Source organism: Ostrea edulis, chromosome 7, assembly GCF_947568905.1.
Source record: "Ostrea edulis chromosome 7, xbOstEdul1.1, whole genome shotgun sequence".
Taxonomy (NCBI): Eukaryota; Metazoa; Mollusca; class Bivalvia; order Ostreida; family Ostreidae; genus Ostrea; species Ostrea edulis.
The window spans coordinates 77,757,662-77,829,750 of record NC_079170.1 but is presented as its reverse complement, the minus strand read 5'-3'; the positions used below and the strand labels follow the sequence as shown (position 1 = coordinate 77,829,750).

The window sequence follows — 72,089 nt, the reverse complement described above, 5'->3', positions numbered from 1 at the left end:
CACAAAATACGTAACAAGACACTGTTGAAATCATCGGAACACCATCCAGTCATTATGTAGACGTTTCCAACAATCTGGCAGCACTCGGGATCGACCACTCTCTGGGCGTCCTCGTGTGACGTCGCGTCGACAGGATAACCACATTAGACTTGTGCACCTGCGAAATCGTTTCCAGATAGCACGTTTGACTGTTCGTAGCATTACTGGACTTCGACCAATCAGTCCAAGAACTGTGCGTTATCGTCGGTGCGAGCACACCATCAGACCAAGACGTCCAGCGGTGCGCCCAATACTGCTTCAACGTCATCGTATCGCTAGACTAGCGTGGTGTAGACGACATTTGCGATTCAGAATACGAAACTGGGCCAATATTCTGTTCACTGATGAATTCAGATTTCATTTGGATAGCAGTGACGGTCGTTGTAGAGTGTATCGTCGCGTTGAGGAGCGTTACCAGGACGCTTGTGTTGTGCAAGGTGGCCAATTCGGTGGAGGCAGCGTCATGGTGTGAGGTGGAATAACAGCTCGTGGAAGGACCCCTCTAGAGATTGTCAATGGGAATCTCACCGGCATACGCTATCGAGACGACATTATTCAGCGCCATGTGATACCCTTTATACAGAGACAGCAAAACCACATCACTCTGTAGGAAGACAACCCAAGGCCACATGTTGCACGTGTAGTCAGGGACTTTTTTATTCAACAGAATGTCGATGTCTTGCCTTGGCCAGCTGTTTTCCCCGATTTATCACCGATCGAGCACGTCTGGGATGAAACGGAACGACGTCTACGCCAATTACCAAATCAGTCAGTGACATTGGTTGATTTAGGCCAGGTTTTAACCAACATCTGTAACAACATCCCTCAAGCATTTCTGAACACTTTAGTGGCATCAATGAGGCGCCATTGTCAAGCATGCGTGAATGCAAATGGTGGTCAAACGCATCATTAACTGTTAATTCAATTTCGAATACCAGAGTCTTTCGAGTGTGCTGAAATTGACGTTATTCGACGTTAACATTAATGGATTATGAAATGTTGTAAAGAATACATTTGTTAACAGTATAACAAAAAATAAAATGTGTTCATTTCTATTATTTTTTTCATATATTAAATAATGCACAGTTTCTTTTTTCCGATTTGTGATTTGGGACAAACGCTTCACACTGTAGATCCAATGGCCGACGCAAACGTCAATCCTGACATTGGCATTTCCCTTGTCTTTCGTGGTGTTATTCTTTTTCTGTGTTCACCGTTTAAATATATGTAAATCATAGTCGTAACATACGTCATTATCATTATCACTACATCTGCTAACATTGTCACATCGATCCAAAAGTGGTACAAGTCCTGTATAAATGGTAGAAGGTTCGGTATCCAGAGTCAATAGTTTTTAGAGTCTGGAAAAAAATAGAAAGCAAAGGGACTTAGATTATGTCAGCTGGAGTCAGTTAAAATTATGTCGGCCATTGTCATGCGAATACTTTTGTCCAAGCTATGTATGTGTAATCAAAACAAATGACAAAACTCCAACAAGCTTCTTTTGAACTGTCTAATGCCTTATGATGAACTTTTCTGTATATAAATGCAATTGTTTATGTCTATTCCACAAAAATTGGACTTTTTAAAATTATAATTATTCTTGAAAGACATAAGTGCATATTTAGTTGATGTTATGATTAATTTGTTTTGCTTATATTGTTTTGATACCAACATATCTAGACAAATCAAGTTGATGTGAATTAATTGATGGTTAATCTTAAGTGGAAAAAGATTCATATTTAAGGTATTCCATGTATAATGAAAGGATAATGAACAATTTTGAAGGATTTAGATCAACATAAATGTTTATTGTTAAATAATGATGAAAGTGAAGCAGATGAAATTCACATGACTGGTACATAATTAGAAGCTGACCTTTTTACACTTAAGACTTTTTGGAAGAGTTGTCTGCCCTTTGTAAAAATAAGAAGAATCTAATTTTCTAAAAATGTGTGTGGTCAATGATTAATTCTATTTCATATTTTCATTAAGAGAAAGTGTATGTAACTTTCTACCAAGAGATTTGTATGAAAATATAATTTTTTCTTAAAATATTGTAATAAAACATGCTTTTCCCATATACCTCAATGTTAAATTTTAGGTGAAATAAATCAAGTAGTAAACAAAATTTTGAAAATTCCTATGGTGCATTATTTTTATTTGATGAACCCTTCAAAATGATACCATGATTACAAAAATTCCACCATCCATTTATTAGATATGAAATATGGTCATAATACATTGAATACCTTAAAACGTTATAGCCCTACAACAAGCATAATGAACAAAGTTTTTCTTTTTAATTTCATAATTCTCCTTCCATGTAGACATCAGTAAAATACTCCTAAAACAATGGCAATGCTACAAAACTCAGGAGAGCGAACATCTTTAACGAGATTTACTCCACTGATGTGTCGATTTGATACATCACAATTTAGGACGGATTCTTCTCATATTTTGGATTCGTTGAGATTCGATATATTGTATACAGTAAATTGTAAACAGTAACTATGGATGTTTACAGAGTTCCTGTTGATTACATCGTCAGAAAAGTGAATTTTGCGATGCAGTCACAGAATTTTCCAACCAAATTTCATCAAACAGATATAAGTTCCATATAATTGTAATACATTAGAAATTATGTCTTTATATATTTGCAGCATAACCACGATGTGTGAATATATATATATGTGTGTTTGCAAATGAAAACTATTAAACATTGACAATTTGAATAAACTGTTATGCTAACCCTAACCCCTAACTATTATTAAATTCTACTTGAGTTTCCCACTGTGTTCACCTCAAAATTGAGAACACAGAGAATTAAATTGTTCGTGGTGTTTAAAGACATTCAAGACGTTTCCTACGTTTTCTTTAAAATTATTTTCTCAGTATGAAGAGTCTGTATGATCTCCGAAATAAGTTTGAATTCTATATTACAATATTATCATCAAATAGTTTACATCGGCTTGGGTAGCACCTAACTTGTAATGCAAGGGCCCGGGGCTCGATACCCGATTGTTCCAAAGAATGATATAAAATTCATACATTAGGATAAACCTTAAAACAATCAAATAATTCAACATTTTACTCATTTACTAGGGTGTATGTGTATGCGTTACCCTAGGCATTGAATTGAGTAAGTTTCCTTTATCCTAGTCATAAATTTGTTTTACCTTAATCATGGTCGAATTTCAAACCCGCTATATCTCCGAAATAGGTGCTGATCATGCAAATTTTATGGGATATTTACTTTCCACTATTTGGACTATTACAACATTAACCGTCACTTTTACAACATATACTTCATATATTTGTATACTTAATCGATTTTCGCGCCGATTACTCTTTACTACAATGTGAGCTCGAAATAAAAGATACCACAGAGTCGTCCACTTCTGCTTCATACTTAGATATTCTATTGAAAGTAGACATTAACGGCAAACTGACAACTCAACTGTATTGCAAACGGGATGATTTCAGCTTCTCTATCGTCAACTTCCCATATTTATGTAGCAATATCCCATTATCACCTGCATATGGTGTTTATATCTCTTAACTGATTCGATACGTAAGAGCTTGTTCTGCGTATAGTCAGTTTTTAAATCGAGGCAAGCTACTGACAAACAAGATGATGATACAAGGGTTTCAACAGTCTGGATTGAAGTGAGTATTTCGCAAATTCTATGGTCGTTATAATGATCTAGTTTGTTAATACAACCAATCATTGTGTCAAATGCTGTCTGACGTGTTTCATACCGATTGTTAGGCCGTTTTTGGCACACTGATTTTGACTACGTATAACTCCGTTTACCTGATCAGGATATAGGGCTCACAGTGGGTGTGACCAGTCGACAGGGAATGCTTACTCCTTCTAGGCACCTGATCCCACCTCAGGTGTGTGAAGGGGTTCATGTTTGCCCGACTGTTTATTTTGTATTGCTTACAGGAGTTATGAGGTTGATCACTGTTCGTTATTTTCGCCTTTCATGATCATTTTTGAAGTTCTGCAGTAGTTTTCACATCGTCATATATAACTGTTTCTTTACTTACGTGCCTGTTATATTTTTTCAAGTGGAATATGCTCAAAATAATTTTTACAAGTGTTAACAAGTTTAGTTAATCCTTCTTTCTATTTTTGTTTGTATGTTGTTTCCTTTTGCAATTTTTGCAATTATGTAAAGAGGTCGCCAGCGTTAATTTAAAATGTCGTCGAGATGTGCATGAATCCTGCATGAATCTCAGGACGGTGGCAGTCACCGTTCTTTATTGTCCTAACGCCTATTGTAATAGGAATCTCCGTGTTAACACAACCATGACTGCCATTGGTTAAGCTAGACGATTGATAATGCAAATGTCACTACCTATGTTAAATGTCGTAAGTTAGAAGAAGTGCCAGGATCGAGAATCCAACCCGGAAATTCCCTGTTGGGCAGGAAGCGCCTTCACCACAAAGCTACTAATACCGGTAAACCAGAAATATGAAAGATATAATTTAGAACGTAGTCTGGTCGTGTAGCCTCAGTCCTGCTGGTGCACCCTCTATGTTAAGGTGTGAACTAATCGGATATATATTTAATTGGTCATTTCCACGAAATAAAACAAAATATATTTTCTTTGGAAAAGGGTATGTCGTGGTTCCAATTGGTGAAGAGTAAATTGGCAGAACTGTGAGAAGAATGGAAAGGCTATAATTTTTACATTATGAAAACACTAAATGTCATTTTAGATACAAAAATCGTCTGGAATAAAATTTTTCTAAAACAATTCTGTTACTTGTAGTGTACCATATGTAAGTTGAGATAACGTATCAAATTAATGATATAGTTGAATATGAATAACCAATCAAGTGCTTGAAGTTCTAAGAATTTATTGATCAGCGTGGAACATATCCAATTACATTTAGGTGTTTGGCTTAATCATCATCTTTGTAGATTTCAAAGGTTCAGTTGTGCCTTTGTGACCCCAGTAATATCACATCATTCCTTTACCACCGGATGTTGGTTTTCTATAGTATATACCATTGAGATTGCTATAAATACAGTCTTTAAACCACCATCCATTTCCATACGATGCGGCACAGTTACTTTTCCACCGGTGGTTATCGTTGTCTATTGTGGAGAATTTCATCCCATTATGATAAGAAAATGAATCCTCTGTGAATAATAAGTGCATTACGTATCAAGTGGTGCAATGGCAACATACCGACAACCCTTAGTTCTTTTTTCTTTACGTCAATATACCGACAAAGTGATAACCGAAATTATTTTGTTACGCCAGTACGTATGAATTAGGGTTTTGCTAAACCGCGGAACGGAAAACGGAACAGAAGACGGAACGGAACGGAAAACGAAACAGAATTTAAGGATTTAAAGATTAAAATGATTAATTTAACTAAGATAACACCAAAATCGGAAGAAAATACTTGATTATGATTAAAATCTAAATTTGTGGGAATTTGTTTACGAGCGGTAAATCAATTTTATCTTAAAACTCTGCATCATAATTTGATTAAGCGAAGTTATGCGTCTGCTTAAGAATTTACAATGCGTTTTACAAGAATTATGAAATCTCGGCATTGACAGATGTGTTAACGAGTAGCGACACCTATGGGTAGAGAATGGAAAGAACACAGGTACTCTATATGCCCTCTCCCGGTGGCAAAACGTCATTAACGCACATTTACATGTAAATTTACACATAATCAGACTTAATTCAATACCAGTTAAGTCCCGTTATTGGGAACGAATACAACAATTATGTGCTCAAGATAGGCAACTCCTATGTCCTTAATTAGTGCCATGCCCATCGGTAATCATCGTCAATCCCCGCAACATAATTATCTTGACCATGCGCATTGATCGCTTCCTCTACAGATTTCACAAGAAAACGTTTCACTCGCTTAGCATATTTCGTAACAAATTTGCGCATTGATCGCTTCCTTTACAGATTTCACAAGAAAACGTTTCACTCGCTTAGCATATTTTATAACAAATTTTCATTGTCACCACCAGTCGATCAATCTGTTAATTACATCTCATATCGGGCAGCAAATTAAATATCATATTCACCTGCTAGATGTTACATGAGTGGCATAACCTATCAAGTTCATATTTACGGGGTTCAAAACTGATCACCTTCGCAAGGGCGCCACAATTCAAATGCTACTCAAGAAACAAACATCCACTATATTTGCCCACTTACATCAATTCTTATCAATCAGACCTAATGGTCAAGGTCCATTATTTTGCCACCTTAATTCAAAACCTTTAACATCATATCTATTTACGGCGGCACTCCAGAAGTCAACTACAGTTATTGGCCTGGACACTGGTACTTTTGAGTGCAAGGTGAAGATAACGAACAATGATCAATCTCATAACTCCTCCAAGCAATACAAAGTAGATAGTTGGGCAAACACGGACCCCTGGACTCATTCATTTCGAATAGGTGGGGCTACACATTTGTTCTTAGAGGCGTACCCGAAGACAAAATTAAGGATAAAGGTAGTTGGAAATCCAATGCTGTTCAATCTTATATTCGAGTATAAAATAATTTGCAACATTTATAATGTTTTCTAACAGTATGTTGAGTTTGCCGGTACCGGTATTACAGTTTGGATAGTGGGTTCAGCTTTAATTCAATACGCCCACCAGCACACTTTTGTGAATTACTCAAACCAACACCTACATCTTCAGTCCCACATTTCCGGAAGATGGTTTGGCTGAGAGGCATGATTTGGGAAGATGTGAAGCGTCGGTTACGTGAAGTTGTTCAACAATTTGGCTATCCTGATGTCATAGTGTTACAATGCGGGGAAAATAGTATTACTACTACGTCATTGTGTCATCTTCAAAAAATTATGAAATTAACAGTTGCTAATATCCATTCTATGTTACCTAGATGTAGAATCATTTGGTCCCAAATCTTACCACGAAGATATTATCGGCACATGTTTTCGCACATCGCAGCCCAAAAAGCAAGGGTTGGGATAAACAGTTCTATATCCAATTTCATTATCTCTAGAAGTGGTGGCTACATTAATTACTCCGACTTACAAACCTTCCCCTAAGTTATACCCAGATGGTACCCATCTCTCTGATATTGCCCAAACTGTATGGTATACAAGCATGTTTGTATAAAATCATGTGTGAAAATTTCCAATTTATCCACCTTTTCGTCAATAGTGCTGTTTTGTCATGGCATGGGTAAAATATGCCCGCTTGTGGCGGATGTCTTCAGGCATCAGATAATGGGATCTGACACCTTCAGACATATAGTCGAATTTTGCTTGAAACCCTGCCGCAGATTCTGTTAATTTTCCAGAGTCTCTGGCTAATAATTTGGGCTTCTGTCATTGTGCCATTTTCATTGTTTCTACATCATACACTATTGGAAAAGTCGATGTAGACCATTGTGTGTAAAATCCATTGATAATCATCGAATGTGTATCATACAACGGAATTATCGAACATTTACCGTTTATGTAGAGTCCATTTGCTGCATAAACACAATATAGTATAAATAGACATTGTGTTTGATATCTCTTTAGACAATCACCATATACATTAATTTATAGAACTAGTGATACTAATTACTATAACAATAAATACTTACTCATTCCGAATGATCCCCGCAATCCCGCTATTTTCAGCCTGTACTTATCAGATCTACTTCCGACAACAAAGGTCGAGTATTGTACAAATCCTTGTCCCCCGTTAAACCTCTTCATGTCTATTATTTGCTTCATTTTCCCGCTTTTAGTTAAATTATGCATGATATTTTTGCCTGAAAGAATTTTCAAAACATAAGGACAGCAGATTTGATGGCTGAAGATATAGACATGCATCTTACCTAACATTCTGTTGCACAAGTACGTAAATGAAGGTGAAGATAGCGAACAGTGATCAATCAGTAACTTAATGCATTACATATTCTTAATATTTCATGTGATTAAACAAAACATTTTCAATATTCTATTTTTATTTGTAAGTTATGCTTTGGTGTATTTCTTAATTTTAAAAAAATGAAACTGTATATTTTCTTTTTATACAATTTATACAATTTCCAAATACTTAAGATTATTTTCGAATAAATATATCAAATTTATAAATCAATTGATATATATGTACACCGGGTATATTATCTTCGAACAAATCTCAGAAAGGAGGAAACGGGGATTAAAATAATTATTCTATTCCATTCCCCCTACTTTTATTTACAGACCCCCCAATCATTCTGCTGTATTACTGGCATGGACCGGTCCGAAACTAACGTTGAATGGTTTACACGATGCGGCGGACGATTTACCCGGAACGATGAACGCTAACATTATCTGTATATGAATGATTGATAAAATTACACAAGCTTTGACCCGCAGAAAAAATGAACACTGAACTGTTCTTAAAATCATCTAGGTGTGGTCCCGGAATGTTGGAAAGGGATATACGGTACATGTATATCATAGTCAGCTTGGCACCTTATCCACGACGTTGTAAACTATCCCATTGAAGCATGAATGGTGAAGATAACGAACAGGGATCAATCTCGTAACTCCTACCAGCAATACAAAATAGAAAGTTGTGCAAACACGGACCCCTGGATCAGGTACCATGGAGAAGTAAGCACCCCCTGTTGACCGGTCACATCCACCGTGACCCCTATATCTTGATTAGGTAAACGAAGTCACCTGTAAGTATAACCAGTGTGCCAAGAACGACCTGACAATCGGTATGAAACACGCCAGACAGCATTTGACCCTATGATAGGTTGTATTGGCAAACTAGATCGTTATGAAGACCATAGAGTTTTGACGATGTCAGCGGAGTTGTAGTAGCTGATGATCTTGTAATAGACGGAACGCATAACGGTTTGCACAGAACACTGACCGAGTTTCGCGAAACAATGAACTATTTGTAAGCAACACTGAACGGTTTTCAAGGAACACTGAACGGTTTGCATGGAACGTTAAATGGTTTTCTCGGAACGATGAACAGAATGCTTTGGAGATGTAGTAGTACGCTCTAAAGGGTCTATAAATATAAGTATATGATCAGGATATAGGGCTCACGGTTGGTGTGACCGGTCGATAGGGGGTGCGTACTCCTCCTAAGCACGTGATCCCACCTCTGGTGTGTCCAGGGGTTCGTGTTTGCCCAACTATCTATTTTGTATTGCTTATAGGAGTTATGGGATTCATCACTGTTCGTTATCTTCACCTTTCATATTCAAGTACTTTGTTTAAACTATGTAAAAATAATTTTCACTCTACAAAATTAAACATTAACCAAGCCAGTATTCGTGATCAGGATGACCAAATCCTTCCGCAAAATCTTTCCATTTTTTGTTTATGGAAAAATAAGGAAAAATAAATAAATGATACATATGTGCCAGTTCGCGTTATATCCGTGAGGTTATGAGTTTGAACCCCTGAACCCCACTCTTACCATGGCCGCGTCAAAAGTAAGGCAGCGGTTGCTCCTTTCCCTAACAATCCACATTTATAAATAAGAATAATAGCTAAGGTGACGAAGGGAAAATTCGCCGAAAATATACAATTGAAAGACATCATTTATTAGGACAGATGGAACATTTTGGATCTTTGCTGATATTGGATCAAATCTGATGAACTACAAATATACATATTCAGGACGATGATATTCAATATCACATACATTGCTATTATAAAATTTAGAAATTCATTTCAAAATTAAGGATTATCTCCCTCACACATAGCTCTTATCCTTAGACGAATTTGAGTCAACTTTTTTGGCACCCTGTTTTTCCATATAAAAGCTCTAAAACTTCATTGTTATTTCGGATTTCAAACATTTCGGTTGAGCATCACTGAAGAGACATTCTTTGTCGAAATGCGCATCTGGTGAAGCAAAATCGGTACCGTATAAGTTTTTCATTATCACCCCTGGGTCGAGGCCTCTGCTGGTGGATTGTTAGTCCCCGAGGGTCTCTACAGCTCAGTAGGTAAGTACTTCGTTACTAGCTTGAAAATACGAATGTATATTTAATTGCTGTTATAAAATTTAGAAATTCATTTCAAAATTAAGAATTATCTCCCTCACACATAGCTCTTATCCTTAGACGAATTTGACTCAACTTTTTTGGAACCCTGTTTTTCCCTATAAAACCTCTAAAACTTCCTTGTTATTTCGGATTTCAAACATTTCGGTTGAGCATCACTGAAGAGACATTATTTATCGAAATGCGCATCTGGTGCAGCAAAATTGGTACCGTATCAGTTTTTCATACAAAATACTGACCCCATGATACGATGTATGGTGATTTTAGCAAATATACCTTCTTCATTGGGGTCATCAAGTAATTTCTATTCTGCAAGGGCATATGATCTCACGTCTGGTATGTACAGGGGTCCATGTTTGCCCAGTTCTCTATTTTGTATTGCTTGTAGGAACTATTTTATTGATCACTGTTCGTTGTCTTCACCTTTCGTTCAAACTTTGTTTCCATCCAGAGGAAATTATACATAGTTCTATTATACTGTTGAATAATACACATATATTTTGATAGCATACTTTTTTTTCAATGAATCAAAAGTTCTGATTGAATTTTATCAGGCCCAGGGGCTTTTTAGTTCAATAGTTTTATAGAATCATCCACTTCATTTTCTGTAATATATCTACCTTGGAAGATCGATAGGATTTTGAGTTTCTAGTATTTTGATACGATTGTACTCTGAAGTGGCATTGTTGTAAAATTGATTGTCATATATTTCAATTTATTCCAGGCTCGTACAGAGTTGAGAAGTAGTCAGCAAAAACTGAAGCGATACTCTCAGGTGTATTTCGTACTCTTTCGGCGAATTGTATTTCTGGATAGAAATTTTCTTTGGCGTGGTTTTTGTCGACGAATTAATTTGAAATAAGACAGGTACTCGTGATGTTTACACATTTTATCAATAGAAAATGAGACAGGTACCAGTGAGTTTTACACATTTTATCAAAAGAAAATAATTCAACATCTGTTTCGATTTCTGTTATGAATGTAAGTGGTAACCATAATCTTTTTCATTGACAATTTTAAACATTAATGCGATCATATATTACACAGGCTTGTAAAATGAATTGGACTTGACGTTAAGTCTATGATAAATTGATGTAATCAAAATGTTCCCGTTATATTACCCAAACCAATACTTATTTTCGATTCATGGAATTAAAAAAACTAAAACTGAAATTGAGAAAAAATAATCAAACACATTGTAAATGAACCACCAAGCCATGAGAAAGGAATCGGTGTGAATTACATCAGTAAGATATGCTAGATTCTTCACATTAAAAAAATTATTTGATTTTAACAAAATGAAAGGTGGAGATATCGAACGGTGATAAACCTCATAACTCCTATAAGATATCCAAAATAGGGAGTTGGGCAAACACAGATCCCTGAATATACCAGAGTTGGGACCAGGTGCTTTGGAGGAGATGGCACTTCCTGTCGACCAGCCACACCCGCCGTGAGCCCCATATCATGTAACTGAATTTATTTGGTTGCATAATTATTATTTTGCAAAATTTGATTGTTCCGAAAACTATGCAGTGATTAATGAAAGAGTTATTATACATGTTTATTTAAAGTAGATTCTGATTGAATTGGAAATGTAGACTTAATATCACCGTTACTGGATTAGGATGAATAACGTGCAGACATAACTCTATTTATCGAATAGGTATAGATTTCAGTGGGTATGAATATGATTTATTCCTGTGTCCATTATTTCGTTATTCATAAGGCTAGAGACAGATTGAATATCATAAACGGAGTATACTTACAAAAAAAAAAAGAAAAAAAAAGAAACAAGTACTCGTGATTTTATTATTATTATTTTTTTTTTACACTTTCTTATCATAAAAAAATAAGTCAAGTAGCTGTGGTTTTTACATTTTTAAAAATGGAAATCTGCTATTTCACTATCTGTTATGACTGTGAATCATTGTCATCATCATTTTTTGTGGTCACCATATTTACGATGAATTGAAACATAAATGTGCTCATGCTTCGTACATACTTTTAAAAAGGGGTGTGACCTGAAATCAATGACAAATTGATGTATACAGCGTCCTTGTTGTATTAATCAAACGAATACTTCATTTCGATGCGCGGGATTAAAAACAACAATTGAAATCAAGAAAGAACAAAGTTTGAAATCAAAGATGCGACAAAAATTTGCGAGATGTTAGTATTTTTTTCTTACGCAAAGTACCACGGGCTATTTGTGTGCAGTCAGTGGACTCATTCTTTAGCGGTAACATTTGTGTTGAAATGTTTAGGTTTCATATACCCAGACATACCGGATATCATGTACGTCACCTGCCTGAGCTTGTGATTTATATTCAATATATAATTTGGTGCGTAGTTTTAAAGAATTAATGTACATATGTAATCATACAAATCTATATTTAATTGACTTACCGTCCACCCCCTCCGTCTGTTGTCATGTCACAAAACACCTTTTTCTTACTTCCTTCAGTGGGGTAGATGGTATAGACACCATATCTGTTTTTTCTGTGTTGCTTCATTTTCAAAATGGCTGAGCAGTCTTTGTACTTTTCAGAAACTTTTGGTAAAGAATAGAAGTAGCCAGAAATCAATGCATGTATATCATTCTCTTATATTTCATTTTACAATGGACAATGCTAATGACAATTTAAAGTCAATTTCTTTCACAAAAACACAATGAAATTATTTTTACATCACCAGATTATACAAACATACCCGGTGGCGTTCTAGGTACATGTAGGATATATGAAGCAGCCATAACATCAGAATTATAAACATAATGAACTAGAATCAAAATAGTGAATCATTAAGAGGTAAAAAGTAACAATATATCATTTTTGTTGTGTCCGAGTGAAACTACTGTTGACATGATCGACATTTTTGAGCGTGAATAACATGTTGGAACGTAACGTTGGATAAGTTCGTGATGCAGTCTGGCGCTAGTATGCAGTGAGCAATCTAATACGTAAAGAACAATCTTGCATTGATTTGTCAGTATTTTTCTCAGAGCCCATGAAGTTCATGTGAAATAGCAGTGCTCTGCAGGCTCAACTTCTCGATACCTGCGTATGATAAACTTTAGATGAATCCGCGATTTGTTTCTCCATGCTATATTTTCTATATGTAAAACTTATACGGTACCAATTTTGATGCGCCAGATGCGCATTTCGACAAATAATGTCTCTTCAGTGATGCTCAACCGAAATGTTTGAAATTCGAAATAATTATGAAGTTTTAGATATTAGATCTAAATATATGCATGAATTTACGCGGAAAAAATACACTGGGTTTATAAAAAAAAAATGGCTAAGCTATTCGATACAATGAATGATCTTTTTAATGAAGATACTTTATTTTACTTAGAATTACAGGGCCATATTTGGGTATTCAATCATCGCCTGTGTATGGTATTATGTATCTCAAATAGTTCAATATACGAAAGCATAACTTAACATCAAATTGTTGAAACAATGGTTGAAACCCATGTGAGATGAAGTTATTTATGAGTAGCCTGTCTAAAGTTTATTATACGCAGAAATAATAATGCCCAAATCGGTTGTGTTATTTTTGCAAACATTGATAATTTCCAACAATATGCACCAAAAATTAGAATAACCCCCTGGCCTCGATCCAAAAACATTGATTAATTGTGAACTATTGTATTACATACATAGAAGTAAAGAGTTTTTTCTAGATCGAGGTCTGTGGGATATGTGAATTGGTATTTTTATGTGCTACAAATGACCAGAATTTTACATTTCATGCACAAAATCTGAATATTTTTCTAATTTATAGGTTTAATATAAATCGTAATATTTAAAAGATATAATTGGGGAATTCTTCCATTGTCATTCAACAAAACCAGTAATTATTTAAATTAAGAAAATAAGGTTATTTTAAACAATATTATCAAAATTTAACTGGATCCACTTCATGGTCGAAATCGGGTTAAGTGCATCAATCGATCCCCCCCCCCCAAAAAAAAAATAAATTCAAATAGATCTTAAAGGAGTTATAAGATTGACCACTCGTCATCTTTACGTTTCATCATATATATTCTCAATTGATAAAACTAAATATATATGTAACCATGTGAGAAATAGTTGTAAAATCCTTACAGTAGTTATTTAGCATTAGTTATTTGATCAAACATTATGAAGTTAGTCCTCCAATCCACTTCAGATACAATCGAGACCCACCCATCGTCTGCGCCTTTACTTTCACCCATTTTCGTTTTGCGCTATCATATATTTATTTTAATAATCTAAAGGTCGTTGAATTTAATGAGTATCTGGCTTCACCTTCATCCACTTTTTTTGGCACTGATGAGCATGTTGAGATCGCTACCGCAGCACACAGGGGGAAGGGTGTCTTTTACTCGATTAACCATATAGGCTACTTAGACGTGAAGACAAATACCCCGTGTTGTTGAATGATTTTTAACGTTATCGTACAAATATATGACACTGGCATCAATTAGGCGTCCACATAACATTACAACTGGTGGACTGTAGGCTACAACTTCCACCATTCATTCGGTTGTTTAGGCCTACGTGTCACAACCGATTTACGTCATCGGGTACCGTAATATTTCGACACACAGCTTTGGTTTACTATGACGTCACAATGAAAAATACGTTTCAACAGTCAGTATGTAATGACGTCTAGATTTGTTTAATTTTAACGTTCCGCTGTTTGTGACATAACGTCGCTATGTTACTAAATGTTAAGCTTCTGAAGATTTGAAATGAAAGCGCTAAAGCTTTACTAAACGTCTTCGTGTTTCATTTTATTATATATATATATATATATATATATATATATATATATACAGACACACACACACACACACACACACACACACACACACACACACACACACATATATATATATATATATATATATATATATATATATATTTATATATATATATATATATATATATATATATATTTATATATATATATATATATATGTTACGTGTATTTTGTAATGCTTTTATTACATTTCCAAAGCCTTAGAAATTAAGACCTTTTCATTCAACAGACATGTTCATTCACCGTGGAGTTAACCACTCAATTAATAATTTTTTTTATTTCTATCCATGTGGAAATTAGGTTTTATTGGCAAATTCTACCAGAGTTTGGTTGCACACAAACGAAATATATACGAGGAGGGGGTCTGATTCTGTTAGTTGTACTAAAATAAGATTTTTAAGAAATGAATTTATTTCATAAATGTTATGGAGTTATAATGATGATAAGGCATTTTGAAATACACAGGCATCTATATTAATTCAACAAATCATCCGGATAGGAAAATAAAGAAATTAAATGACAAATGGAACATATTTTACCTGATGATGAGATCACATCAACATTTTTCTTAACCTGATGTAAAATGAATTATCTTAATATGACTAAACTAAATGTTGAAGTGATATTCTGTATATGCGCGGTTACTTTCGTAACACTGATTTGACCACGGATAACTCCGTTTACCTGATCAGAATATAGGGATAACGGCGGGTGTTACCGGTCGACAGGGGATGCTTACTCCTCCTGGGCACCTGATCCCACCCCTGGTGTGTCCAGGTGTCCATAGTTGCCCAACTATCTATATTGTATTACTGATAGGAGTTATGAGATTGATCACTGTTCGTTATCTTCGCCTTTCATAAAAGACTCTAGTCTTTAAACTATCGTAAGAAATGATCGTGTAAGGTGTTGAAAAGTAAACCGTTTAATTGGAGAAAAGCGTTGCGATTTCAAGTTTAATACAAGCTCTTTAGAATTGTTTTAGAATCCACATTTGATTTGCACCAACTCTGTCATATGTAGTGACACTGTACGTTTGAAGTTTCTCATTCACAGCTGTTAATATTTTCGTGAGGAGCAAAGTTGGAGGTTTGGTAGAACACTTACTGGATCCAGCAATGCATCTTTGTTTGTAAGGATTTTTAGGAACTTAAGAAATCCAGTATGGGTACGGCAACTCATATTAATCCAACCCATTGACTGGTATATTTAATGTGTCTAATACTGAAGCATGGCTTTCAAGAATGTCATCCTTTGAAAGGACAGTTGGAATCTATGTACGATTAACAAGAGTGGAATGCCAAATTTGTTTAAAATACAGTTGTAATAATGACGGCTGGTGGGACCGGTCGACAGGGGTTGCTTAATTCTTTTGACACCTGATCCCACCTCTGGTATACCCAGGGGTCCATGTTTGCCCATCTCTCTCTGTTGTATTGTTTATAGGAGTTATAAGGTTGATCATTGTTCGTTATCTTCAACTTGCAAACAAAGGCAATGCTGTTACAAACTTTGTCAGCTGGAACCAAAACATATCGCTCATGTAAACTATCTAATTCTTTTATAAGTTCTGGTTTACTAAACACAGAAGGATAGATGGTACGTACTTTTGTGTTAATGTATCTAATGTGAAATTTAGATATTTCCCTTACATTTTTAATCCGTTCTGACAATGTATCAAGTTCTTCTTTTTCACATTTAACCCATTGTCTGACATAATGTTCGACATAATTTATAATAGAGATGAAGTTCTGTCGCCAACTGAAAGACTGATGCTCTCTGCATTGGGGATTGTTTAGATCTAGTGATTGGAGGTCCTTATTTTCAACTATATCAACATCACCAGTATTGCAATGTTCAGCTGGATCATAGTTACTGTCATTATGGTTGTTACATGTATTGATATTTACAATTATTCGCTTAACAATGACTGACGAATTCTTTGAAATCTTTTAAAACTTTGCTATTATGGGGATCGACAGAATGTAGATTGTTAGGACGGCTTTGTATGTTCATGTATTAAATACAAAACAAATACAAAGTTAACACTATCTTCGGAAGAAATAATTCCTCTATTTGAAATTAATCAAGGTTTGTGCTTAATTTGTGTCGAATGTGTAGAGGTCTGATTCCCCCCAAAAATGAAACTCAGGCACTATCTACATGTTTGTATTAGATTACGTATGCATTGATCATGAAACTTTGCTGAATATATTTTCACAGAAGTGTTCTGCGATAGTTCATTGTTTCATTGATCTTTCTTGTTTTTCTATTCATTGACTACATGCTGATATTAAAAAAAATGTTATAATATGCGCGCATAATAAAAATGATACAACTCCTTAAACAGCAAGTCTATTTCTTGGTAACGCCGTTTACATATACTTACACTTCTTTCTGAAAACGAGACCACCGCCCAACTTATATTTGGACTGGAGAGTCAAAATCATTGGACCACTGAGAGAAGCGGACATATCGGTGTGTTTCCACGGCGCATGCTTCAGAAAAGAACCAACCTCACCTGTTGAGAGAGAAGGCGTGTGAGAGAATAGATGTGTAGTGAAAAATGCTTTAGGAAAATACTACTTAATACGATATTTTAAATTTCATTCCTTCTACATTGAAGAATTTAGAAATTTTCCTATGTAATTGTGCAGATGTATGGGAATAAAATGATAACTCTAGACAAATGAATTATAGATCGATCTATTATAAGATTAATGATTTAAATGACGTTAAAATCAATCTTCCCATTAAGCTGAATGGTATCAATTATTTGATTTTGTTATAGATACACATTCTGATAATTGAATATTATCTAGAATGGTTTGCTATAAATAGGATTATTAGTAGCTAAGTACTTCGTTACTAGCTTGAAAATACGGATGTACATTTAATTGCTGTGATAAGATTGAGAAATTCATTTCAAAATGAAGGATTATCTCCGTCATGCTTACACGAGTTTCACTGCAATTTTTGGCACTCTTACTTTCCTTAAAATAGCTCTTTCAAGTTTATTGTTATTTCGGATTTCCAAAATTTTGGTCGAGCATCACTGAAGAGATATTATTTCTCGAAATGCGCATCTGCTGCATCAAAATTGGTACCGTATAAGTTTTACATTCTTACTTTTCACAAAAGCATGGGGTTTGATTCCTGAAGAATCCGTTTGTAATGGATGAAATAGGAACAGAACACACAGCACCAAACGCAACATTCTTCCTCGGAGGACGTGTACCGTCTGGTATGATTACACGACTCCTGTGTGTGTCACGATATCTGATATCATCACACAACATTGTTCTGACATTCAAATATTCAATTAATATGAAACACAATCTTTATACAGCCCCACCACCGTATGTTGTCATTCTTGATTTAAAATTCGAATTATTATTTTCATTTACCACATATTAAACTAAACACTGACACAATATCACATCAAAAAGCAGTATATATATTATATGTAAAGTATTTTAAATAAAACCAATAAAAATAATTTACATCTATGCTGATAATACAGAAAATCAATAGTCAGTAAGTCATTTGTTTCTCTGTGCTGTACACAATTATGCTGTTAAAAAGACTGTCTAAATTATATTATATCAACAAAAATCAGTTTCATGTATACAGTGAATTATATTAAACATTACACTAATACTATAAACCTACATCTAGCACAGACAAGGTAGCACTTACTGAGTGCATGCATGATATTTTATAATGGTATTGATAGTTTATGTGCATACAATACTGACAAATATAATACAAATGCAATACAAATAAAATATGTGTGTGTTATAACCTATGCATTTTTCAGCTATGAAAAAAACTATTTCTTCGGAAATATGTTAAACTAATTTCTGTTCAAAAGAACTCCTTTATTATTCCCCTCACCCATCATATTGCTTTTCCAAGGATAATTTTGCTTTTGAAAATCAGCAAATCCAGTGGACTTTAGAACAAATCTTTAACCATATCAAAGTTTACAAACAGCTTTTGCTTCCAAAGGCATTCATTCTAGAATTGTCGAAAAATAAAATCATACGCGAGTCACCTATTTAAAAACAAGATTGATATCCACGATGTGTTGCCAGTTTTATGGTCAAATTACCTCCCGTTAAGACTCTTTAGATCCAGGAGGTAACAACGGTATTTGTTTACATTGTTTATACTTCCAAGCACGATACGTCCACGTAGTTTAAAAGCAGTGGTGATGTAATCAAATTTTAAGTAATTGTTCCCATGTTCATGAAAAGGTGAAAATAACATAGTTAAAATCAGCTTGAAAAGAACGATATAACTACGTCTATGTTATATAAAAGTTTTACAATGTGTGGGCATTTTAAAGATATTATCGATTGCTGTATTGCAGAAAGGTAATGTTGCGGTAAGATTAATGAATACAGGATGGATATACATTTCTATCTAAGTTCAAGGTTGTTGGTTAACAGAGTATGCATTGGCGTTTATGGTAATTTATTGTGAATTATACCAAGACCCTTATCAATGTTTAAAAAGAAAGATTAGACATTTTGTACGAGGGGGGGGGGTATTGATATATCAACATGATTATGAATATCCTTACAGTAGATATGATTAAAGCAAGTAATACACATGATATTGTCATGGAATTGACAATGATTACATACCACCATACAATAGACATCTCAATATGAATGAAACATTGTCAACGGAACGTAAAACAAACATAACCATACAATATATATATATATACTTGTATTCAGCTAATCGTGTATACCCAGTTGTAGGGAAGCATCAGTCAAAGTTAATCAAACACCTCTACTTCACAGAGAGTAAGGTAATCCAAGGACTGATTTTCAGATAGGATCTGAATTGTGACGTTAACACCAGTAACACCGTTCTCACACATGAACAGGACGAGATCTCCAGTTGCAGCTGGTCCCGGGAAAAATCCACAAGAATAATCCCTCCCATGTCCTGTGACCGTTACCCTTACATTATGGAGTCGATCACCTGTTGATAAAATTGAAGTATTCTACGTTAATAAAACATGATGAATGACAACAATTTCGCATATTTTAAACTGATGGCGTCATTGACATATCAGCATGTATTCTGTTATTGATCAGTTTCGAGCCAAATATTGATAATTGCTTTGTGGTTATTGCAGATATCAAAGAAAGCTGTGACCGTTATTCTGTAATACATAGAGTACATCGTTGGAATATTATCAGAACACTACTACAGAATAAACTTTAGAAATAAATATTCATTAAGTTCATCTTGAATTCCCGTTTTCTACATATCGTGGCTCTTATAGAATTTTCCCTTATTGGTTTTACGCTTTGTGTTTTGTTAACAAAGAATGAAATCTAAAACTTACTTTAAAGATTAATATATATTTCTCATAAAATTATAAATGACTGACGGATATCTATATTCAACAAAAAACTAATCGTCTGCGCTCAAAGAGTATTACACATAAAGCCGCCATGCTGATACACAGACAATTTCCTGCAACATACACGAAACAGCGCATTTATTTTCTCGGACATACTATAAACCCTGGTCTCGTCCCATGTCTTGACCCCTATCTTGGTCTCAGATTTGGCTCTGATCCAAATTTTGGCCTTGCCTAAGCAGTTGACCAAACCTCAAATTTGACCTAAACCTAAACATGTTTTGATTTCAACCACAACTAACTTTAATTTAAAATATTGATTGCTATCATTGATTTATTATTGTTTTTTTATTTTTTTTTTTTATTGGTTTTTGTACACATAATAAAGTACATGAATGCAACAAGTCATATATAATTATCATTATGTGCATGGAGAGAGAAAGAGAGAAAAAGAGAGATGCATGTTTTAAGTAAATATTAAGTTCCATCTGTTCCATTGAGTATCAAATTTTTTCTTTTCACCATTCTTATATGTTATATATTTGTGTGTTTCATAAAATAATTTCATTTGTGATATTGCAGCGGGCAAGTTTAAATGTGTCTTAGTGCATCTTGCAGTATAGACATAATACTTCAGAAATAAAATAATAATGTTTTGTATATCACTATTATTTTCAATACAAGCTAAAATAAAAGATTTCGTTGTAATTGTAATATGTCGCTCAGTCTTGTCTTCTAAAAATTGTTTGAATTCTACAAGAAATAATTGTAAACAATTACATTCCCATAAAATATGTTCTATTGTTTCCTCTTCAGAGTGACAAAAGTTGCAATATTTAGAATCTATTCTTTTTATTTTGAACAATAATGAATTTGTTGCTAAAATTTTGTTTATAATGCTGTACTGAAACCAGTGGAGCTTACAGTCTTTTGTCACTCTGAAGGGCATTATTGGTTTTAGTTTTGTAAAATTCATAAGGATTTCTCTATATGTGAGAAATTCACTGATATGTGATGCTTTATTATCAGCTTGATCTCACATGAACATCGTTGTAAAAATATATGCACTACGCATATGTGGATGAGGGTATCCATTAAATATGCCTATTTTTAAGATTGACAGGATGTTGCACAATCTATGTTTTAAGAGTCAGCACAAATATCTTGGTTGGCAATGAAACTTGCCAGCACAGGTGCGTTTCTCTTTGTGTTCAGCTTTCATGGAATGTAGTAATCACTCTGACGCTCTGCACTGTTCTGCTGCTCGTGGTGTTTTTATAAACGACGTCATCCTTTCCTCTGCGTGGACTGAAGGTTTGGAAAAAGATGAACTTTGACATCATCCAAAGAAGACATGCATCCCTTTCTATCCTTTATCTGATTTGTGACCGTTTGTGTCGCAAAATCTATATATTTGTCGAAAACAATTTTGCTACCAGTGTAAACAAAATTAACCTGAAATACCCGTGTGCAACATTCTGTTCATATAACGTGACCAGCATGGTTATATACGAAAAACCGCGGGTGTTCCAGATGAAATCGACACTTGCCAATTACTTAACGAGAATTAGCAAATAAACCGTGACTTTATATTATGTTCCGGATTCTGATGATAATAAGCGTCTCTTTAGGCAACTGAATGTGATAATAACAATGATAATTCTAATAAAATTTATATAGCGCCTTATATAAAACAAACTACTCTAAAACGGTCTACAAGGACATTGAAAAGAATAATACAATAAAGCAAATTAAATGAAAGTAAATGGCATTTTGACATATGATCTTATGATCTTATTAAGATTACCAAAAGAAAACACTATAATTAAGATTAATAACTAAAGGTTTTTGTATTGTTAGGGGTGTTTAACGTCGAACACTATGCAAATTATAAGAAATGAAACGAAATAAAACGTTAAGAAGATTTAAAAGTTTGCAACAACAGGGTAATTGACAAAAAACTTGTCCTGTGTAAGAAGCTTACGCAACGTAAACTCACGTGTCAAAAGTGTGTAAATAACTCCCAAGTTGATCACCGTAGAATATTCAATCGATATTCATTATCAATGAAATCTTCTTTCAAACTTACGAATTTACTTACTTTTGTCAAAGACAAATCACCGTATACAATTTTTATCGTATCTAAACCGGAAGTTCCCTTCCCTTCTGCTATTCTACATTGCTAATGTAAACAATAAGCATTGGAGATATATAGATATATATTTATTCATTGGCAACTTTAAAAGTTGAAAGTACAATAACTAAGTTAAAAAAACCATAAGACTATTAGCAAAATATAAACGTGATAAGAATGTACATGAAAAGACAAAGAATAATTTTAAAAGCATATACATACAATAAAAATATTTGAAGAAAAATATAAATAAACGGACGTACATAAGGTAAAACAAAACAACCAAATTCATGAGTCTGAAATAAGTATTAAAAGTCTGCTGACTAGCTTTCAGAATACAATGTATGCTTATATATGCTTTTGGTTTAGTATACACCAGGGTATGAAACTGTTCTTGTAACGGTTTGTTTTAAATTTTGTAAATAATATTTTGAGGAGTTTCTTAGATTGTATCGGTTTTTGCGAATGTCAGGAAGGAGGCAATGAAGTGGATGGGGTGGAAAGTTTGAAAAGTTTTAGACATATATTTTTGCGTCTATCAAATAGGTTTTGAAGTCGGGTATATTCCAAAGCTTTTTGGTAGGAGTCTAATGGTCGTATGATCTTGTGAGCACGCTTTTGGATGGATTCGATTTGATCTGATAGAGTAGATGTGAGGCCTGTGGACCACACCGGGCATCGATATTCACCAATCGGTCTTATAAGGGCCTTATAAACTCGAAGAAGATCACTCTCATAATCCAGAGTATTTTAATTGGTGTAGGTAGAATAAACGCTTTGAGGTCTTTTCTGTGATGTATTTCACATGTGGTCCCCATTTGTTTTTACTTATTACGAAAGTGCTGAGAATTTATCATTGATGAGAAGAAATGTGTTATTTGACTGAAAGTGGATAGAAAGTGGAAAAGGTGTTTGGAGGAAAATATCGGGAATATGGATGGACTATTAAACTTAGAAAGGGACTCTCATGCAGTTTGAAATAGCGGGTTTGGGGGACTTTTACATACCAGGGAACTCGAATGATGGCATTTGTTAAATGGAATACTAATTTTCAAAGGTATATTAGGCACAACTAGGGTTCTAGGAAGCAATAAATTTAGCGTTTTATTTTCCAATCAAGATGAAAGCTCCTTCAAGTTTATTATTATTTCAATTTCCCAAACTTTCAGTCTGAGCATCACTGAAGAGACATAATTTGTCGAAATGCGCATCTGGTGCATCAAAATTGGTACCGTATAAGTTTTACATTATGACCCCTGAGTCGAGGCCTCTGCTGGTGGACTGTTAGTCCCGGAGGGTTTCTACAGCCCAGTATCTAAGTACTTCGTTACTAGCTTGAAAATACGGATGTATATTTAATTGCTGCGATAAATTCAAAAATTCATTTTAAAATTAAGGATTATCTCCCCCATGCATAGCTCTTATCTTTGGACGAATTTGGCTCTAGTTTTTTGTCACTCTTACTTTCCTTTTAGCTCCTACAAGTTCAATGTTATTTCGATTTCCCAAACTTTCGGCTTCAGCATCACTGAAGAGGCATTATTTGTCGAAATGCGCATCCGATGCATCAAAATTGGTACCGTGTAAGTTTTACATGTAAACAAAATATAAGCGGCCATCTTTGGGAAGGGGGTGATATATTTTTGGCACGTGAGTTTAAGTCAAAGTGTTTTACCATCCTCAATGATACCTGCGCCTACAAAATTTTCATTAAAGCTTTTGATTTGTCATTAACGATAATACATTTATCTCATTCAACGTATGATGTCATTGTTTTGAAAGCAAACAATTGATATACTGGTAGGTTGTATTGGCAAACTAGATTGTTATGATATAATATGTCAAATTATGATAATCATAAAAGTAGTGTGTTGTAAAAGGCAGAGTAAGAATGGATATAGAGCAACTGTTTCTATATATATTATATCTCACCAACTAAGTCCTCTCTGTTGTACAATAAAACTTTCCTCACATTGGCATCCCGTTTCAGACCAATTCGTAACCATGGATTTTGTTCTTCTCTGGAGTGTGCAAATTGTGCAAGGTATATGCATTTCGTATTTCCATCTACTGCGTTTGATGCATGTAAAGGAACCCCAGTTTGTACAAAGACTGTACTTAACGATGCGATAGCTGCAACTGTTAAATAATATGCATTTAGTGAATTATATGGTATAATATCAATATTTCCAAAACGATTACCAATATCTGCTCTGTAAAATGTCCATCTTTACTATTCCTGCCATATGTGGAACAAAACATCGATATCAACGTAATATGAAACAATAAATCCAATTGCGTTTTTATTTGTAAACATGACCATTCGTCATGCGTTTTTATTTGTAAACATGATAGTTCGTCATGCGTTTTTATTTGTAAACATGATCATTCGTCATGCGTTTTTCGGTGTTTGTCACTTGTTCAATATGAGGTAATCGAACTAATTTAGGCAATGATGGATCGAATGATCTGAATATTTATTTCAATTTTTGATTCCAATTAGATCTAAACATTTGTCACTTTGGAATTAGTGTAACAAATAATGAGCTCCATGAAGTATGCTGTATTAAATCGTCGTATCTCATGCCTCCATGTGTGTTAAAAATTATATATATTTCTATATCTATATTTTTCTATTTCTGTCAGATTATTCCCAGCCGATAAGATAGTGTTACTATATTTTTCAACATCGAAGGTAGCTGCAGAACTGTAGCTCTCTGAAAAAATATTTTGACGGAACAGAGAGCTACAGTTCCACCCCTATTAAAAACCTTCGATTTACGGCGTACAAAAAGCTGCGCACGGTTGAGACCCGATATCGTTGTATTCTTGTGTTGCTGTCTCATAAATTTAATGTCAAAAAATTCTTAACATATTTTCCTACTATACTTGTGTCCAAACATACCTTCAAATGTTCATTAAAGCCCCATAAGACCCGAAAACTCCCAGCTTCAAATAATTTCGTTTCTTGACGTAGCCGTGTTAGGTAGCCGGGTCAATTTGAACCCTGTTGTTGTTGGTATATATTCATAAAATTCGTTATAAGTTATATGTTACCTCTTCATTTATTATCAACACGAATAATTTATAGAAATTAAAAAATAAAGTTTTTTTAAAGGTAAAATAAGCTCTTGATTAATGATAATGCTACAAAAATCCTTAACACTCGTGTGGAAGGGATAGAGACCGAACCAGACTAATGAAAGCCGCATTGCCGTGAGTTTAGCTATTTGAATAGTTATTATTTAAAGGAACTCGAATGATATATTATTTAAAATATTTAGCTAAAATATTTGTGGGGATATTAGTTCACATCTAGACGTTATTGTGCAAGTATGGAAATCAACCGGGGTTCGAATTGACCCAGTTACCTAACATGGCTACGTCAACACAAGCTGGGAGTTTTCGGGTCGTATGGAGCTTTAATGAATATTTGAAGGTATGTTTGGACACAACTATAGAAGGAAAATACGTTAAGAATTTTTTGATATTAAATTTATGAGACAGCAACACAAGAATACAACGGTACCAGGTTTCAACCGTGCGCAGCTTTTTGTGCGCCGTAAATCGAAGGTATTTAATAGGGGTGGAACTGTAGCTCTCTGTTCCGTCAAAATATTTTTTCAAAGAGCTACAATTCTGCAGCTAAATCGAAGGTAAAGACATTCAAATATAATGGAATGAATTTATCATTATCATGGATATAAATGTGGTGACATGTCATGAAAGGTGAATATAATAAACAGTGATCAATCTCATAGCTCCTATAAACAATACGATAATAGACAAACATATTTAGACGAACACGGACCCCTAGATATAACAGAGGTGGGACTAAATGCCTAAGACAAGTAAGCATCCCCTGTCCAACGATTACACCCGCCGTGATCACTATATCTTGATCAGGTAAACTGAATTATTTTTTGTCAAAATTAGTGTGCCAAAAACGGCATAACAATCGATATGAAACACATCAAACAGCATTTGTCCCAATGATAGGTTGTATTGGCGAACTAGATCGTTATAACGATCATTGAATTTGCAAATTGCTGACTTTAACAGACACTGTTCAAACCTCAGTACCATCAACTTCGGTGTCGTTATCCTGACCCGATTTGTGTTTTGCAAATTTCTCTTAACAATAAGGCAAAATCGCTCTTAATGTTTTCTATACAAACTAATCAATATTTCCTATCAAAGTGTCAGTGAAATTATACATGAAAATGGAAAGAAAATTACCTTTTATAAATAATTTGATAACAATAGTAGAAAAATTAATTAAAGGTGTATCATATATACTCCAATGGTGGTTAGAACAAAACGTAAAATCTATCCACAATGTTATCTGAGTTTGCCATACTTAACGTTTGTGATGTTAATTTGAAATAAGGGGAGTTCAGGAACTCGTTCAATTAATTATCCCATTCCCCGCTACGTGTGGGGGTTAGCGTGAGGGAGTTGATAGAGAAGGTGAAGGTAATGAACAGTGATTGATGTCACAATTCCTTTAAGGAATACAAAATGAAGTGTTAGGGGAACATGAACCCCTGGATACAGCAGAGATGGGATCAGGTGCTTCGGAGGAATAAGCATTGTCTGTCCACCAGTGTAGAGGCAAATTTTGACTCCCATAAAATAATGACCGGGGGTCATTTTTTGACGTCGAAAAGTGACCCCCGGTCATTATTCGACGTAGAATATTGACTTCTTTTGCCCGTAGAAAAAATGTCTTTTTAAAAAAATCAGTCCATTTCACGTTTAGAAATATGACCCCCATATAATAATGACCCCCTTGTAAATCTTATTAAAGATTATTTCTCTGGTAATGCCTAAGGGAGGCTGTCCAACATTGTCATATTATAAGTAAATCTATCATTCATATGAAACGTAACCAGATTAAAACATATTAGGAATTGTAATTTTGTTTCAAAAATAAGAATTTACTTGTTTTAACAAAATAGTAACTCGCACCAAATAAGTGTCTAGTCACAACGAGTTATATTCGTTATTACGAGTAAATATATGCATAGTTATATCGAAATGAATGCAATCGTCTTGTCATCAAGGAAATATGGGTTCAGGCGTTGAAGGGGGCTCTATAGTTTCATTTGTAAACATGCATTAGTTTATACTACACTAAGGACCATAACATGCAAACAGAGTGCGTAATTGATTTGATATACACAGAGTAGGTACTACCATAATTGTGAAGTCCTTGTCCCCATGTTATTAAGGTTAGAGTGTTATGCTAACCCATTCAGAATTGCATATAGTCAATGTAGCTATAAATATTTTGAAAAGTGTGGGGGCATGGACCCCGGCTGTACCTTCCCCTACTCCCCTGTACTGTGTACGACATACTGCGCTTTTGAACATTGCAATGGGGGATCCCCTTCTAATATAAATGAGATATAACTATTTTCACCGTGAGAACATTTTTCTTGTAACTAACAATTTTATGAGGGTTTAAAACGTAACTCGGTAAAAAAAAAATAGTACGGAGAGAATAGGTTATGTACATGCAAGAAATAATGCTTTGAGTGCTGAGAATCTGCATATTAGAATTGAGTATTATTTTAATCATGGTATATTCTCATCTGATCAATCTATGTTAATTTTGTGTTAAAAAAGTGAGGGGACACAAACCCACTTGTGCCCCCCCCATCTTCCAAAAAGTGAGGGAGCACGTGCCCCCCTCCCCTTGTCCTACACGCCTGATAGGCATCAATTATCCAGTGAAATGCTATAGTCTACCCAAAGTTATCGTTCGCATACTCAATAATACCTTTATCAACACTTACTCATTTTTCAAAATTCTTGAAAAACGATAATGATGAGTAAATGAAATAAGCTATTGACTTCAGTTGCAAAAAAATGTATGTCAATTCATCAGTTTTAAGAAGATTGCACGCCTCTATGTGACACAAGAGGTATTGTATTTAGAGGCAGCTCTTTTTAATATGTCTGTTTGATTACACACGATCTATACATGTAAATAGGTAGCATAAATCGATTGGTAGATTCAGAGGGAGGCGTGGAAGTTTTATGGGTTGTACCTCAACCTATCGTTACAAAATGTTGCTTAATGATGTAAAAATAACACATTTTGAGAATGAAACTCCCCTTTTGAAAACTAAAATTTATGGTAGAACCCCTTTTTGAAAACTACACCGGCCACAATCACATTGATCCCTTTATCATTATGAGGTAAACGAAGTAATCTGCATTCAAAATCAATGTATACAGAATATCCTAACAATTGGTATGAACCACACCACACTATATTTCACAGCAATTGGCAAACTAGATCTGTTTTATGATAGAGTATGATGATATCACTTTAAAAAAAAAATCATGAATTGTTCTCAGACTTCTTCTCAGAAGATGATTGATTGCTAAGCATCACAAATCAGCAACGGTGTTAATGCTCTGTGCAAAATGATGTCTGATAATTGACTTATAATCATACACTACCTAGACGTCTGCGAATCATGGTTCTAAAGGTTCACAAATGTGAAAGATAAAAAGTTAAAGTTGGCAAAAGAGAAGAGATGCTTTCCAAATTCGTTCACTGAAACTTTTGTGAACCATATGGACGCCGCCATTTCCTCCATCAGTTGCCTAAACAGTTATTCGTGTTTTAGATTCCATTGTCAACATACAAGACGCTAACTCAATTTGTTCAAAAGAAATGAAATAATTCTTATTATAACAGTTTTATTACATTATCAATCATTAGAAAAACAGTGATGTAACTAATTAGATGAACGAGTTCACGAGTTCCTTTAAATGAAAATATACAACATTGTATACGTTTACATGTTTACTAATCATATGTCCTGTGTTGAATGAGTAGACGAGTCATGTAGTTCGTCTTAAATATTCCGTTGTATAGTCATTATTTGGAAGTTACTGTCCGTTTAAGAAATGATTAAATATGCCGCTTTCTAATTTAACACTCTGAACTGAACTATGATTATCACTCGGGGTACGCCACTGATATTTCATCCTATTCTGTAATGCTTATAGGAGTTTTGCGACTGATCACTGTTCGTTATATTCACCTGTCATGCTTTGTTAGGTCTAACGGTCACACCGTATATGTATACTTTAAGATTAACATATTACTTTGTATGATGATAATGCTATAAAAGCACATTATACTATTCAGTGTCATTAAATGGATAGGGCGACCCCTACGTGTGTTATGTTTATATGGAGAGAGAAATAGAGAGAGAGAGAGAGAGAGAGAGAGAGAGAGAGAGAGAGAGAGAGAGAGAGAGAGAGAGAGAGATTAGTTTACTATTCAATATAGATTTTGTCATCGTACATTGACACCGATGTATAATCCTATTGATAAACTCCTGTTTTCCAGTGCTCTTTGATTAAGTGTTTCACGTTTTTCTATACGCCCATAATATTGTAAATATCACCCATAACAGATAGCCCTAGTACAAACCTATGGATTTTCGTACTACTCAGTAATTTTTCAATATGAACATGTTTCACCGATCTCTACTTACGGTTCTCCCTGTGTTCTTGGTCCTGTAAAACAAATTTTATCAATATCTGACAATGATTTGGTACACAAGCGTTTTGATACGTAACGATGTTCGATTCATTTCAAAGATAAAGCTAAATGATGGGAATTTTTTCTTCATTGGATTTCTGAAAACCATAATACAGGTATGGCATATACCGGCATACCAAGTTTAACTTTGTTTTGTCTTGCATTTAATTTAGTAAGTTCCCCGGACATTCCGATCACGTAAACATTTTCTCATTCATGTACTTCAGTACTGTTTCATTTTTTGTTTTGTGTCAATTAAGTCTTACATATTGAATATAATTACCATTTCTAGATACTTGCAACCAGGTTGTTCATCCACATGATAACTTCCAATTATCTTCCATCCACAACAAACACGACACCGAAAACTATCGGCCCTGATTTGACAGAGTTCTAGACCAATGCAGCGCTGATCCCCATTACAGAACGTAGAACATTTGTTCAGTGCATCTCCGTAGGTTGACCCTTCTGCGGAAAAGATCGTTTTATAGCCTTTGTTTGACAATCTTCCAAAGAATATGAAACGAAACTCCAGTTGAGGACGACACTGTTGGTACACTACTGGGATAGTAGTTATAAGGTAGATAAGTGTTAGAGAGAGAACTAACTTATACATTTCTATCTGTTATCTAATAGAACTACTTCATCTGATCTGCCTGTCTTTTAGTGCTTCTTGTTATAATGATGCAATTTGTCATTATAACGCACCTAATTAATACGAATAATAAAAACGTGGGGACTATTTAAATATTGATATTCAATGTCATTTGGGTTTAGATACTGTTTAATTATTTACATTCAATTACATTTGAGAGTAAATTATTCTTTTAAATCTAGTGTAGTCAAACAAAAAAAGTAATTCACCATCTCATAATACAAGATACAGTGTCCATTGCGTAACTTTCGTTTTAATCTACAAACACCAAAATGCTAAACGAAGTTTACCATAATAAAGTCATAATAAAACAAAATTCAACTGTGACATGTTGTAACTTTAATCATTGACAATTCAAATTACTGTTTTATCTATTTACATGTACATACATATCTTCACATTCCTTTAAAGGTTAGAGTTTTCCCCAATATCTGTATCTCTCATGTCGCCAGCTATGCTGTAGGAGATTGCTAGGATTTATCTCATGTTGTGTTGGCCACTTTATCTCTGTGGATAAATAGTTCTCCTTGTGACGAGAGGTTGTGATTTAGAGTGTGAACGTGGCCGGTCAACGGAATTCTTTTACTCCTCCTAGTCGCCTAATTGAACGCCTTGTGTGTCCAAGGAGATGTGTTTGTTCTAATATTAATTTTGTATTCTTTATAGGAATTGCGAGATTGACCAGTGCTCGTTATATTCACATTTTCACTTTGTGATCAATATCACTTATGTGATTATTTTATACATAATGATAGCAATAACTTTGTTTAGTCCGAGAAGCATACACAGTATTTTACGTTGGTAAATCACTGAAAATAATGGGAGTATTTATCCTATCAGCATTTTTTAAATATAAGATTTTAATAAAGAAGGTGGTAATTATTATACTGCTATTGGAATGGAATTTTGTCTGCAGATTAATTGAAACTTCCCGACAAAATCATCATGGAGCTTCACAAAATAGCACCACGAGGAGAAACGGGACGTACAGGTTTAAATTCGAAACAATGAATGTCATATTTTCTTATTTCTATCTACCACAGCATTCAGATATTTAGTAGTATATGTGGGAATATTCTTATCAAATGATTATTTCTTATTTATTTTTAGTATTATATATTTCTAATATTTGTCATATTACATTTTATTTTGAGTTAGATATCAATTTGAAACATCGAATCGTCCCTATAGAGCACATATATTTTGATTTAAAAGTCACTCATCTACGAATATCGATTTGTCACACAAATAATAACTGTTCGGCAGATGTTATCAAAGATTAACGATACTAGTTTTTTTTTTCATCGTCCGTCATATTTCAATTACATTTGTCCACGCTTTAATTATCTTAATCCTTTATTTTTCAAATGTAACGGCGTCTTTCACTTCTACCGACGATATTGGTTGCAGGAACTTTGATATATAAAAATGTTGGGTGACGTGACTAATACATATACGATCATGCTACACTATAATGGGGGTATCTCCGGTATGTAAAACCCTCTTAATATCGATAGCATATTACAAAATAACTTTTATAGAAGGGAGCAACCAGATTCGGACTTTGTCGTGTGTTAACTTACATGTCACTCTATTCACAGTTACTGTACCACGTTAGTAAGTGTTAAATCTCTAATATGAATCATTTCACGTTCGAATGACTTCAACATAGATGGCATGTAAGCAACAAAAAAGTTGTCAAATGTTTTTTTTTTCAAATTTATCGAAAATATAGGTGCTATAGAAAGCATTTCGTTTGGCATTTTATACTTTTTTTTTGGCAGGACAACACAGTCAAGATTGAGTCATATGCTGAATCTATTTCATGGTGATGCGCCAAATCCTCTCTGTGATCAATTTGCACTAAACGATGTTTGATAATGCTAGTAATATTGCCAATAATGATTTGTTTTCATATATGAGATAAAATGTAAATAGTCTTGCTTTTTTAACAATGTCTATAAGGATTTGACATCAAATCATTCCAAACCTTATTGACACTGTAAAAACATTTCAATCCAATTATCTTTCGTGTATATCTGAAGTAAAGAAAAACATGAATTTCAACATTATTTATGTTTTGATGAATACAACGGCTTTATTTTCTATCAAGATTAATGAGATTGATCACTGTTCATTATTTTCACTTTTCCATGAGTTAATATTCACTGTTCTTATTTATCTATGTTTTCTATTCTAATTGAAGACATGTTCTATTTGGCGTTATGTAGAAGGATTAATGGAAAATGGTGTGTAATGACGTTCTGTTTTGCTATAGGCTTTCTCGTTACATCTAGACTTTTTCTGCAATTACGTAATTCGTTGTCTCAGATCAATAGTTTATAAACATTCTTTTTATTTGTGAGGAACAGTTGGCATGCTTTTCCCCCAATTAAGTCATTGCAGTTGATCGTAAACCTCCACTTCTCAGACCTAAAAAGTATCGACAGTTTCATTTTCAGATTGGATCTTGGTTGCGACGTCAACACCAATGACCTCTTTCTCATATACAAACAGAATGAGGTCACCAGTGGCAGCTGGTCGAAGGGAAAACCACACGGGTATTCCGCTCTATGTTTTGTGACGTTTACATACACATTATGTAGTGTTTCACCTGCAAATGAAAAAAAAGTTTGTGAGTGTATTTGTCTGTTTTCATGATGTACAATTTTGAGTAGTTTCCACTATCTTTAGAGAAATCTACGCGTAAAAATGAAAACCGTCTTTAGTTCATTTCCAAATCCTTTTTCTTTTTTACGTCTCATTAGTGTTTAGTATAAGTAATGGTGTTAATGAAATACATTTATATTTAAGAGGTTTTAATAAACTTGAAATCACAAAAATTTGCTGAGATTAACAACCTCAAAAAATATGAATGTTCAACACTTTACTCGACCATTCCTCAAGGTAAATTAAAGACTAAACTTTTGGACATATAGACTGTTGCCTTTGCAACAAAAATGGAAATCGCAAACATCCCATCTAGTGATCAGTTATCTAACAAAGCATTTTGTTAAACGCCACTTTGATTTCACGCATAAGTACACTGAAGTTTAACTAAACTATGCTGGAGTTCCTCATTGACAATGTCTTCGTGGTTTTTGGTGATCAGGTCTTCCAACAGTCTTTTGCAATTCTCATGGACATAAATTGTGCTCCTTTGCTCGCTGACTTGTTTTACATTCCTATGAGGCAGATTTTATTCAAATAATTCTACATGAGAAGAAAAAAATATCTTTTGGTCTTCAAGTTGACATTTTGATATATCGACGACGTATTATCTATTAACAATAATAATTTTCATTCATATGTCGATTCGATATATCCCAGTAAACTTGAAATAAAAGACACAACAGAGTCGTCCACTTCTACTTGATACTTAGATATTCTATTGAAAGTTGATATTAACGGCAAACTAAGAACTCAACTTTATGACAAACAGGATGATTTCAGCTTATCAATCTTCAACTTCCCATATTTATGTAGCAATATTCCACTATCACCTGCAAATGTTGTCTATATCTCTCAACTTATTCGATACGCAAGAGTTTGTTGTGTGTAAAGTGAGTTTTAAATGGAGGCAGGCTACTAGCTAAAAGTGGATGGTGTAGGTGTTCCAACAGTCTCGTTTAAAGTCGGTATTTCACAAATTATATGGTTTTTATAACGATCTAGTTCGTCAATACAACATTTCAATGGGTCAAATGCTGTCTGACTTGTTTTATACGGATTGATAGTCCGTTCTTTGCACACCGATTTTGACTACGGATTACTCCGTTTACCTGACCAAGATATCGTGTTCACGGCGGATTTGAAGGGTTGAAAGGGGTGCGTACTCCTCCTAGGTACCGTATCCCAACTCTGGTGTGTCCAGGGGTCCGTGTTTGCCAAATTATCTAGTTTGTATTGGTTTTAGGAGTTATGAGATTGATCATTGTTCTTTATCTTCACCTTTCAAATACAATCATTCATGAGTACGATGCATACATGTACTGCATACCCATATAATTTTATATCAAATTAACCAGATTGTAATTTGGTTTCAAAAAGTCAATGTTTGCCCAGATGTTAATGCAACTAATGAAATGACCTTTAGAAGTCATAATGCTTTGTATATACCATATCACATTTTTAGGATATGTATATTTTAATCATTTTTGGAACAAATGAAAAGAAAAGAAACGCCATGAAACCTTATCTGATTTCTGAAAACAAAATACTTATCGATTAGATATCTTTTTTTAGCAGCATATATAAACGAAATTAAATCTTCGACGAATTGTAACCCAAATACTCCAGAATATACAGTTCAATTTTATAATTTGTTGACCATCCTCAATATGATTCCTAACATTGTACGTAATCTCTTTCTTTAAATGTTGACTCTCACCATTTATAATCAAATGAATTATGTAAAGAGTTAGAAGTGAGTATAACAACTATTTTATTACATGATTGGATGATGTCCATCATTGAATCTCGTGTCTAGAGCTCACAAAATGATATCAGGTACGTCATATTTGCCTATAGTGAAGTACAAGTAAAATACAAGATCCGTACCCAATGAGACATGGTGTGTTTTGTTTATCTGACTAATTAATTCAATTACAAAACCTAAAAACCACCCCCAGAACATGTAGAATTTTTCAAATCATATCTGATCGGTCATGATTAGATTGGGCTCGATGTTACTATAATTTAGCAATTATTACTGACATTTGTGATAGAAGTTATTATGTCTATACGATTAGTGCAAGGCATTAAAAATTCAAAGGATACAAGAGGAAAGACACAAGTTTCAACCGAGTGACCAAAATATCGATTTGAGTTTTATTTTAGTCCGATATTAAAGAAACCAAAGTTAAAGTTACATTCACGTCGAAGACACGTGCTCGTAATTGGTTTTGTCTGCTTATATTAAGCCCATTCCAGGATATTTTGTCCGTATTTAGAGATCACTGGTTATATGGAGTATCACAAATTTACACTTAAGTTTAGGATATAGAATTCTATATAAGTAACTTTCATTAGTTGTTCGATGGTAGTCCACCGTAAAAACAAAATCATTTGATAATGAAATACATGAGCACTGAATACTGTCATATCAATTGCCGTAATGCACATAATCAACGAAAATGTCTGCAATACAAAGGATTGCATTTTAAAGTGATACTTATCATAATGAATCATCATCAATTACAAGACTAGATATGAGAAATCCGATTACTAAGCATAAAATTCAATATTCAAAAACTTGAAACAATTAATTGCATGGTGATTATTCAATCCCATTTATTTTTTAATTCATCGAAGATGATATCGTTTACCAAGTTCCCTTTCAGCTTGAATTTGAATTCGACCATGTTTTGACAGAAACAAGCGTGTTAACACGTAACAGAGACCTGGGAGAATCCCATGATAATTAAAAACGAGTCTTATGTTTTGCCTTCATAACTGAGCGGTCATACGCGCTTGTTACGTGCTGGGAAGACGTTAATCTTATACGGCTCGAACTTTTCACAGGTCACGAGTTCCATCCAGGTTAGTATGGAAATGTTAATATGTATGTGCTTTATACTATAATCAGGTATGTATAATTCCTGAATCAGTTTTAAATAGATAGGTAGGTAAATATACATCACTAAGATGATCAAGCACACAAACAATACAAAACTTAATTTTTTTGATTGACTTGACCACTCCTCAGAAACAACGAGGGAGTTTTATATCAGAAGGGTAAAGATAATTAAGTACTTACGAAAACATATCAAATCTGCAAACATATATAATTATATATATATTGATTGTAGTCTTTGGTTTGCGTATCAACAAGTATTTTAGGGTGTGCATTTTTGTTAGTAAGATTAATTATGACAAAAAAGCGAAGAAAAGGAACACTGATCAATTGTATAACTCCTATAAGGAATACAAAATTAAGAGTTGGGCAAACAGGGATACCTGGATATTCCATATATATTATTAATACAGTAACTTGATCCGAGGAGTCGGATCACGTCGAGTTGACAGGGCGGATCATAATATCACACGAGACTCGAAGCGTCGAGTTTGATCTGATGATCCGCGCCTGTCAACGAGACGTGATCCAACTCTTCGGATCAAGATACTGTAGTAATGCTAAATTTATTATATACCCCCTTATGCATTTTATATCCACATTTATAAGATAATAAATGCAATGCAAGGTGAAGATAACGAACAGTGATCAATCTCAAAACTCCTACAAGCAATACAAAATAGATAATTGGGCAAACACGGACCCCTGGACACACCAGAGGTGGGATCAGGTGCCTAGGAGGAGCAAGCATCCCCTGTTGACCGGTCACACCGGCCGTGAGCCCCATAGCCTGATCAGGTAAACAGAGTTATCCGCAGTCAAAATCAGTGTGCCAAGAACAATCCAAATTATCAAAAACACAGACATACCATGCAATTATGTTTTGTGTACGCAGTTTTGTTTTGTAACGAGGTCAATATTTTCCATAAATAACGTTGCTTTGATGCATTGTGACGTCATTGTCACGGCATCAGTTTCAGAGGATACTGATACGGAATCAGAAAACCAGTGTGGTGATCCGGAAAACCGGATCACACGCTGTGAAATCCACAGTATCAAAGAACGATACATTGATGGGTATATAATAAAGATGCTTATCAGATGCAAGGAGGGGTACACATATACCGTTGACTGGTCATATCCGCCATGAGTCCTATATTTTAATTCTATAAACGGAGTAGTGCGTACTCAAAATCAGTATGCAAAGAACGACCTAACATAATTATATTTCAGAAGATCATGGCTTTAATTTTGATAAATTTTCTACCAAGCCACTATTTTACTCCTAACGCAAATATTAACTGCCGTGAAAGAGAAATTCAAAATGGAATTTGGCAAAACATTTGAGTAAATCAGACAGGAATTCATAAAAATTGTAAAGAACTTTTAGTAAATTTGAAATGGAAAACCTTTTCAAAATCAACAGCGTTAAAAGTTACGATCATTCAACATTTTACACCACTATCCCTCACAATACAATAAGGAGGGGGCTTTATGACATCAAATACAACTGTGTACCTTATCCTATGTTCTTACCTTGTGATGAAACATAAAAAAACACTTTGTTCAACACCATTTTAATTCTACCCATTATATATTCTAATTATATATTCCGTTGAAATATATGTAAATCATAGTCGTAACACACGCCATTATTATTTTCATCATATCTGCTAATCAATTGTAAACAAACATTGAAGATATTTGGAGATTTTTAACGAGGGGATGGAAATCATCTGAACTGGGCACTGGTTGTAACGAAAGCATTGTCACATCGATCCAAAGGGGGTACAAGTCCTGTATAAATGGTAGAATGTTCGATATTCCAGAGTAAATCGTTTTTAGAGTCTGGCAAAAAAATAGAAAGCAAAGGGACGTAGATTATGTCAGCCAGTGTCAGTTGAAATTATGCCGGCCATTATTGTGCGAATACTTTTCTCCAAGCTATATATGTGTAATCAAAACAAATGGCAGTACTCCAACAGTCTTCTTTTGAACTATTTAATGCCATGTGATGATTTTTTCTGTATGTTCATTGCAAAAATGCAATTGTTAATTTCCATTATGTAAGAACTTCCATTTCATTTCTATGAACAATTCAATCACGATGACTAACAACTAGCCACTTAATATAATTAGTATCAATATACAGGTCTCTGTGTTTATTGTCTATTTTCATTTAGTTTATCTGTATCTATTTCCATGCATTGTGATATATGTTCTCGATATGTATATATGTTCTTGGCACACTGATTTTGACTACGGATAACCCCGTTTACCTGATCAGGATATGGGGCTCACGGCGGGTGTGACCGGTCAACAGGGGATGCTTACTCCTCCTAGGCACCTGATCCCACCTCTGGTGTGTCCAGGGTCCGTGTTTGCCCAACTATCTAATTTGTATTGCTTGTAGGAGTTATGAGATTGATCACTGTTCGTTATCTTCACCTTGCATATACAGAACCACAATGTAAACTAGTTTATGCAACTAAATGTACAATCCTGTATAAATAAAGGACGTTATTATTATTATTATTATTATAGGTATGTTCGCAATTGTGCCCGATTCAGTTGTTGATCCGATAGAAACGTAATGCGGTTTTTTTTTCAATCCGGCGAAGCAAGTACCCTGAAGAAGGATTTTGTGAACCACCAAATAGTGTGTTCTGTTTTGAGTAAGTCGGAGAATTTCACCATTCTTACAAATATGAGGATCGTATCAGTATGTATGTATACCATTACCTTTACTTAGTCTTTATCAAATGACACAGTCCTTCTAAAACACCAACAGTTCAGAAGATGACTGGTATCGGTATATCTTATATCATCTAGTTTGATTGATTATATATTGTTTTTCAAGATTTTTTTTCAAACATCACTGAAGAGACATTATTTGTCGAAATGCGCATTTGGTGCATCAAAGTTGGTACCGTATAAGTTTTACATATAGAAAAAAATAACCCATATCAAAGGGATGACGAACAATTATTTTCAGAAGAGCTCTAAAGTCACTGACTCCCATCTATTCAAACACGCTAGTTGTTTTGGCAGAATACTTTTCATCCTCGTTCTCTACAGTTGTTGACATTTTGTCTTTGAATTTTTATCAGACTTTAAAGCAATTCAGGTTCTAAAGTAACATTTTTTACGATACATTGGTATGTGAATGTTCGAAAGTATATATCTTGCCGCAACCAAATCAACTATACATTGCTTTCAATAATGAGTTTTTAGTCATGTCAGATATATAAGAGAATTCAGCTTGAGTTTGCCACTGTGTTTAATTAAAAATTAAGAACACAGATAATTAAATTTATTGTGGTGTTTAAGGACATTCGCGACGTTTCCTATAATTTCTCTTAAACTGTTTTCTTCATCTTCTCAGTATAAAGAGTCTGTATGATATCCAAAATAGGTTTAAATTCTATATTGCAGTATCATTACCAAATAGTTTATATCGGCCTGGGTAGCACCTAACTTTTAATGCAAAGGTTGCGGGTTCGATACCCGATTATTCCAAAGATTAATACAAAAGTAACACAGTAGGATAAACCTTGAAGTAACATATTAATTCAAGATATTACTAATTTACTAAGTTGTATCTGTATAAATTATCATGGTTATTAGAATTGATCAAGTTTCCATTACCCTAGTCATAATTTTTTTTTACCCTAATCATGATAGATTTTCAAGAGCTCTGTATTGATGTAATAAGCGCTGATCATGAAAAGTTTATGGGGTATTTAGTTTCTACTATTTAGACTATTACAACAGTAAACATCACTTTTGCATTATATACTTCATATATTTGTATATTTATGTGCAAAATAATGCAAGCGTACTTGCTTGGCGCCACCTCGGACTACGGTAACGCACTTTACCCTAGTCCGTTTCTACACAGTGAATAACGAGTTAATGCTTCACACAATTTATGCTCCATAACTGAATATTTGGTTTTCATCAAGTCATAAATTATATAGAAGACAATGCTTAAAGACCCAATTTTAAGATAAAACCTTCAAATGGTAAGCCATCTGTCAATCAAACATTTAACAATTAATCTCAGGTAGAGTGACATCTGCAGAGACTGTGGTCTGGAGCTATTCAAGTGAGGTGTTTTGATAGTAATAACATCCAGAACCTACAGGTATTCTTTAGATCTTAAGGAAGCTCAGTATATGAGAGTTTTGATAGCATTGAATTATCCACGATTGATATTTTATCGTAAGTATAAATGCATAACAATGCAATTTTAACATAACTGTATTCTTTTCTCCTCTATATACATGTATTATAAATCACACAATCTGAAATCAAACAATATTTTGCCCATACATTTCTATTTAAACTTGTAACTTATTAAAATAATTTATATTATCAACTGATGATAGACCTATATTTATAAAAGAAAGTATTCATTCAGACAATGAATGAGAGTAAGGGAGAAAGTGAAAAATAAAGGGGGTGGAGGGTGTAGACTGTGTGTCAACTTCCGTTATCTAGAGTTACAACCATTATACAAACAGTATCGTCACAAAAGCTTTGCAAACGCCCCTAAGACATACCCTGCGTATATCAAAAGTAAGCATACCACTCTGATCTTTTGGTAAGGTAGATTCCAGGTAAATAACAATGACCATAGATGAGCTCCTCCCACATCCATTGATCCGTGAAGAAACCGTACGGCATTATTTTTGTGTTTTTAAGTTAATCCTTGCTGTCTTGTTGCAGTTCACAACTGTTGATATCTAAATAACAATCGCCATTTTTTTTCAACCAGTCAAATACTAACATTCTTTCCACAACATAGCCAGAACTTTAGTGACATATTGTCACCTCATCCAAAATAACCTTTTTACTATATTTACTGTGCTAGAAATTTTTTTTTTCTGTATGGAGTGTTTGGCGAATGTATATCAATTTGCGCGCGGATTACTCTTTACTACGATGTGATATATTATCATTTTTGAAGTTAGGCAGTTGTTTTCACATTGCCATATAACCTTTCATTTAACAACGTCCCTGTCATATTTTACTTCTAGTTCGATATGCTCAAAATAATTTTCAAATGTTAACGTGTTTGTTTAGTTCATGTTTCTGTGTTTGTGTGTATGTTGTTACATTTGTACTATTAGATTTGTTTTACAATTATGTAAAGACGTTACCAATGTTAGAGTAAAGTGTCATTAACTTTTGCAGCAAAGGTAGGTAGCAACAAACGTTCTTTATTGTGCTGATGACTGTTGTAACAGAAATCTTCTTCCCTATCATCTCTAAAGCCGGTCGCTTGGTCATTGGACACTTCGCTACCTACGTTAAATGTCATAAGTTAGACACGGTGCTAGTATCAATAATCGAACTTGAAACCTCATAGTTGTGGCTGAAACACCCTAACCACAAGTCTACCGCGACCGGTAAAACTGAAATATATATAGAATTTAGTCTGGTCGTTTACACCCATTTCTGTGACTGGAAGAAAATGTCACTTTTCTTTGGAAAAAGTATACCGTGGTTCTGATTGACAAAGAGTGAATGGGCAGAACTCTGAGAACAATGGAAAGGTATTTAAGGATATATAATAAATGATTTAAATGTCATTTTAGATAACGAACTGTGCATTATAATTTGTTACATGGCGTATGATACATGTACGATGCTGCTTTTTCAAATACAAATTTTCATGTAATAGCAAACCACAGTAGAGGCAACATATCAGCTGAATGGTACAATTGAATACGAATAACTCAGTGGTTGAATTTCTAAGAATTTATTGGTCAGCATGGAACAAATCCAATTGCAGTTAGGTCTTTGATTTGATCATCATCTTTGAATATTTCAAAGAATCCCAGGTGCCTTTGCTTCCCCAGTAATGCCAGGTCATTCCATTATCACTGACAGTTGCTTTTTTATAGTATACACCATTAAGATTACTAAGAAGACAGACGTTGTACCACCATCCACTCCCATGACTTTTGGCACAGTTACCACTCCACCGGTCGTTATCGCTATCTATTGTGGTGAATTTCATCCCATTATGAGCGGAAAAGGAATCTCCTGTGAATAAAGTGTATTACGTAAGAAGTGTTCTAATGGCAATACATTAACAAAGTGATAACAAAATAACTCTATTACGTCAGTACGTATCGACCATGAGTATTTTTAGAGGAGCATATAAAAACATGTCCATGCAAATGACGTAGTAAAGAAGATGCAGTGGATGCAATTCATTGTGGGAATCAATTCGGCTATGTTAGGGTAATTTAATACATGTAGAGAATGTGGTACAATTACATATCATGTTGTAAAAGTAACCGTGTAAGTCCTATGATTGGCTAAATTCCAGGTTGTATACACTATGTAAAGAACGTCATAATTACATCAATTTGTTTGACATGATTTAATCTTATTTCTTTAATGTGGTCGATCCCCAAATTATATACGCTATATACAGAAAGGTGAAGATAACGGACATTGATCAATTTCATAACTCTTAGAAGCAATACAAAATAGAGAGTTGGGCAAAAACGGACTCCTGTATATACCAGAGGTGGGACCAGGTGCCCAGGAGGAGCAAGCATCCCCTCCCATCGGCCACACCGGCTGTGAGCCCCATATTCTGAACAAGCAAACGGAATCTTTATATAGTATATCTCCTTAGAAATATGACAATGTCGTTAGAGACACATACATCACTTTGCTATTTTCTTCTATAGTGCTATATCATTGACAATCACCATATTCATTAATTTATAGAACTAGTGATACTAATTACTATAAAAATATATACGTACTCATTCCGAATGATCCCCGGAATCCCGATACTTTCAGCTTGTACTTATGTGAACTACTTCCGACACCAAACGTTGAGTATTGTACAAATCCTTGTTCCCCGTTAAACTTTTTCATATCTATTCTTAGTTTCATTTTCCCGCTTTTTGTTAAATCATGTATGACATTGTTACCTAAAAGAATTTTCAGAACATACCAGATTTAATGTATGAAGATATATACATACATCTTACGCAATATTTTTTTTTTTTTTTTACAAATGTACGTAAATAAAGAATATGAATTACATATCCTTAATATTTCATTTTTGTAAACAAAACATTTTTAATATTTTATTTTTATTTGTAAAGTATGCTGCAGTGCACTTCGTCCTTTTCAGCTACGAATTGAAACCTTGTATTTTCTTTCAATACATGCTATAGAATTTCCAAATATTGAAGAGTATTTTTGGATAGATATGCCATAGTTATAAATCAACTAATATGTATGTACACGGGATATATTATCCCCCCCCCCCAAAAAAAAAAATCTTAGAAATGGAGAAACGAGGATAAAAATAAATATTCTGTTCAATTCCCCCAAACTAATGTACAGACCCTCAATCATGCTGCTACATTACTGGCACGGACCGGCCCGAAACGAACGTTGAATAGTTTACACGATACGCTGAAAGATTTACCCGGAACAATCAACGCTGAAATTATATGTATGTAAATTATTTATAAAATCACAAAAGCGTTTACCCGCGGGAAAATTAACCCTGAACCATTGTTGAAATCCTATAGTAGTGGTCCTGATATGTTGGAAAAAGAAGAAACGGTACATGCATACCATAGTCAGTTTGGCACCTTGTCTACGAAGCTGTATTATATACCATTTAAGCATGAACACTGGAGAAAACGAACAGGGTTCAATTGTATAGGTCTTACAAGTAATACCAAATAGAGATTCGGACAGACATGGACCCCTGGACACACCAGAGGTGGGATCAGGTGCTTAGGAGGAGTAAGCATCTACTGTTGACCGGTCACACCCGCGGTGAGCACTAAATCTTGATCAGGCAAAAGGTGTCATCCGTAATGAAAATCAGTATGCCAAGAACGTCCTTAGAAACGGTATGAAACACGTCAGACAATATCAACTTTTGACTCATTGATAGGTTCTATTGGCAAATTATATCGTAATAATGACCATACAGTGATCACGCTGTCTGTGGAGTTGTAGTAGCTGACGATCTTGCATCAAAGGTGACGTATACCAGATTACACAGAACACTGACAGAGTTGCGCTGAACAATTAACTATTTGCAAGCAACATTGAATGATTCACAAGGAACGCTGAATGATAAGCAAGGGACACTTAACGACATGTAAGGAACACTGAACGGTTTGCATGGAACGCTAAATGTTTTTTCTCGGAACGATGAACAGAATGCTTTTGAGAGGTAGTAGTTCGCTTAAAAAGGGTCTGTAAATATATTAATATATTCAAGTACTTTGATTAAACTCTGTAAACATAATTTTCACTCTACAAAAATTAAACATTAACCAAGCCAGTATTCGTGATCCGGACGACCAAATCCTTCAGCAAAATCTTTCCATTTTTTGTTTTGAAAGTTGGTGGTTCCATCCATTCTTTTTTGTATAACCTGAAAAATAAATGCGAAAATAAATTAAATATGATATACGCCAGTAGGACAATGATAAAGTATTCGTTCCATAACCGTGAAATTATGAGTTTGAACCCCTGAACCACAAGCTTGCCATGACCGCATCAAAACTAAGGCAGTAATTCTTCTTTTTCCAAACAATTTGCATTTATGAATGAAAATCAAGACGTAACATAGTTAAGGTGATGTTGAAAAAAAATGCCGAAAATATCCAATCGAAATTCATTTACTAGGACAGATGGAATATTTTGGAACTTTGCTGATATTGGATCAAATATGATGAACTACAAATATACGTATTAAGGACGATGATATTCAATAGAACACATATAAAACTGACGCTATAATACGAGATCTGGTAGTTTTAGCAAATATATCTTCTATATTGAGGTCATCAAGTAATTTCTATCGTATGGCACCTGATCCCACCTTTGGTATGTACAGGGATCCGTGTGTGTCCAACTTTTTATTTTGTATTATTTGTAGGATTTATTAGATTGATCACTGTTTGTTGTCTTCACCTTTCGTTCAAACTTTGTTTTTATCCAAAGGGAATTTTACCTAGTTTAATTGTACTTTTGAATAATACACAGATATTTTGATGATACATCTTTTCCTTGAATCAAATGTTCTGATTGAATTTGATCGGACATTGTTTTTTTTCTCCCTTATTTCAATAATGTTATAGAATCAACCACTTCCTTTTTAAAAAATATATCCACCTGGGAGATTGACAGAATTTTGAGGTTTTTTTTATTTGATACGATTGTAGTCTCAAGTGGCAATGTTGTAAAATCGATTGTCATATATTTCATTTTTATCGGACACGTACACAATTGTAAAGTAGTCAGCAAAAACTGAAGCGACACTTTCCGGTGCGTTTCTTACTCTTTCGGGAAATTGTATTTCTGGATATAGTTTTGTTTGGCGTGCTTTTTGTCAACGATTTAATTTGGAATAAGACTGGCACTCGTGATTTTTACACATTTTATCAATAGAAAATAAGACAAGTACCCGTGATTTTTACACACTTTATCAATAGAAAATAAGACAGGTACCCGTGATTTGGACACACTTTATCAATAGAAAATAAAACAGGCACCAGTGATTTTTACATAATTTATTAATTGAACAGAAGTCGACATCTGTTTCTGTTTCAAGCCCAATACTATTTCAATATCTGTTATAACTTTTATCATGATCATTATCCTTGATAGTTACCAGATTTACCATAAAGGGAAGCACTTATGTACCCATAAATTGTACTAAACTTATCATCTTACTCAAAGAAATTCTGACTTAAGAATTTCGTAAGTTTTAACTTAATATACGATACTTCCCTTTTACTAACGTGTTCGTAAGTTTACATCATAAACTTAACTTACGAAATATTCTTAACATACCATCTGACGATGCGCAAGCACATTTGTTACGTTCGCTTTCAATATTTCTTAGTCGGTATCATAATTAGATTATTTATTTAACCAAAGTGGGTTCACAAAGGAGCATTATGATGCAAAAATTCATGTTTATTCAATATTGGCGTTCAACAGCTGAGAAGATGCGTAATGGAGAATGAATGATTATAATGCAAATAAATTGCCAAATAAATCCTTACCAGAATCTAAGAATTTTTTTGTAGGGAAATGTGTTTTAGTGTACATCTATTTATACCTACATACATGTACATCTGAAAAAAGGTCATCCTAAAAAATATTTGTTGATTTTAGTCGCCGAACTTGCGTTTTTCATGATTGCCTGTGAAATATCAATAGTTTTCATATATTCTTTAAATACATTTTAAACTATTATAAATTTGAAAATGCACATAAATCTATAGGCGAAGTGACATAAATATAATATATTTGAATTATCCTCTTAATATGTACATATATTCGGAGAGAGAAATCTGCAAATTTTTAGTCCCGCCATTTTTCAGCCAAATTTAACTTTTCGGTGCATTTGCCATATCATTTGTGCTGTACAGGGTGCAGTGAGTGAACAACAAAAAGTGTACACCACGGAAAGATGTACTCTTTATGGTCGGTGTAGAGACAGCAAGCGCGCCCTAGCATTCTAAAAGTAGTACATTGGGAATAGACAAATATATCTATGCTGTACCAGGTTGAGGGGGTAAATCTTGTGTACCCCTACATCTATGCGTAGATTCAAATACTATTTATTTTCTTTCAAGCACAGGGATTGTCATTCTGACCCTCGCCTATCCCCTGTTGAATGCATATAGAAAAAACGTCAATAACAAGGCTGAGATAATCCTGAAATTCTATAAATGTTTAATAATCATAGTGTTACGTTGGTGTATTTTTCAAAGAATAAATTAGAACAATACCATAATATCATTGTACAACATCCGTACATCTAATGCAATGGTTAAATATTAAAGCGTGTTAAGATATATCCTCTGGTTTTGTAAGGATACACTGAGACTCATTCAAAAGCCTATAATTGATCTAGCTGATCATAAGCATTTGGTCTGAAGCTTTTGGCAACATATGTTGCCAGTATTTAAAGTAACATGGCTCAAATTTAGGGTCTAGATGCAAGGTGAAGATAACGAACAGTGATCAATCTCATAACTCCTACAAGCAATACAAAATAGATAGTTGGGCAAACACGGACCCCTGGACACACCAGAGGTGGGATCGGGTGCCTAGGAGGAGTAAGCATCCCCTGTTGACCGGTCACACCCGCCGTGAGCCCCATATCCTGATCAGGTAAACGAAGTTATCCACAGTCAAATCAGTGTGCCAAGAACGGCTTAACAATCGGTATGAAACACGTCAGACAGCATTTGACCCAATGCGAGGTTGTTTTGACGAACTAGATCGTTATAACGACCATAGAATTTGCGAAATGCTGACTTCAATCGAGACTGTTGAAATTCCTGTACCATCAACTTGTTTGTCAGTAGCTTACCTCGATTTAAAAACTGACTATACCCAGAACAAGCTCTTGCATATCGAATCAGTTGAGATATATAAACACCATATGCAGGTGATAATGGAATATTGCTACATAAATGTGGAAAGTTGACGATGGAGAAGCTGAAATCATCCCGTTTATCATACAATTGAGTTGTTAGTTTGCCGTTAATGTCTACTTTCAATATAATATCTAAGTATGAAGCAGAAGTGGACGACTCTGTGGTGTCCTTTATTTCGAGCTCACAGGGATATATGAAATCGACATATGAATGAAAGCTATCATTGTTAATAGACAAAACGCCATCGATATATCTAAAAGTCGAATTGAAGGTCACAGCGAGAGATTTTTTCTTCTCACGTAGAAGTTTTTGAATAAATTCTGCTTCATATAAATATAAAAACAGGTCAGCTAACAAAGGAGCACAATTCGTGCCCATGGGAATTCCAACAGACTGTTGGAAGACCTGATCACCAAAGACCACGAAGATATTGTCAATGAGGAACTCTAGCATATTTTTTATTTCAACTTCAGAGTACCTATATAAGATCGTTTTTCAAAGTGGTAAAGGGGAGCCGAATTTTTTTTTTAAATCACAATGGTATAAAATTACTGTCCAAAAATCAAAATATTCCCTAAGCTTCAAATAATGTATGAAGAAGGGGAATGATCGTTTGTTACTGCTCAGGTTCATTTCATCATAAATTCTTACCATTCAATGCACGAGGGGTTGAAATTGAATACCACAAGAGAGCGGTTGCTACTCGAATTTTAGATGCGGTTTGTATTTTTTGTAACAATTTCTTTAATATTATATCCGCCACTTTATCATTTGCATTATGATGTCAAAGCGAAAGACCATGACGTCACATATTTCAACATTTTTGTGTGTGGAGATTGAACTTAAAATTTCCCCATGTCAAAATTTGCCTGTGGTATCCTAAAAAGTATTCTTGGATGTAGACATTTCGAATATTTCCAATGAACTTTCTTTGTTTTGTCTGTCAACTGAAGATTACATCTTTTCGAAAACGTCTAGTGTTCAACTTCGCTTTCGTCTTGAAAACTGTAATGAGGACACGGAGGTTTGTTTTCATGTTTTCTCAAAAAAATCTGGAACAACAAATAGCATGAAGGCAGTTATTTTTATCTTAATAGTTGACTGACAGTAACTTGCGGAAAAAAAAATCTTAACTTAGAATAGGCTGTCGTAAGGTTACGATGATTTTTTAAACCTAACTTAACTACATCAATTCACGAGATCAGGTGATTACGGAAGTCAAAATATACGGCTACAAGAAGTTATTAAAATGAAAGGTCATCTTACTAAATATTAAGGTAAGACAACATCAGGAGAGTAGTTCTTATTGAGTGGTTTATGTAAACAAACAACTATCATTTACAGGTCAGCAACGAATACTTATGTCGGGCGATTATACGTTACCGGCTTGTGCTAGTTACTAATCTTCAAGCGATATAATTCATTGTGTCATTTTGAAGAATTAATGTTATCATCAAAAGCTATAAATAATTGACTTACCGTCCATCCCCCTCCTTCTGTTGTCATGTCACAAAAGGCTTTTTTCTTCATTCCTCCAGTGGGATAAATGGTATATACACCGTCTCTGTTTTTCCTGTGTGGCTTCATTTTCAAAATTTCTGAGCAGTCTTTGTACTTTTCGGGAACTTTTGGTGAAAAATAGAAATATTCACAAATCAATGCATGGATATCATTTTCTTGTGTTTCATTTTAAAATGGACAAAGTTGATGACAGCTCAACGTTAAATTATTTCCTTAAAATGCAATGCAAGGGCTTATATTAGCATGTATATCAAACGTACCTTATGGTGTTTTACGTCGAATATATGAATCAGGCACAAATAAAAGTTACAGAAATTAAATTACGATAGCATTAAGAAGTCTGAAACACAAAAAGCACATAGAAAATTGAAAATATATCATTATGAGTTTGTCCGATGAATGGGGTTGTTGACAACACGGACGCTTATGAGCGCAAAGAACGTAATGGGACGTAATGTTAGATACGTTCCGTGATATAGTCTGTCGTTAATTCGTGGTGAGGAAAAATACACAAAAAACTACTCGACCTTTTTTCGAGAATTTTTCTGCAGTCAATGAAGGTCATTTAAAATAGCAGTGTTCCCTAAATGACTTGTGTAGCTGCACAGAGAAGTATAGAGGTATTCATAAGCAATGCGTTATGTCAGTAGAAATTTCACAAGAGTTATACCACCGTCAACATTAATAAACAATGAGTAACATCTCAAAATTTGTAGTTAGGATGACCGAGTAAGAACGTGGTATTGCTTCTTCATGCAAAGTTTGCTGTTGATTGATTGATTGATTTTATCCTGTTTAACATCCCTCTCGATGATTTTTCACTCGTATGGAGACGTCACCAATACCGGTGAAGGGCTTTAAATATAGGTCCATGCTCGGCAGTTACAACAAGTATTGAGCATTGAGGGTTCGTTAGCGTGTCACACCTAATATGACACGGGGCATCCGTTTTATGGTCATCTCCGTTATCTTCAACTTACACAGAATATTAGTTCGCATATTAAACCATTTGAGAGATATAGTACGATACACAAGCACTAATTAAATATTGCTACATAAAAGTTCGTGTTTGCCCAAATTTTAATTTTGTATTGCTTATAGGAGTTATGATATTGATCATTGTTCGTTATCTTCACTTCATTTAGCTACAAACTCGACGAAGTATAATTTGTAATTTTTATGGGAGGTGTAAGATTAATCACTGTTCGTTACCTTCACCTTTCATATACTCCATACCCTTTACAAGGTATTGTGCATAATCAAAAGACACCAATTGTTTTCAGTACTTCATAGTGCTAGTTTGAACTGACTATTGCTTGCAGAACTGAGGATCTAAATCAATTGCTGTAATCAATTATTGGTTTAATCATCGAAGTTAAACAATGTTTCTAATGAAATTGTCTATCTATAATGATATTTCTATGCCGCTTCTAATCAGTTGGTATACATTCAGGTATGGGGTACGATCTAAAGCTGGGACGCATCTGTAAGAGTGTCATTTGCTTGAACGAAGCATTAACAAATTGATTCGTTAAATAATTTCAATGCAAGGTGAAGATAACGAACAGTGATCAATCTCATAACTCCTACAAGCAATGCAAAATAGATAGTTGGGGAAACACGGACCCCTGGACACACCAGAGGTGGGATCAGGTGCCTAGGAGGAGTAAGCATCCCCTGTCGACCGTGATACCTTGAGGGATATTGATTAACTGTATCTTTTTTAACGTCTCTCTCTCGAGAATTTTTCACTCATATGGAGACGTTACCAAGACCGGGGGAGGACTTCATTTAGGCCTTTGCTCGACACTTAAGGTCATTGAGCAATGAGGGTTCTTTAGCGTGTCACATCGACTGTGACACGGGACATCCGTTTTAAGATCATCTCTGAAAACCCTTAACGTTCACACCTGGTGATGAGCGTTTGGCGATGGAACTGACACTACCTATTTTAACCACAGGGGGCTAAGCCCATTTGTCCTTAAACTCTGTGATACCATAAATATAGAAAGGGGTCTTAACTAGATAAAAACACACACTACCCAATCACTTCAAATGCCTAAAAAATGAGAAACTAACTATGGTATGCGTAATTTAATTTTAATTCAGCTCGCAATTCCATGTAATGTAAACAAGACTCGTACCATGTTTTTGTTTATGCAGGTTAAATATAATAGTAAAAGTTCCACTTAAAGCATATTAAACAGTTTCTAGTAATTCGTACATCTCATTGTGCTTCAAACATGCTATTTTTTTTATTAAAACATTTATAAGTAAACAAAAACATGACACGAGCCTTGTTTACATAACAAAGAATTGCGGATGCTGTATCTTACTTGTAACTCAACACCTGATATTCAAAGTTTGGTTGACCATTAACAAGCATTTTAAACAATAAAACTGGAAAAAGAAAAATTTCTAAAATATGTAGCTCAAATTGTGCCCAAGCCCCTTTATTGTGCGAATTATTATCAATTTCAATTTCTTGAACATTTGTTGTTTTTTGTTTTTGTTTTTGGGGTTTGTTTTTCCATTGAAAATATTTCTGAACACAACAGTAAAATGAAAGATCATAATGGATATTCTTGTCTACCACCCTCGTCCAAACTTAAATGAATCGTGCAGGATATTAATTGTGATACAGAGGAAAGTATATACCATTTTCAAGGGATTTGACATAGAGGAACATAAATATCTTCAATCAAAATGCTTAAATTTTTCATCTATCAATATTAATTCCTTGGAGTAAGAAGTTATCAAAGGCATATTCTACTGTATTTTTTCTTGGGAAAATCGTATTTGATCATAACTAAATAACGAATCTAGCAAGTGTTTGAATATTTTAGCGATACATTATCATGCTGCATTATGTGATGGGACAATACAATAATTCCAGTTATATAAGCAAACAATGCATTGTTTTTCATCTCCAAACAAATATGTATTCCCTTCTTATTGTTCATAAGAGTGCCCTGATTTTGATTTTATGTCCATATTATAAATGAGAAATGAACCCATTAATACCAGTATAATGTTTATTGACCATATCAGATGAACGTTATAAATCCTCTCGTATTATATGTTTGTTCTAGAACAATTTTCAGTGTGATTAATATTTACAATTCTTCATCTTCAAATGAATTACTAATCCGTTGAAGTCTTCATTTTGAACAGTGCAATGTTGGACATCGACAGGACGTAGACTGTTTAAACGTGTTTGAATACTCCATGGATTAAAGACAACACAAATACACACAGAGAAGATATAATTCTTACATTAGAAATAAGCATGTTTAGTGCATACTTTATTTCGAGTGGTTGGGATTTGTGCCAAACTCTATGTAAAATCTGACTTTAGAAAAATGAAAACTGGCACTGTCACCATATTTGTACTCCAAAAATAAAACCCATCGATATTCATTAACAGTAGTGTTTGACTGAATATATATAATCACAGAAGTATGTTGCGACATTTACTTGTTTCATCAATTTTTTTTTATCTCGTGGATACATATTTTATCGTTAAAGAATAGTAATTATTGATTCATTGATTACATTCTAACTAAAAATAGTACACATATGTACGTACAATAAAACATCGCTTCTTAAACAGCAAGTCTAATTCTTGACAATGTCGTCAACTATATACTTACATTTCTTTCTGAAAACGAGACCACCGCCTAACTTATACTTGGACTGTAGAGTCAAAATCATGGGACCGCTGATAGAAGCGGACATATCGGTGTGTTTCCATGGCGCATGCTTCAGAAAAGAGCCAACCTCACCTGTTGGGTGAGAAAGCGTGTGAGAGAAAAGATGTGTATTGAAAAATATTTCAGGAAAAGAGAACATATTGCAACATTTCAAATTTTATTCCTTCTGAATTGTTTCTTAACATTGAAGAATTTAGATTTCTTAAATATGATTGTGCAGATGTATACGAATAAAAACATACCTAGATACATTCCAGGTAGATCTAATATGGGTTTAACGAGTTTAACTAATTTGAAATTAATTATTTCATCACAATGAATATTATCGATTATTTCAGTTTGTTATACATACACATCGTGGTATATGGAACTCATTTAAAATGGTTTGATATAAATACAATCATATATTATCTTTAAAAGTTATCGATACACATCCTGGTATATGTAATGTATGTATATGTAGAATGCTATAAATATGATTCTTATATTCTTATTTTTGACAAAGGCATGGGGTTTAATTCCTGAAGAATCCGTTAGTAATGGATGAAACAGGAATAGAACGCACAACACCAAACACAACATTCTTCCTCGGAGGACGTGCACCGTCTGATAGGATTCCACGACTTCTGTGTGTGTCACGATATCTGATATCATCACACAACATTGATCTGACATTCAAACATTCAATTAATATGAAATACAATCTCTACACAGCCCCCACCACCGTGTGTTGTCATTCTTGTTTTAAAATTCGAATTATTATTTTCATTCACCACATATTAAACTAAACACTGACATAACACCATCTCAAAATAACAGCATGTGCAATTATATGTAAAGTATTGTAAAAGAAAGTTTGTACTTTTGATAAAATAAAACCAATGAAAATAAGATACATTTTGCTGATAATACATGTACATAATATCAATAGTCAGTAAGTCCTGTGTTGCTATATGCTGATAAGGGTAATCATTAATGCTTTTTAAAAGCTTGTCTAATGTGTACAATGAATTATTTAAAATATATCGCACAAATACTACAAACTTACATCTAGCACAGACAACCTAGCACACACTGAGTGCGTGGATGATATTTTATAATGATATAGATAGTTTAATATGTAAATTGATTTCTGACAATACAATATGTGTGTTTTATTAGGTATGTATTGTTCAGCTATGAAAAATCTGTTTCGTAGGAAATATCTTAAACTTTTTAAAAAAAGAACTCCTTTATTATTGTTTTCGCTCATCATATTGGTTTTCCGGGGATACTATTGCTTTTAATCAAAGTAATGATAGTACCGAAAGATAGTGGCGTGGGCTAGAGTACGGTCAGCGCGGATCCCGTATTTTCCTCGCTCCCCCCGCGGGATAGAGCTACCGCGGTATATCTCAGGTAACCCTGCATATCCTGCGCTCCCCTGCGGTCCCGCTGTTCTCGCCGCGGTCTCACCTGTAGATGATTAATGCCATCAACAAACGCGAGTTATCTCTCGTTAACGTAAAAAAAAAATACACATATATACATACTGATCATAAACTAAAAACAGATCGTTTGTTCAGCAATACTATAAATAAATCATTAAATTGCCATATACATGTGCATGCATCGCTTGTAAAACACATTTTACAAAAACTTCTCATGTTACCTTTATCGAACCACACATTCAATATAAGGGTAGATTACCATATACCAATGTCGGAAGATGACCATATACAAGTGCATATATATACGCTTTATCCGTAAAACGGCAAAGGTAACTTCACGAAAACTGATTATCCCTGTCAGTATTAATCACATATCAATTCTTTTTCAGGAATTTAATGCTATACAATGTATTTGTACAAATACTTAAAAACAAAACATGGATAACATAAATTTATATCAAAGTTGGGAAAAGAAAACCTTGCATAAGCAAATTCTAATCTTTAGAAAATATGAGAGAGAGAGAGAGAGAGAGAGAGAGAGAGAGAGAGAGAGAGAAAGAAAGAAAGAGAGAGAGAGAGAGAGAGAGAGAGAGAGAGAGAGAACGAGAGAGAGAGAGAGAGAGAGAGATTAATATTCTCTCCAAACCATTTCCCCCCAATTCGAAAGATAGTATTATATAGGTGTCCCTATAGCTATACCTTACACAGTACATTTTCTCTTCTAGACATTGTGAAGACGTCCTAACTTAACAGGTTTCATTGTGTAGAGAACGTCTCGGGTATGTGTATATCTGTTACATAACACTTCCTGTCTGCTTCAACGCCCCATACCGCGATCAGCGCACGCTCTACCCGTGAAACTGCTAAGACAACATTAGACTAGCCACACAAACACCGCTTGGTGATCAATACAAATAAAGCATATAATAATATTTTATTTTAATTAGATCCAAATTCTCAAATTTTAATTACATTTTGGGGGCTTTGAACATCTGAGAGAGAGGGAAAAAAACGCAATGCATATTTCAAAGGAGATAATATAATACCAAAAAGTAGATAACAAGTAAAACACAGTTTTGGGGTATACGCCACCCCTCTCGTATATGTGTGACCTTCCTCTACAACGTATATTAAATTTTGATTTAACATGCAATTAGAGAGTAATTTTGATGATACTGACATTCATATGTACCGTTATAAAAGGAATTAGTAAGTTGTAAGCGAGGAAACTAGCACTTGACGAAGGAATTAAAAACAAACACCCTAGTTTAATTACTGGTAAAATTTGGTGGGTATAGGTAATTGTAAGCTGATAAGGAGATCGCATGCCCTGGAGTAGAGACATTACCATTTTGACATCCTGTATTCGACACATTGAACATATACACACAGGGTCTTCTCCCCGTGTGTTGTTTTAAGAACACGTGCAGCAGGGACCCAACAGGTGTACATATAAACGATGTTCGATTGAAATGAGAAAACAAAAAATCTTTCATTTAGCATAATATAAAATTTACATTTTTTTATTCTTAAAACATACAAAATAATATTTTGTTACTAATAAAAATTTAACCAATTCTCGAAATCTACACAAACACCATTAAAACAGACAGAACATATTAATCTTACACTCGTATACGGTCATTTGTAGATCTATTTGTATTATTTTGTCACTGTAAAAAATATTAGGACACAGCTCTTAATCCTTATCATTAAATGTAGCATAACAATACTAATAAAAAACAAAATTAAATGCTGGTTTTTTCTTTTGGTTTTTTTCTTTTTTTTAGAATAAAAAAAATGGAGGTGTTTTAAATATGATAAATCCTAAGTATATCTGGTTTTAGTAGGTCCCTGATTTTATTTTTCATTTTTTCTAAAATGATTTATTTAATACACCGGTATGTAACTGTGTAATGCGAGATAGCTGTCCATAAGCAAGCCGTACTCATTCTCTGCCGACGAATGAAATAGCTATCGTACATTTAGTTTGTCCTAACAGGTAAATAACGGTACTTCACAACGCGGCGGTGTAAATCTGCCCCGCGATGAAATCCCGCGGAGTGATAGCGCGGGAAGGATTAACATACCGCGGGGGGAGCGCGGTCTAATACGGGATCCGCGATGGCCGCACTGTACGAAAAGCTTAACTGTGGTGTCTTAAAACAGTACAAAGAATTGCCTGAATAAGGAATCATTAATGGTTATTCATTTTGTAAAAATAATTCAATAATGTTAAAGCAGCATAAACGAATTCATAGATAATGTATTCAATCCAAAAGCAGAAACATGTACATATAGTTTAAAATGCAGTTTTCAAAATTGAAGTAATTAATTATGCCTTGTAAATGAGCACTTTTTTCTCTCAAGAGAATAGAGGAACATGAAACTCATATCCATGCACTGTTTTCCTTTCGAGCTTGTAAGGAATATTTCAGAAATGATCACCTTGTAAAATGAAAAATGACATTATAATCTATGGCCTTTCCATTTTCAAATATTCATATCATTTTTGCATACTGTGACACTCAAAAATTAAATGTTAAACTCAGAACAAAGTTATTTTTCTTATCACAGGTCAAGATAACTATTCGTTCATGTTTAATGATCTAATTACCTGTTTTTCAAAAGAAATTTCAAATTTAAAATGAGTTATTTTTCATGTGCATTTCTCGAGTTTTCAGAATATATGTTGACTCAGACAGAGTGTGTTGGTCGCGATTCGTTCCTGTGTATGATTTATCAAATTATCTCATTTATACATGAACTGTCAACTTCAAATAGTTCTCAAAGTGTTCAATAATTCTTAATATGTTAATAAAATATATTTTATTTTCTAAAGTATAGTCTCAATGATGGAAACCTCAAAACTACTAAAAAGTAAATAATCAACGGCAATGGAATGTTTATTTCTCAAAACATTTTGACTCAGTCAAATCCCATCGTATTTCAGTGGTGTATGTTTCTTACTTTGTGTAAATATTTATCCTATTTTCTCTCATGTATAATCTTAAATTCTAAATTATTACTTATTTTCATCTTTAAACAGTTCTTCATGTGTTTAAAGTATTTTCATATGACACATTATTCAATAATTCCTGAGTCACTAATTCTCAAACTAATAGAATGTAGGAGTTATCAAAAATCTATCTAAGGTAGACTCGATCAGAGCATAGGGTCCTGTGGAGATCCGCGTTAGAATAGATCCTCAATACCCCTTGCTTGTTGTAAGAATCGACTATATGGGGCGGTCCTTCGGATGATACTTTGAACACCGAGACCCCGTTTCACAGCAGGTGTGGCACGACAAAGATCCTTCCCTGTTTAAAAGCCGTAAGCGCCTAGCATTAGGCCTTCACTGACAATGGTAACGTCTCCATATGAATGAAACAGTCTCGAGTGGGACATTAAATAATATTCAACCAACAGAGTATTGGGAGGATGTAAAATTCAAAATGAATATGCAAAACTAACTAGAAGCATTTCAAGTCATTGCAGCATGTTAGTTAGAGGGGGAACTTTAAAAGCATCGATATAATCTCTTTATTTGGAAATAGAATGGGGTCAGTTTGAAATGACGCAAAAATAGCATGACTAAAAACAATGCATAAAATGGACCAGAATTTTACTCCAACCTATCATTAAGATATATTTCCTGCTGAAAAATACACAGTAATACACACTCTAAATTGCATTTACCTAAACGTAGATCTATAAAAAAAATTCTTGTGTACCAACTGTTGTAAATGATCATACACGATTTTGGTACAATTTAAGCAAACATTTATTCCATTGTCACATCATGGATAGTCCTCTGTGTGCTTGTGGAAAAAATGAAGATCGGGTCCTCAAAAACGAACAATTATTGCCAATTATAATTGTATACTTTTATCTATTTAAATCGTAGAGAGAATTGTATGTTAAGATGTGATTTCATAGTAAAACCAAAATGTCGGTAAACAATCGATGTACGAATTTACAATGCTTTTTCATATCATTTATCTCGGTGAACAAAATATATTTTCAGTTTCCCAGAATTTTATATCTTTATTTTTGTGTTGAGCAATTTTGACTAAAATTTAAGGTGTTCGACTTTGTGCACAGATATTGGGGAAAATTAGTGATTATAGAAAATTAGCGTGAATACGTCTACACAATAAGTACCGTAAAATCTATATCTATTCAACAAAGACAACTAAAGTTTTCCTAATTTCTTTTACACACGAGATCCACATTCTCTATCTGAGGATCAGCTGACGATTGCTGCTTGAGAAGTTGGTTATGACCTTATAGGGGAGAATGTTTTAAAGAAACTGAAATTCTACAGCGTGCGGTCTGATTTTGTCGAACTTCTTTATTACAAGTTTTCTCAAAAACACACGCACAAAACTATCTACTGTCGTTAATAATAATAATCATACCATATTTATATAGCACCCTTTTCATACATCATGTACACTCAAAGGTGCTATACAATGCATATATACCTTTCTACAGAATGTTATACACATAATACATAGACAATAAATAAAACATTAAAAAGACCATGATATAAAAGGCGTCATCACATGTATATAATCTGTAACTCTACCTATTCTGATTGTACACATAAAATATGAATACACAAGATACCATAAATATGCTAGATAAGAATCAGTTTCATGGCATATTAAAATAATAATAATAATAATGAAATACACACACGCACACACATCATATAATGTCTTGGTTATAATACATTAAAAAATATAGTTTTTATGGTAGTTACTGAATTCAATTTACAAGTGGAACTTTGGAAGAGTTACAGCTAATTTCACTTCAATTACAATTTGCCGTTATAAACGTTGACTAATTGATTCCAATTCGATTTTAACTATCTACGCAAATTACTTGGAATTACCATTTTAACGGTTGTTTCTTTTTTGCGGGAGGTTCAATCGAGTAATATAACATACTAGTATTTGGGGATTATCTTTGCGTATGAAGCAAAAAATATTGAAAAAGCTTTTCAAAACTGTCTACAATCATACACATATAATTTTGATAATAAAAATAACTCCACTTTCTTGATTTTTTTGCCTACAAAATTCTGCCGCTAGGGTTGCCGATAGCACAATACAGTGGCTATGAATAGTCACCGTCTAAAAAGTAGTAAATGCAGTGGACTGTATAACAAATCTACAACCATATCAAGATTTACTAACGCAGTTTGCTTATACAATGGTATTTGTTCTAGAATTATCGGGGGAAAAAACAACAGACGAGAGTCAATTGTTTATAAACAAGATTTATATCCACGATATGCTGCCAGTTTTAAGGTCAGATTACCTCCGTTCATAACTCTTTAGATGCAGGAGATAAAACGGTTTTTATTTACATTGTTTATACGTTCAAGGACGATACGTCTACGCAATCTAAAAACACCTTCTTGATATTAGCATTATTTGGGTTGTATTACATGAATGGTATCTATTACTGATTATTTATATGCAAACATTTTTATCACAATAGTAGATATTATTTATACACATGGATTATGGCTAACTTTAGTTATTGTAACATTCATAAATGATGAAACGATTTAAGTGAGCTATTTTGCAATGAAATGTATTAGGGTATATTTAAGAAATAGACATCACTTTTGAGCTGTTCGTGGTCAGTATGAACGGATTTGAATTTGAGGCAAATTCTGTGAATCGCGCTAAGTGATGTTCATTTCTTATATTTATATACATTTACTAAAACACCGTTTGTTTACATTGCTTCTTTTTTGTTGCGTAAAACGAACTCCTAGCCTCTGTCACAGTAGTTATTGTGGCGTACGTCAATACAGACATGACGTCACATTTCGTCTCACCCTGTCTTTTATTAACATTGCAAGGTGCACTGTATTTAGGAGGTAGGAGACCGCACGATTGGGATGATAATCCACCTAAGTTTACAATCTTAATCCAAAGGTGTGACCTGCGAGATCTTTGTAACAGATGTTCTATTTTTTCAAACCATTACGCTCTCTCAGTCGCGTGCTTTAAGATAGTTTATAATCCGTTTATAGTCAATGTGAACGGATTGTGTCGCGTGCTGAAATTGGTTGGTTCATAGAGGAAAATGTGATTTGCAATATAAATATTCTTATATACACTACATAAATAGTGCGTTTATAGTAATACAGGATTAGGATGAGGGCTTTTCCTTCTGTTTGCGTTATAAAACTTTAAATAACTGTCGACGTAGTTTAATTGATAAGACATAATCTGAATATGTTGATGTTGCAACAGTTCATTTGTATACTTAAGATAACCCAGATTCTTTTGCCGAGGGGGTTGGGTCAACGCGAACACTCCCCCCCCCCATTTATCCTCGGGAATAACACTTATTATAGTAGTGGGGTGCATAAGAATAGCATGGTATATTTATTTTCTACCAAATTCGGGGTGGAGGTAGGTTTCTGAACTCCCCTACCCCTCTAAATATGCGCCTTACATAGCCTCTACTATTGAAATAAGGATATTTAATTAAAACAAAGCCAAGAAAACTTTGCAACGCAATAAAGATGGCACAATTTTGGTGGTATATTTCTAGCAGCACTTATCAGATATTCATGAAGATTTGTCAGATAATGACCTGCCTCTCTGCAGTTATCCCCCTTACACCGGAAATTGGGGGCGTACTTATCATTGTGGTCCTACGCTTTACATAAATGATATTAACAAACTGTGCTTAGCAAAGCATACGCTAGTAAATTCATTATCATGTTTAGGTTTTTATGCTTAGGTTTAACAGGCTGAAAAACACCTTATAGGAGTTATGAGATTGACCACTGTTCATTGTATTCACCTTTCATGCTATAAAAAGGCATGTATTATTATTTAATAAAGAGGGCATAGAAGAAGCTGACCACAACATTGTTTGGGAATTCTTGACAATTAAGAGCCATTCTCTGTAACCACTTAAACATTTATATTAGGGGTCCGGCACGCACTGTCACCGATTTTTTTTTCAAATTTGCCACATCGACTTAATCTGGCATAAGTAATGTAAAACCATCATAATTTGGTTGCTATGCAACTCTGTTGCCATGGTAACACGTGCATGCCATTCAGGTCACAAAAGAGTCAATTTTCGCATGAAAAATGACATTTTTCATTCAACTATACTGGATTAACCTGTTTGAGTTCTTGTTTAATCATTATCAAATGATGCTATATAGCATTTTTATTATTTAGTTTGATATTTAGTAAAAGGTTTGAATAATTCTGTTATATTTTCATTCTGTCTGGAAAAGAGGGTTGTTTGATACATTCTGAAAAAGCTAATTTAGAGGCAAATTTGAATGATGGATAAAAATTCCCGCATTCAGCTTGAAATCTATAAATGATTGTACAACATACATTAGATATAGTACTATCATATAACAATGAGACATGTTTGGGAATCTACCATCTAAGCTGTGTTGCCATGGAAACAAAATGATGCATTTCGTCATGATATGACAGTAGAGATGTATTTTTCAATGTAATTCAAAATACAATTTTCTATGTATTCAAAGTATATAATCTTAATAACCGATTGCTACTGATGTTAGATTTCAAATTTTAACAAGTGTAATTTGAGAATTCATGTTGGTTGGCATGGAAACGAAAATTGCTATTTCTTTTCGAATTCGAAATCCATGCAAAATAAATAAATTTTTAGACCAAAAAAAAAAAAAAAAATGCTTTTATAGACAGATTCAACTGAAGTCAATGTTATAGTTGATACAATATTAATACTGATAGATAATTCATATTACATTGTTGCTATGATAACAAAATATCATAAAACAGCAAACTTGATGTTCACATTCTTTTTAAGTAAATCTCATTTTGTTATGCATCATGCATGTTCTTCAATCATAAACACTCTTAATTTGTTACAGATAATTAAATCAATGCATAGTTGTTTTTTTTTTCGTTTTTTTTCTTCAAATGTGCATGATTTCTATTTGTGTATTGTGTCTATTTCTATTTGTGTATTGTACATGTATCACAAATTGCAAATGTATATCATCAAAATAACTACCATATCTAGAAAATGCATATTTGAATATTTCAGTTATTTCAAACTATCATGTACATTTTTTCACCTTGCCAATCGAATTAAGTGTGACATTGAAATTGAATCATTGATCTTAAAAATTGTTCAAGTTAAATAAACTAAATAAGGTACATAAAGATTGTAATTTATCATTGATTCATGAGGAATTACCACCCCCCCTCTCTCTCTCTGCAGTTCAATATTAGCTCTGCTTACTATGTATGTGCAAGAAATGTTATGCCAGTACCATGTATGAAATCTATTAAACTAACATTTTTTAATACATGACTTGACAATTTACAGTTTCTTATTAGGAAGTATTTTGACCTTGACTCGTGACCTTGGCATTTGATTAAAAACAATTGAGGGCCTCTGTTTTCTAGAGTCTGGACGTTCATCATGGTCACTCGTTTAACGTATCTTTTTAAACATAGGTATGTGAATTATATTTCAACATCATAAGAAGACCTTGCTTGTAACTGTAACATACCAATGATGTTCATATTGAAGTCATTTAGTATGCTGGGAAAGTCAATATCTTTAATATCTGACATCGTTGGAACCCACGGGTTGATTCATTGATTATCATTTAACGTACCGCCGAAGAATTTTTCACTCATATGGAGACATCACCATTGTCAGTGAGGGTTGCAAAATTTAGGCCTATGCTCGGCGTTTAATTACGGCCTTTGAGCAGTGGGTTCCGATGATGAATATTTCATAATCGTATCCTATTATAAATGGTATACCTTTATTTTAGAATCATATATTACAAAATAGACAAGATAAGCACACCCAATCTTTTTCATTTTCTAATTTTGCGCATATATAGTCATCATGGGTTTAATCGTCTTCTCAATGACATAGAGGCAACTAAAATATCATGTGATCTGCTGTCCTGATAGAAATTCTTTCCGGTTAAATGAACCACACCCTATCGTATCCTTTGAGGCAACATAAGCATCGAACATACACTGATGCTTCTGACTTGGCCCGCACCAAACTGACAATATGACACTTCCTACAAAATCAATAAATAATATTAATTTTAAGAGAAATACCAAGATGAATATGTAGCTGTAATATGTATTCCTTAAATTATATGTTTGAATGAAATCTTATTCAAACCCTTTTCTTACGGTAGGTAATAACTTACTGAAATACATGTATTCTTATCTAGATTTAGTTTCATCTAAACTCTAAGGTGATTATATGACCTCAATTAATCAACACATGGGTTAATTATAATATTCAAAACAGTGAGAATTCTTTTGCCGTATTTTATCACTTGAGGACTTCTGCGACGTTTCTTAATAATATATATAAATTTTCATGAATGTGCACTCTGTCTCATTTCTACAAAAAAAATCTTGGGGTACGTCGTATTACCATGTCTGTTTTAGAGATAGCATACTGGTACTCAGTATTTTGATAGTTTCTAATATTGTTGCAATCAAAAGTTATGTATTACATCAGGTTGTATATATAAGGACAGTACAAATATATTTTAGGAAAGAATGGATCAAATCCAGAACCCCTGCATTACAAGATAGGTTATATAATCGCTAAGCTACCCAGGTCGGTAAAATTTGAATTTATTTCCGAAATCATACGATAGCTTTTTATATCAAGAAGATGGGGAAAAAATCAATGTCAGAAATGTTGCTTGTATGTCCTTAATAAATACTTTTGTTTTGTTAGTGGCATGTGTAAACTGAAAACAAAATGAAGCTGAACAAAACAGAAAAAATAGAGTAAATTCCCATGCATAACATGTATAGTCTAACGTGTATCAGTATTGGTATTTCTACAATATTTCAATTCTGTTTAATTAATTGAATTTATTCATAGAATTGATAATTTTATAAAGTATCATCAAAAGTAAAGAATAATTAATATGTGGATGTCTAATAATACTGAATAGTGTCCCCACCTTAATTCACTTCTCAGTTGAGTATCTGTACATGTATAACCACCCCCTCCCTTGAACTGATACAAGTGCAAAAGATTAGAGATAAAATTCAATGTTATGACCCATTACTTAATTTCACGAAGGAGAGCTTATTCAATGTTTTGGCATGTATCAATGGGGGAAAAAAGTATGCAATGGCCTAATCACAACAGGGTGTCTCTTTTCTTTTATGTAATATGTATAATAACGAAAGGTCATGCATTTTTCAAATGAATAAATATCTATGATTTTTTTTAAATGATTCTATTACTTCATTCTATTATAAAACAAATAATGATAACGATTTTGCATTTATTATCTCAATTTCATCCTAGTCATACGATCCCCTACATAATAAAGTGTGCTGCATTAGGCCTAAGTAGATCTAAGTACTGTAATGTGTGACGTCACAGTCTATATTTTGACGTCATATCAATACAACTGAAGCAGTGGCGAGTTGAAGGGTGAATATTTAGCATGTACGCACATCATATGTGCCATGCTATTGGCAGATCTAGAGAAATCCATAATTGTACACAATGTCTATGAAAACATTTGACATCAAATGATTGTGATCAAGTTGATTAATTCTAGGCTTGTGAATGGATTTCAAAGTAAATAGAATAATTACCTGTATTACTAGAACGCTGGTACTCGGAGATATGTCTCTCACACCTTCTTCTTTCGTGTGGATGAGTGGAGAGAATATTTTGAATGCCACATGTCTTCGTCTAAACTTCTGTCAGCATGCAGTAAGACATTATCCCGTCATATTATATGTGTTTCTATGTAATTTTACTGCCCTATCACGTTTAAGAGTTTCAAAGGGGAATAACTCTTGGTTACAGAATGCATCCCCCCATAAATCATTCACTTCAAATTGTATGAAATAGGCAGATTTCCAAAAGTTTTAGTTTAGATTTATGAAGAACATAGATTAGTTGTTTTAAAAACTTGTGTCACTTTATTTGAGGTGGATGCGAATAAAAGTTATTAAGACATAAAAACCATTGAATTTAAACATAATTTTACAGATTTGTTCAATTATAAAAATCACTTAGGATTGTCCATTATTCATTTTTTTTCTTAAATGACAAATATGGGATCTGTTTTATAATTTAATTTGAAAATTAGAATTTTAAGACTATTCATAATCTTTTATATTCAACTTTTGTGCCAAAACTACCAAATTCTAGAAAATGGTCAAACTTGATAAAATTGTACCTGTTTCCATAGCAACCATGATCACTATCTAATTTTTAAATATATTTTCTTGAATATGTTATATAGATGTTTCATTCAGGTGAGTTTCGTGAAAATCGGTGACTATGCGTGCAGAATTTTTTTAAGTGGTTACAGAGAATGGCTCTTAAATTTTAGAAAAAATAGAAAGCTCTAAATATTTAATGATGGGTGAACGCGAAAGGGGTGACCAGTGTATATAATTCGAAGTTAACGAACAGTGATCAATCTCATAACTGCTATAAGCAACACAAAATAGAGAGTTGAACAAACACGGATTTCTGGATATACCAGAGGTAGGATCAGGTGCCCACGAGGGACAATAATCCCCTGCCCATCGACCACACCCACCGTAAGATTCACATCGTGATATGGTAAACGGAAACATCCGAAGTTGAAATTAGTGTGCCAAGAACGACCCAACAATCGGTTGGAAACAAACCAGACAGCACCCGACCCAACGACAGGTTGCATCGTCAAACCTGATTGTCATAACAACTACAGAACTTTCGATATGCTGACTATATACAAGACTGTTGAAACCCCTGCACCATCAACTTGTTTGTCAAGCTCTTGCGTATCGAATCAATAGTGAGATATAAACACCATATGGAGGTAATTATGGAATATTGCTACATAAATATGGGAAATTGGTGATGGGGAACCTGAAATAATCCCGCTGGAAATACAATGAAGTAATCCTTTCAATAGATAGACCGCTGTACGTACATACGTGAAAACAAACTTTGCATATAATAATAAAAGGGGACAGACCCATTGTTTCTACGTCCCTGATAATTATTTTTGTGCTCATTGCAATAAGTAGAGCTGAAATGTGCTACATACAATATTTGATTTTCAAAACATTGAATATATTTCAATAGGCATATTTCACTAGAGATACCAATTCGAGACAAATAAGATGTTCTGTTTAATGGACATTGAGCAACACATAGTTTTATCCAGTATGAAATTAATTTAGTGATGATAATCTGCGAGAATTTCATAATTGATGATTGGTTTACTGTAACTAACTAATTATCGATTATAATCGGACAGAAAGAAATTCTCTCATGAAGTAATGTATTTACTGAGAAAGTGTAAATATATATTTTCTACATATTTGTATTTGTTGTTTCTATTGCTGAGAGAGTGTAAATGGATATTTTCTGTGTGTATTTGTTATTCTTCTACTATCTTAGTATCTTTGAATTACATACATGTATATAAAAGTCAATAGGATTTTTAGAAGGGTTTACGTTCCAAACATATCGTTTGCTCCAGTTATAAATTATGAATATCCCTGTATATCAAAGTTTCATGTCATTATTTTACGGTAATCCGGCATACAAGTAATTAAAATTCAGCAAAGAAAAAAGGGAAAGAATATTTTATAAAACAAAACAACAACAACAACAACAAAAAAACCCACCCACCCCCAAAAAAGATCGAAAACACGTTACGCACGTGCAGATCGGGTAACAGTAACCTTCGAAAGCTGTTTAATCTACGTAATCCACACATGTCTTTGTTCGCATCAAGAATCTCTTTGATGGATGGTCACTTCGTTTATATGCCTAAATTAAAGGACGCCTATCTGACCATACAATCATGCGTTCTTCCCCGGGTATGGATGCTTTCGCTTTCATGTGTGCCACCATTACGGTAAATTAGGTTAACAAATAGGTCACGACAGGATTATTTGTGAAAAAGTTCAGCTGTTGAGAAAACAAAATCTATAAACCGATTAATTGAAATAAAATTTTCATAATTGAGCGCTTAGATTTGACAACAATCGACTGATTTTCGATTAGATTCGATGGTTGGAACATAACTAGAAATGACAGGCTAATAATGCACATCTATGCGTTAGTTGCACATGTAATTTCAAGCATATCTAATTGTGTTTTATATTTTGGTTGTCGACAACATCAATAAGAATAATGAAGACTGCAGACATGCTAGGATCATCTGATTCTGATCTTAAGAACTCGATGACTGCATTGTTGTTCTTTCGGCGAGTAAATCACAAAAGGGACACTTAAAAATGTTGCAAGTCACTAATATATCATTGTTCAGTTATACTGTCTTAAGTCCTTAGTAAAATTCCTTACCTGGCATTAATTACAATCAGAATTAGTAAATGTATCTATTCTGTATGAAACCCTCAATTGGGGACCGAAATGTGTTGCGTGCTGCATGCCATCTGCATCCATGGGGAAATAACTCGTAAAGCATTAGTCACTATTCGTTATCTTCAATTTTTATTGTGAACAATGTATCCCATGACCTCGACATGTCAGTTGATTTTGTTGATTTGTCAGATGATTATATATCAATTTGTCAAAAAAACACCAACTCGTTTTCATTTTCTCACAATCTTTTAATTCTAATAATTATGCTAGTTTCATTTATTGACATCTACTCTCTGTCCTTGTACCTGACAAGTACATATCATTATCTGACAGGTTGAAAAGAATACCATTATGTCGAGTTGTCGGAACACTTTGTAAACTTTTCAGATCTTTACGTCGAGTTGTCGGATCTTTACGTCGAGTTGCTAGATCATTATGTTGTTAAACGGATGACAAATGTCAAGCGTGAAAGGATTTATACGTTCTTTAACTTAATATTTGACTAGTGGGCGAAATCATTTTAAAGGTTGACTTCATTATTTTACAAGTGTTACCAGAACTATTCCACAATGCACAGTAAAATAAATAAAATCCTCATAAATATAAATTCAATGACAAGGTGGTAATGTCATCACATTTTATGTAATAGTTCCCATGTACATGAAAAAAGGTGAAATAAGGGAGTAATCCGTACTTAAAACCAGCCTGAAAAGACCGACACAACTACTCAGTATTAGTGGGAAACACGGCAAAGAGCACACAACACAAGGATATTTATGTGTAGAATACATTTTTGTTTACCTAAATATATTTTGATTGTGATATAGTAAAATAAATATTCCTCTAAATCTAATTTATCCCTAGGTGGAATGCCAGGTCCCATGAATACCGCTAAACCTTTATCTGGTCTTCTTCATTTACGCCATGAAAGTCTGCGTCTATTTTCTGAGAACGTGTCATAGTAGAGGAAATGTCATTTTTCTGGTTTTAATGCAATCTAACTTGTCAGTTGGAATGTTATGAATTTCGTCAATCTTCCAGCTCATGAGTAACAAATGAAAGACGTGTTTTTCTGTTTCGTCTTTTTTTGTGGGTTGGCGCCAAATATCTTCCAGTTGATTGGTAATAGAATACGTATAACTACTTTGTGCATCAATTTGACCTTGATAATGAACTTCATTAACGGTCGTATCTTTTCCAAACTACGTTAGTATGACTTTGACATTTAAGTGCACCGATAATGCAGTCACTATCATATGATTCGCAAGGTATGAAGGTTAAAATGAAGACAACAGAAGCGAAAATACAGCACGGGATCTTCTATTTCTGGCATATGATGGGATTCTAGCTATTGTGGATTCATGCGACGTCTATGTTATATAAAAGTTTCATAATTTGTGAGGTTTTTAAAGATATTATTGATTGTTCTATTGCGGAAAGGTAATGTTGTGCCAAGATTAAAGAATATCGGATGAATGTACATTTCGATTTAAGGTCATGGTATTGGGCAACAGTGTAAGTATTGGTGTTTATGATCATTTATCGTGAAAGATACCAAGACACTTATCAATGTTTAACAAAATAAAGATTATACATTCTGTACGAGTTGAGGGGGTATTAATATCAACATGATTATGGGTATCATTAGAATATATATGATTAAAGAAAGTAATACACAGAATATCGTCATGACATTAACAATGACTACAGACCAGCATACAATAGCCGTCTCAATAGGAGTGAAACATTCTCAACGGAACGTAAAACAAACAAAGAAACCAAACCAAACAATACTATTCAGCTTATCGTATCTCTCCAGTTGTAGGAAAATATCAATCACAGTTAATCAAAAACCTCTACTTCGCAGACAGAAAGGTTATTCAATGGTCCATTTTCAGATAGGATCTGGATTGTGACATTAACACCAGTGACGCCGTTCTCACACATGAACAGGACGAGATCTCCAGTGGCAGCTGGTCCAGGAAATAATCTGCAGGAATAATCCACTCCATATCCTGTAACCGTTACACTTACATTATGTAGTCGATCGCCTGTCGATGAAATTGAATTATTCCACTTTAATAGAAGATGAATGACAACCATTTTGCACATTCTAAACTGGTGGCGTCAATGAAATATCAACATTTTGATTAGTTTCGAGCCAATTAATGACAATTCCTCTGCATTTATTGCAAATATCAATAAGAAAATTGTAGCCCTTATTCTGCAATACATAGAGTACGTCAATAGATTATCAAAACAGTACTATATATTAAACTTTAAAAATAAATACTCATTAAGTTCATATTGTTTTCCCGTTTTCTACATATCATGAATGTTGCTTAATTCTCCCATATTGATTTGTTAAGAAAACAATGAAATATAACACTTATTTTATCTTCATAAAGATTAATCATTATTTCTCATAAAAAATATAAATGACTAAAGGATATTGATATTCAACAAAAAACCAATCGTCTGCGCTCAAACAGTATTACACATAAAGCAGCCATGTTGATACACTGACAATTCTCCTGCAACATACACGAAACAGTGCCTTTATTTTATCAGGCATCCTATTAAACCTAGTATGGTCCCATGGCTTGACGCCAATTTTGGCATCATATTTGGCTCCGATCCCAATTTTGTCCCTGTCTCCACACTCGGCAAGGCCTCAAATTTGACCTAAACCAACACATATTTTGATCTCAACCAAAACTAAATTTCTAATTAAAATCTTGATTGGTATCATTTATCTATTACTGATTTTAGTTTTTTTTAAAATCATAACACATACAAAACATGTTTCTGTTCTTTATTAAATGAGCATCTAAAAAAAGCATAAACTGCCGCCCATTTTATTGATTCTATTGACAATACAGGTAACTCTCGAATTATCGCCACTCAATTCATCGCCATTTTCGTTATAACGCCGTATTTTTCTTGGAACATTTTTCCTGTTACTTAAAACTCTCGTTAAAACGCCAAATTCGCTATCGCCATTTGCCACAGTGTTTTCATTACAAAAGTCTATTTCAACGTGTTAATTATCTTAATAAACCGCCACGGGTGCACGTGGTCAGTGAAGCAGTAAATTGGTCATTATCAATCTCCGGCGTACACCTGGACAGAAGGATCCCAGTAATTGCTGTATTGAATAAACAAGAAAAATACTCGAGATGAACTGTAGTCAAGTTGTTTATACAATTTAGCTATAGCTTCGCCACGAAAGAGGGTCCTGTTAAATTTCGATGAGAAAAAGAAAATCATTACGTACCAAGGATATCATAAAAAATGTACCCATCAGGATATTGCAAATCATTTTCTGTTTTATGGGAAAAGGTTATATCAAAAGAAGGACAGTGGGCGACATGGATCGCTCACTTACATAAGTATTGTAAATAGAGGAAAGATAACTCTTACATATAAAAGAACGGTAACTCTTTCTTCAAGATGGCAGTAATTCAATTCATCGCCAAATTCGTTATAATGCCATAATTTCATAAGAACAAAAGGTGGCGGTTTATCGAGAGTTGACTGTATATTAATCAGTTTATTGATAACATCATTTTCTTATCCCTTCCTTCCGTATGTACTTGTACACAAATCAAAAAGTATACACTACTAATGAAATGATGGGCGTATTGATTTTTTTCCCTGAATTCTAATTAACTTTAGTCCCCGAGGGTCTCCAGAGCCCAGTAGCTAAGTACTTCGTTACTAGCTTGAAAATACGGATGTATATTTTCTAATTGCTGTTTGAAAATTTCGAAACTCATTTCAAAATTAAGGATTATCTCCCTCACGCATAGCTCTTAACCTTGAACGAATTTGACTTCACTTTTTTTGGCACACTGTTTTCCCCTATAATACCTCTAAAACTTCATTGTTATTTCGGATTCCAAACATTTCGGTTGAGCATAGAGACATTATTTGTCGAAATGCGCATCTGGTGCATCAAAATTGGTACCATGTAAGTTTTGCATTGGTTTGTTTTTGGTTTTTAATTTTCAAAATTGTTGAACACAAATTATAAGTTTCATTTATAAAACTACAGGAACATATGATTCATCTGCCATAACATTGAAAAGCTAATGAAATCAATCAACAGTTTGAATAAAAAAGATTTGGTTCAGGCCAAAACAGTTTTAAAGGCTAATTTTAATGCCCGGCCTACCTTTCATTCCAGGCTAAAATTTAGGTTTGAGCAAGATTAGAGGCAAAAATTGGAGCCAGGCTGATTTTTAGGTGAAATATTTTAGAAATTTACCCAACTGTCCCCATCAACGTTCCTGATTGACGGAGGACTTTAAACAATGAAACACAGTCCCATCAGTTTTCTTC

At 34.0% G+C, this 72,089-nt stretch overlaps 1 protein-coding gene and 1 pseudogene across 1 annotated transcript; both read right to left on the bottom strand.

Annotated features, from left to right (window-relative positions):
• Positions 1 to 4,944: 4,944 nt before the first annotated feature.
• Positions 4,945 to 12,596, bottom strand: LOC125656276 (ryncolin-1-like; annotated as a pseudogene).
• Positions 12,597 to 41,966: 29,370 nt separating this feature from the next.
• LOC125653705 (ryncolin-1-like) lies at positions 41,967 to 53,163 on the bottom strand. The gene is made up of 6 exons (XM_056145852.1): positions 53,154 to 53,163; positions 52,852 to 52,983; positions 49,157 to 49,302; positions 44,553 to 44,652; positions 43,007 to 43,177; positions 41,967 to 42,269 (listed from the first exon to the last, which is right to left on the bottom strand). Exons 1-6 carry the CDS (start codon positions 53,161 to 53,163, stop codon positions 42,016 to 42,018), a joined length of 813 nt encoding a protein of 270 aa, XP_056001827.1. The 3' UTR covers positions 41,967 to 42,015.
• Positions 53,164 to 72,089: the final 18,926 nt, after the last annotated feature.

Bases quoted from the DNA above. Each gene is read 5' to 3' on its own strand.
- LOC125653705 (XM_056145852.1), bottom strand. The intron at 44,653-49,156 runs GTAAGTCAATTA...TTTATTTTTCAG, and splicing joins CAGAAGGAGGGGGATGGACG to GTTATACAAAAAAGAATGGA. The intron at 42,270-43,006 runs GTACGTATATAT...CTTTATTCACAG, and splicing joins CCGGGGATCATTCGGAATGA to GAGATTCCTTTTCCGCTCAT.